Below are 72089 nucleotides of genomic sequence, written 5' to 3' on the forward strand. Positions count from 1 at the left end.
ACATAGACGGGGCCTTATTCTTCACTCCTCAACATGGTGCTTGGTCTGAGGGGGGTGATTACCAGAACTGCCTACAAACAGGGTTGGGTTATGAGGGAGTCAGACCACTGCTGGCTGGCACTTTTATAGTGTTATTAGCACATGTCCCAGCGTCTCGGTGTTAACACGCCTTTTGTAGCCTAATCCCATTACTTTCAACACTCAAATGGAATTCAGATGGAATGGTGTCCTCCATTTTAAGAAACGACTCTAAACACAGCAGGCATCTACATTCTTATGCCCGCTTTGCTGGGAAATTAGAACAGCGCAGGCAGGAGCCAGAAGCGTATCAAATCATCATTACAAAATAGGAGCTTTTACCTCACACATAGTGCAAACGTTTTTACCGCAGCACATCCACTTCTCTGGCTTCCAGAGAAGCCTGAAAGTGCTGCACAGCTCTTCAGAGATTTGGTAAGAAGTGTTGGGGTGTAGTGGAGCAGGAAAAGTGGAAGTAGCAGTGAGACAATGAGAAACAACCACTGCTGCTCTAGGCTCTGTGAACAGGCTTGCCATTGATTAAAACAGCAAGGTGTGCAATAAAGCGCAAGGCAAAGTGTTGCCTTCCATATGGACCCCCGGACCCTTAGGCTCTGGCCACCAATTGGGCCTTTCTGTCTGCCGCTGTTCCCCCTTTCTCCTTTCTGCTTCCCCTTCTCTCTCCCCCGGTCCCCAGATGGTAAAAACAATTTTCCAGCCCTCTGTCTCTCTCTGCTGCTGCCCGCCACTCTGCAACCACAAAGGGCCCTGGCCGTGATTCAACCGTTTACTCCAGTAATTAACAGCACCCATACCACAACAATTACAGTCACTAGGCTACTACACTCCAAATATACACTCAGACACACACAATCACAAACACACACACACACACACACACACACACACACACACACACACACACACACACACAAACACACAGTGTTAACGGTGTCACAGTGTGAATTAGAAGGGAGGGTAACAGCCAGAAGCTGTAAAATAAAATAAAAATAGTATTAACAAAAAGTAAAAAGGTGAGAACAACATGCTGGCACTACAGCAATGATTACCTCATAATTAGACGAGACAAAGCTCTCTCCCTATCTAGTGGCAAAACACTGTAATTACTGCCGTGACAGAAAATCAAAGGCTACTTTGTAAGCAGCAGGAAAAATTAACATTTTAAGCCCTGAAGCTGTATGTCCTGATTAGAAACGTATTAAATCAATGCATTGCTAACTGCTGGGCATAAAAACGTCCCCTCCTGAAGGGGCCTATAATTGCGAGAGAGAAAAAAGTGGGTTTCAATTTCACAAGGAAGTGGCATTAATTGTAATGGCAGTATTATGAGGCAAACGTACACTCCTTTTGTTATAAGATGATGCACTTAAAGCAGCGCTTTTTTTTCAAATGTGTTCTTGGTTAGAAAGAAGATCAAAGCGTGTAAAAATAAATTGTTATAAATGTGCCTCAGAATGTTGCAAATCAACAGCATTTGGCGTAAACTCTATACAGGGCCATCAGCATATTGTTTTTTTTGGGGACTGTCTGCTGGAAAATACATTGATGAGGTGTTTGATATCAAATTGAAGACAAACGCTGTAGATATCCGGTACGCTATGCACAAGTACATTTGTTTCTGTGTCTGCTTTTGCTGTGCTTTGCTGCCTTTTATTTATCCTTTCTGTCAGTTCCACTAATTAAGACTCCTTTTGCCATGCAGGATGGCATTGTAACTAAGAGTTTGCTCTCAGGTTGGTTGAATCAAGGTTAAATCAAAAGGAAATTAATTATGTGATCGCCATCATCGACAAAACAAAATTAGCAAGGCAAAAAGCTGTTATTGAACTGTCCGCCACTCACAATACAAAGACAATATGGTACATGAACTTTACCGATACATTTATCTTGGAATTTGAATAAATACAATTTCAAGCATTGTAGACATTTAACCTTGTCTAATTTCTAGGCCTGCATATTGGACATGTGACTCATCAAAAGCCACATGGGTTATGACCCACCTAGTTTCTGTTCCTGTTTAAATTGATAAAAGCTGCTAGTGGGAAAGCCAGCTGATCCCTAGCATCTTTAACATGCCCACAATAGGCTCCTTGGGAATACAACTAATTACTTCACATCTGTATTTATTTGATCCGCGTGGAATTCTCCCTTCTGTCACCAGTGCCGAGCTATGCCAGCTTGGACTAACAGTGATTTATCTAAGTGACACTTCTGGCGCAGATTCACATCAAAGCAGCGCCAAAATCAATGGGGGAAACATGGGGAAGACGGGGAGGAGGAACTTTTTTTCCCCTCAGCAAAACTGTCATGCATAAAATGCACCAGCATAAATAAAGTACGCCTGTGCTTGCAGGTTTGCTGAATCAGACAGGGTAGAAATAAGATACAAGCTGTTTGTTAATGGTAGCTTAAAGAAAGACTTTCACAACTACAGCATTTTTTTGGGAACTTTAGTCCACAGCACTCGCCAGCTCTCATACAGAGGATGTGTCAACTTCATGCAAGAGCAGCTTCTAGTGACCTCTGTTGTACACTGAGTAAACTGCAAACAACTCATCCCATTATGGACTGATGGGGCCCAGAGCAGTGAACCAGCAAAGAGGCAAAGCTGCAAACAGTAACCAATTCTTTTGGAATATTTAGAAGACAAATATTTTCACAAAACCACGTTCACATCAGCTTCTGATTACTACTTCACATACACACACATATCCAAACGAAAGTTTAAAAAACTACCATGGCAACCTGTGTTAAGTCAAAGAAAATGGTTTGATCTTTTTGCTAATTAATAGGTTGAACACAAAAGTCTAAAGCTTACTAGCAGCCCCTCAAGGTTGCAATATTCATCACACAAAGTGTTAGACAGAATGTTTATTGTTGGACCCTTGGAGCTAGTTGTAGGCCTGAGGGTGGCGAAGGAAGGAAAGGTCATTTCTTGTCCAATAAACTGCATAAACGTGTTCAGTAAATTTCACAGTAATCTGTTCAGATGATTTTGGAAAAAAATTTGTAAAACATACAGTTTGGAAGTAAAGATTTGATCCAGGACAAATCTGGGTGGGGAAAGTTGAAGGTGATGAGCAAGGCACATACAGTAACATTCAAAAGCCTCAGTGTAGTTGCTCAGTGGCCAACCTGTTCTTGTTTAAAAGTGGATGGACCGTATGGTTTTTTTTTTTAGGTTATTGCGGTACACATTTGACAATATGATCTTTGGGGAGCGTGCATGAATCAATATTTAATGTTAATTTCCACTAATGTAATCAATATATGGCATCCATTAGTGCAAATGATTCACTAGAAATGAAACACACACATTTTATAAAACATGAAAACATGAACAAGAAAAAATAAATAAAGTAAACATAATGTAGTGTATAAGAAATATGTATTTTGTATTTATCCCTTTTATAATCTGGTGACCCCCTCATATTTATCTTGGGGAGTCCCGATCCCCAGGCTGGGAATGACTGTACTATGGTAGCTTGTTTGTGCTCTCCTTTTAAAGTACAAATGAAATGGTATCCACGGCAGAGTGTCCATTAAAAAAACAGTGTCGCTTTCCTTAACACATTTAAAGAGAAATGCTGTACTAAAAATGAAAGTACTGTCCGACTCACTTGATGAGTTACTGTCTCCACAATGAGCCCTCGGGTATTATGAAGCATCTCAGCATGAGGCACCGCAGCCTTTGCACGCTGCTTCCCTCCAGAAAAGAAACAAACTGAGATCTCAATAAATAAATAAAAATCTCTGTATCTCCATAACCTCAAGGTGAAACCTGAAAGTGATAGCTGCTCCTGGCAAAGCATTCATATAACTATATAGCTAATTTAAAACAAATTTACATCATAGTGTTAAACACAACTTGGAAAAAACAGGACTTTAACTTCTTAATTATTCTTGTTCACACTGCATTTCCCATGCACACAGTCGCCTTAAGTGCAAATAAAGCCTCCCATCTGTTTGTAATTACAACTACATAATTTCAGTCATTGTGGCTAATCATTTTGACTGCACATTCGATTAAAACTAGAACAGCAATGGTAGCAAGTTTGAATTTTTTGAATTTCCTTTTGTGCTTTATACAGATGTGAGCAGAAAATGTAGCGGATAAAAGTCTGGCTGCAAACAAGCGACTGAAAATGTATAAAAGCTTGTGTACGCCAACTGGCTCAATACCAAAATCCTTTATAGCCCATTTTCCATGAGCACGTAAAATTACATGACTGCTAGAAAGCTTCTCCTGCTAGTTCGTGTGATGCTTTTATTTGCCTAATTCCCAAATTAAATGATGTTTGACGCAAGAAATTTTAAACCTCTTGTCATCAAGCCTCTGCTCTCATCATGTCTTATTTCCCTGTGGTGCCCATGGAATAGGACAAGCAGGCTGCATGGCAGGCTACTTCAATAAAAGGAGTTGAGAAACGTCATGTAACATCACTTTACTGCGACTCTATGTAAGCTAACGACATTATGAACCCCGGGGCAATGGTGAAAGCTAATGATGGGAGGATGATGGCAACGCAATGTTGCCATAGAAGCCAATTTCCAGTGGCTTGCCAGATGTTAAACATCTAAATGTGCATTGATCAGTGACAGGATAGCCCATAGAGATTTCTTCATTTGCCCAAAAAGAAAATAAGGTTTGACTACGTCCCTCTTCAGTTTAACAGGAACTGAGCGAAGCATAAATGATATGATTTGAATTAATTACATATGTAAAAACATCTACTCTCAATTAATTCAGTTAGCCTGCAACATGATTCCACTGGCAAGGGGTAGATTAGATGGTGTAATTAACAGAAAATGCACGACGACATAACACACACACACACACACACACAGACACAGTGAGACACGTGCACACACACCCACACACAGAGTAAAGCCTAATTAAAAAGTGATCAGCATTCCCAAACAGTTGACAGTTTTGACTTAAAAACTGTTGGCCTTGCATTATTAAAGACAAAGTTCACCCTAGTGCTGAAATGTTTTGGTCGATTAATCAATTAGTCGATCAACTTATATTTTTTACAAGTGATTAATCACTTACAGAAGATTATTTGGGGAAATGGGGAAATATTCAACTTTTTAAAATGTGGGAATTTGATATTTTTTCCACTTTAATATCAGTGTAAATTAAATCAATTACATTGAAGGAATTTTGTAGACTCGATCAATCAATCAAAATATATATCTGGCAAATTAACTAAAATAATGGTCGGTTACTTACTAGGGTTGTTTTAGGAACATCATACTGTATAGCTGACCAAATCAATTATAACTAAAATATATTAGTTAGTATCAGTATTTTATTACTGATATTTTACCCAAATAAAGAAAAAAATACCAATAAATAAATCTACTGAGTTAAAGTAGCACATCACATCAGCACATACACGGTAGGGCTCTTTTCTTAGAAAAGGAAATATTATAAAGGCAATAATATAAGTGTGTGTCCTGATAACATGTTACAGAGTTAACTATTGCTTTCCTAACTATTTCTGTCTTTCAAGACACCTCAAAGTGAACACATATATGGCTACTAACCACACGTAGAAAAAGGAGCCATGCAAATCGTCAAACATTATAAAAGGTTTATTGTTGTAGGTTTAACTCGTAATGTAACAGAAAAAAGATTATGTTAACGTTAAGTCATTATAATGAGAAACTTTCTCAAAATATTGACAAACTTTCCCAATATTTTAACGAAAGTTTCTCATTATTTTTGAGATACTAAGTCATCAATCACTAAGTTAAGTCGCAGTTAACAACAACCAAACAGTGACAGCTGAACAGTTCCCCAGTTGCACCTGTATGCAAGTTCTGTTGCTATGGATACTTGCCTAGTTAAATGCTAACTTGGAAGAGATGGAGGCGATTTATGCGTTTATTTCCTTTCTGTAGAAGTGAACATATGAACATAACATAAAGTGTTAATATGTGTGTCTTATATTTAAACCATGGTGTATCAACTAGCCAATTTCCACTGCCGGTCCCTGGATTAACTACTACTCTCCGCCTTCATTTGACATGGAGCAGAGTTTAACCAACGCCTGCTGTGCTCTGTTTATCTGTAGCTCCGATTCAGCAGCACTGATTTATAGCAACAGTTGCTGCGCTGAAGAGAGATTGCTGAATCTTCCAGCTCTGTGAAAGTTGGCTGGTTCAGCAGCTTGTGATCAGTCACACACATAATGCTGCTCTGGTAGCCTGCATCGCCCAACATCTTGCATTAATTCGATTTGGTGGATTACCTGTGCTACCTGACATCCTGCCTTTTGAGGACACAGGATGACACATTTCCGTGTCATCCTTTATCACCAATCAAAACAGCATTGTTGTTCACAATGACAGCCACCCTGATCTTTGAAAATAAATCAATAACATCATGTTTACCTACCCCCTGCTGACTCCAGACGAGGGAGACTGATAACAGCAGCTCTAGTTACTGTCAAACCTATTTCCTCAGCTACAGAAAAGATGACAACCAAGTGACAGGGCCTCGCCCAATAAACACGAAACAAGCAATTAACCCAACTATCACCCTATAATCATGAATCAACTGTGGAGCTAGCTGGTTCCTGCTTTGCTAGCGATCGTCCCCATTTTGGCAGCAGAGCCTTTTTGGAGGGAAAACATGGAACATCTGGTGGAAGCAGACAGGGGCTGGCGCTACACGATGGGAGAACAAGTGCCTGAAAGCTTCATTATGTCCCAGCTGTTGGGCTTGCTGTTGCCCTCAGCAAAAACAACCTCGGCAGGATGATGTTCCTGGCAAATACGCTGCAGATTATGTGAAGCAAGACCTTTTTTTTTTTTTTTGTGTCGAGTTTTGCAGGGAAACGTGAGCAGGAGCTATCGTGTGGGTGTATTTTTAATTTCTTTTCTCCAATGTGAGTTAACCTGTGTGCATGAAAAAGCCGGGTTTTTTAAAAGGAAGCAATACCAACATGTAGCTCAGCGTGAACACGAGGGGTCTTACTAAATGCTTTCTTTTTACATTGCACCATAGCTATGTGATATTGTTATTTAAAACAAAATAGTCCTAACTTGAGTAAAAGAGATCAAACTACTTTTTGGACTCTGAATCTTGATTCTTACTTAATTTCTTAATACAAATTAAGCTTGGCTCTAGGGATAGTTATATCTGTCAGTACACCTTCACCTCCTGTCCTTGGTGAAATATCTCAACAACTATTGGATGCAGTTTCCGGAAGTTAATTGCAGTCGTTCATGCCCTCCTCCGGTTGAACTGTCAAACATTTGTCAAATTATATTCCCATCAGCCTCAGATGTGCTTTGTGTTTAGTGCTACTTTGCTAATCTAAGCATGCTAACACACTCAACATTTTACCTGATTGTTAGACTTGCCACAAATGAGCGTGTTCGCATGTTCACCTCACTGAGCTGCGAGCGTGGCTGTAGCCTCTTTAGTCTTGTTTTTTTTTTTGTGGATAAAACAGAAGATTGTTAAGTTCTGGGTTCAACAATCAAAGATGTGGAGTGATTGTTTAAGCTTAAATTGTCTTGTTGAAAACTAAAAAACGTGTAATTCATGTGTAAATTCCTGTACCCTACTTTTTAAAATGTCACCACGGCTGTAGCCAGAATTTTAGAAATATGAGGTCATGAGTCCAATTTCCTGCATTTTTTCTTTGTTTCGGATGACAACCCAACACAAAAACTAAATTTGTTAATTTTTATACACAATTGTGTGAAAAATGAGGAATCTGAACTCCTCTTCAGGTTATTAAACTCCCCTAAATTCCTCATTGTCCTCATTGTCCCTGACTCCGACAATGACTCACTTTTAAATGATTTGTCAGCTATAGTTATGTGACACCACACCTGTAAATGTAGCACAACATGACAGATTCATACATATCTGCTCACTGCTCACAACTCGAGTAAACTATGTAGAGAATAGTTAGTGAGTGAACAAAGACACAACATGGAGTCAGAGTTCAAAGGTTGAAATGTGAACCATCTTACCTTGTTTCCCCATTTGTAACTTTTCTTATTTCCTCTTCTTTCCAGCCCGGTGCTGGTACCGGCAGCAGCAGAGCCCACTCTCTCAGGTTGGACAGCTTGTTCAAGTCGAATGCTATTAGTTCTAGGTCAGCGCCTGGGCTTTCTCTACACCCCAACAACACCTTTTCACCAGGCAGGGATTCCAACCACCATTAATCAGAGTGGTGACAGCCCATGGATGTCAGTAAATATGTTTCCCTCACTGCCTCTTTTCTCCACCACCTTCCTTTCTCACTCTGTCTATTGCTCCTATGATTGTTCTCTTTCCTCTGTTCTATGTGGTTTAATGTTGACCTGTTCTTACTTTGGTGTTTATTATTAACATCGGGATTCAACAGTGGAAGTATTCCACTACTAAGTTTGGTAGTTTTAGGTGCAATGCTTTCTGGTAGGGAGAGAAACTGAGAGCATATTGACAGAAAAAAAAACTGCACCAAGGAGCGGAAAATTGCTTCGAGGGGCAAAATTAAACTCTTTTGCTTGTTTCCCTGCAACACCAAACATTCTCTTACATCCAGCTTGCATTTGAATATTTTATATGCATGTTTTTTTTTTGCACTGAACATAAGTGTTGGCCAGGTGCTTATGAATGTTGTCAGAGAAAAACGTCTACTCAGTGGAGACAGTGTGACAGTTTCCTCTCCTGCACGGGTGGTAAAGCTGACAAGGGGGGATGAGTGTTGGCTAGCGTGGTGGCTGGTGTGTGTGTGTGCGTGTGTGTGGGTGTGAGTGGGTGACATGCAGGCAGAGGGCCAACGGCAGCCAGTTGGAGAAGTGGATACCCATCTCGGTTGGCATGCAGGGCCGTGTACCTGCTGCTGTCCAGAGACAGCTGTAATGTAGCCACCCATGGCCGTGCAATCAGGTTGGTGGCTACTGAATGCTGATAATGCTGCAGTCTGCGCTTTTCTCTGCCTGGCAGACGGAGCTACGACCAACCAATGACAGGCATTCCTCGTGAAAATAAGTCAGGCTGGAGCCAGAGAAGTAAACAGAGAGCAGGAAAGAGCAGGAAGAGAGTGGAGATGTGACAAAGAGTGAGAGATATGAAGAGATAAAGAGAGAGAGAGAGCACAAGAGAGAATGCCATGGAACAAATGGTGACCTTTGCAAAGATGGATTTGTTTACGAACAAATGCTCTCGCTGTCAACAACCGCTCTAGAGTGACCTTCACGCAGAGTCAGAGCTGACGGCACTCATCTGTTTATCTTTGTGCCCACTCGTCGTATCAATTGAACAGACAACATGAGCCATGTTTCCTCTGTATCTGTCGATGCATGGAGCCCTTTCATTCCACTGCATACACTCATGCTCATTTAATCACTATTAGCTGTAATCATGTGGACCCAAACAAACCCACACTAACAGGCTCGTGGCAATAATTCCTCACTTGATTTATGGGTTGGAGTGATAAATGCAGGAGACACTCTGTTAGAAATACATGAAGCTATTCTGTTTAACACTCTCTGTATTGCCAAATGAGTTTAATATGTGTGTGAATCTGCACCCTAATATTGTTGTTCACATTGTACCATAATGTGGTACATGTCTGAATGGTGCGTTTCAATTAAACTTGTCTCGCTTTGCCTTAGCTTACAGGCCAAGTGGATTTAGTTAACTTTAAAAGGTCTTGATCAGTTTACATATAAAATGCAAGAAAAACAGTCACACAACACACAAGAAGACTGTATCTAAATTGTGCATGGTGTTTATGTGCAGTCTGGACAACTCCTAAATACCTTCAGCTGTGATATTTTTGTCACCTTAAAGGTCCTGTGTGCAACATTTAGGAAGATCTACTGTCAGAAATGGAATATAATATTCATAGGTATGTTTTCATTAGTGTATAATCAGCTTAAACTAATAATTGTGTTTTCGTTACCGTAGAATGAGCCATTTTATCTACAGATGTTGTGGATCGGCATGTTGAACCACCGTGTTACTACAGTAGCCTAGAACGGACAAACCAAACACTGGCTGTAGATAGATATAGATAGAGCCTTTTGCATTTTGCAGCAACCTTAGTTTCTCCTACACACTTTACAGCCTGTTCTTACTCCTAGCTTGAGTCCTGCTAGATGCCACTAAATCCTACCCGAGTCCTTTGAGACGTCTGTGTTGTACAGACTCTCTGTAACACTCTCCTGTTAAAGTGATACAAGTAAGTCTTACATTAAAACTAATTAAACTAGAGGCCTAGACGTGTGAAGCGCTGACCATATAGTTACACCATATAGAGACCTTTGCTGCATGTCATTCCTCCTCTCTCCCGTTCAGTTCCTATCACCTCTCTAGTGGTTAATTAAGGCAGATATACCAAATAAATACATAAATAATGAGTTTGGAGCCGTTACAAGATTAAACCTGTTTTCCTCATGTTAATAAGAGTTCACTTTGTATCAGGCGCTTCAGTTATCCCTGCTGCCACCAGATGGCAGTGTTGAACTAAAACTGGTGCCTTCTACTATTAACACAGTGACTGTAATGCAAACGACACACAAACCAGCAATGGAGACAATAAAACTGTTTCAATTATACCAACAATCAGTTGAATCAATTACGGTAGTATCAGTATGTGGGCATTTATGTTCAACTAAAAGCTATAAAGACTAAAGACACATTTAATTTTGGTGTCCAATTAACTATGTGTTCACATATTAATGCTAATATGGTTCTATTCATAGGATAAAGTGGGAGGTTATGCAGGTTTTAACACACAATATTGTGAGTGAAAAGTTAAAATAATCATAGCACATAATACACTTGAATCTGAACATATGCCCCGCCCTCTGCTATCTGATATCATCTGCTGTATGATTGTGATATGACTTTCTAATTTGAGTACTTTAAACTGTATTTCTGGTTCCAAAAAGCTTCAAAGTTAATTAAATTAAAGTTGTCTTGTATATCTTGTTAATGTAGTACAACCCATACCCTGCCTTAAGGGTGCCCAAATATTTTAAATAGTAAGTCAGACTAAAATGAAAAAAGTAGATTTAAACTAATTCAAACAAATGCTTGAAAACTGAATTAATTTGTTTTTATTTTGCTGACTGTATACACCATTTACCTTGTGTCCTAATGCTTTAGGAAATGAATCAGCATCCTATCCATTTTTTTGGAGCAGCTCCAGATTTGATGTATGCACACGCACACATACACATGTACAGTCTCAATCAATGATTCATGTTTGGCCTGTATTTGACTCTCCTGCAGACACTGAAATTGAATTATTAAATGCTTGTGCTGTCTGGAAAGAGGCAGAACTCTAACAACAGGAGACTGTGGTGCAGACATAATGTAAAGCGTACTGCGCTTTTGATGTCATCACACAATGGAGGCACTCAGGCCAACAACTAACTCAGTTTGTAGAAAAAAGAAAAAAAAAAGATTCATGATGAAGATGCTACTGCATTGACTGCTTTTTAATGAATATTTTTTTTAAAGAGTGAACCGAATAGAATGAAACATCATTTAGCTTTGGTCCTGCCACCGTCTCACACAACAATTGATGTTCTCATGCGCCCAAACTATTTGTCACCACAGTGAAGTGGTTTCTGAAGTGGTTAGCAGGTTGTTCAGCCCTCTTTACCTTAAGGGCATCAGAACAAAGCCTGCATTCACATTCAAAGCCCTGTCGTGTATCTGTGACAGCACAAACAGTAATGGTTTGCATTAGCTTGTAACGTAGCAATAAGTGAAAAAACAAGAGTGTCTGCTTTGGGCCTGTAATTACTGTTTCTGTCTGCTTCTGAGGACAACGCCAAATTATCCACCACAGATGAGGAAATCCCCAAACTCCAGTAGAAAAGATTTTAAAACCTGAAACGTTTCCAGGGAGACCTCTAATAACAGACTTTAAGTACATTTTGTGCTACCAAAAACGCATGAAGCTATTAAAAAACTTACCCCGGTAATTCTGATTTCTAATGTTGAATTATTCCATATTTGCATTATGCTCAACAAAGCAAATCTGACTAAATATAAGAATAACCTTTACAGTTACTGAAACACAGATGTGGTTTCAACATTTAAGGTGCTTCAGTTTCCTTCTTACATGGCATCTCAGCCCCAGTATCACCACAAGATATATATTTTATTCATAGACCAACAATAATAAACAAAAATATAAAGCATCACATCAACTTTTTATAGGCAGAGAAAAATAAAAGGTATAATTTTATACAAGACATCTAAAAAGACCAATTGAGAACAATATAACATGAATCACAACTAATAACGATTACAGTTAACAATTTAAACTAGGGGGAAAAGCACAAGCATTATAACTTGAAGAGTGTATAAAATGACAAATTTGCTTGCAAAATACTCCATACCGGGTAATTACATTGACATGGGGTTAAAGAGCCCATTAGGATCAGGGCTTCTGCGTTCAAGGACACTAGAAGCTCTGCAAAGAGCTGCCTTGTCTCAGATTTGTAGATGCTACTGTTTCTGAAACAATCCCACTCTGTAGTTTAAAGATTTAAAAGTCACCATTATTTAACAGAGATTAAAATCTACCAGCTTTAAGAGTAAAATTTTATGGCTATGTGGTTCTCTTGAGTCCCTAAAATGTTAAATAGTAGCACCACTGGGCTGACATTAACATCAAAAGCTGGATTATTGTAAATAAGTACTGTAAAAAGAATCCAAACGGCGTCCATGTTTACCCACTGTGTCTTTGTCTAGTGTTATAAAACCAGAAGGAAATCGATCCACTTCCACCACAGTGGGTGGTTAAAGGAAACAGGACCGAACCTAAGACTCTGCTTTCCTATTTCAGCAATAGCTTTCTCAACATATTTTTAGCTTCTTTTTTTTTGTTCTCCCGTTTACAAAACCATCAACATTATAAAGGTTAATGGTCAGATTATAACACATGTATGTACTACATGTACATAGACCTAAAACAAATAGGGACATTAGATTTTGAGAAGCTACTGTTATTTACATGCCTCTATCTATCTAAACATTTCCCTTTGTAAAAAGCTGTGCTTTGTACTGAAACTGCCTCCTCGTAACAGATAGAAAAATACAAGGTTAGTATCCCCAGACCTGCTAGCAGTATTTTCTGTCATGTCATGCAAAAACACCTAGAGAAGACAAAGTCGTCACCATATTGTCCTACAAAAATAATTGGTAGCAAAATAGACGTTAAAGTCTCGAGAGTCATGCATCTGTCCTGTTCACTGGTTTCTGTACATAATTCATCTGTTGTTTTACGGTCCTGAGTGTGCAAAAAGTCAATATTACTGATGGCTAAAAATAAGACCAATGTTATGGACTGCTGAGAGAGAAAATTAAAAAAGCAAAGGCATCTTCCTGCTCTCTTTACACAGCCTTCAGCAGAGTACTCATATCACACAAGTATTCCAACTACATTTTGTGTGTTCAGTTTGTAATTTAACTAAAATTTTGCATAATAATACAGTATGTAAGATGTTTTCAAGTTCTGTGTAAATTCCTATTATATACTACCTACTACACAATACAATGATGCAAAAGTGTTTTGCAAATTGGCAAAGCTTCCTGAAATGAATGCAGGATATATTTGATATAACCCTCTGACAACAACTACTACAGCTGTGAACTACAACTGCCATTTAATGTACTTTGCCAACATCGCTTTACTGGAATATTTTACAAAAGTGCATCATCCTCCTCATGACATCTGATGAATGCCACTATCTTTAAGTACTCGTATATGGGTTTAAAGAGTTGTAACTCCTGTCTGTTCGACTGTATCCTGAAGAATCAGACTGCTTTGTAATCTGGGCCTCGGTTCAAATCAATGTATGGTTTACAGTTATCAGAGAGGGAAAAGGTTTTATCTAAAGTTTCACTTATTTCTTGCTTTATCATTTGTTTCTGTCTGAAACTCAAATGTGTAGTTAAACATGTTATTTGTCTTGTCAGAGTGACATAGGCTGCATAAAATTACAGTATGAAAACCTACACAAATATTCCTGCTAGGCTTACAGTATATTCCTTCAGACAGTGTTTACAAATGGTAGTTGAACATTTCCTTTATATCATCACTGGGTCACATTTGTAAATGTCTTCATAAGCTATCAAATGCCCAAATACAGAAACAAAGTCAAGTGAAATGCATTAAACATGATCTTACACGTGCTTTACAAAATTGTTATTAATTCTTAAAAATATGTAATTCATTTTTTTTTTAAAACCACTTTAAAATCTGTACAAAAAATGTAAAAATCATCAAAAACAAGAAACGAAGAAACCTCCTCATATTGCTAAAGCCTTTCTGGCACTTAGATGCCAAAGATTAAAAAATTGCCATCAAAATAATTCTGGACAAAATGTGGAGATCATACTAACATGGTACTGCTTTACTGCACTTGTCCCCTTTCGCCACAAACAACATGTATATAAAAAGTGCTACTGACAGCTGGTGGGGAAGAAGGACTAAGTTACAGATCGAGGATTGGCTGAATGATGGAGGTGGGGGGTGGGGGCTCATCATCTTTCCGTACTTGTGTAGCCGTTCTTGTCTGCATGCAGTCTGTCTGTTTTTAGTCACTGACAGGAGACGTGTACAGGAAGTGGGTGGATGAAGGGTTTCCCTAAGAGACGCTGGAGCAGCGGATGCTGGGGGAGCCCATTTGTGTGAGCACCTTGTCGAGCCACTGCAGGGGGCCGTTCAGGTGCAGCTCGATCCAGCAGGGGGTGCTGGTCACCGTCTGTCGCCTGGGAGGGACACAAGGAGAGCAGAAAACAGATGTCAAGCACACAGAGAAATCTGTTTCAGAGAAGGACTTGTGTGAGTAAACTTACAAAGTCAAGTTTCAACAAATTCAAACTACTCTATTTTCATTTCAGCCCCCATGTAAGGCAGATGCAAGAAAGTGGCCCCAGAAACCCAATTTATCGCTTCTAACACATTTCATTGCCACTTAATACGGAATTTAAGAGCGAGCTGAAGAAAACAACTCTCTCTTTTGGGAGTGAAACCCCTAACATCTGATCTATATCTCATGTCTACAATAATTTTGTTTCATATGAGTCAATCTTATCAATGATTCAGCCACATAGTTATGCATTTAGCTGAATCACAATAAATGTGATGACATGAGTCAAGACAAAATGTTAATTGTGGGTCTCATACTGCAACTAAAAATAGTAAGTTTAATTTCATAAACATGTGTAACCTTTGCTCTATAAACCTTTGAAAAATCCCAGGATTAAAAAGGGATGTTAATGTTTGTCTATTCACACATTTTAAAAAAAGAATAATTGATTTCTTTTGTTCTTGATTCTTAAAAACAAAGAAGTTTAGAAGAGGCAGTACAAAAAACATTCCCAGACATTCAACCTCTTCAGATCCTTTGGCTCTTCCCTGATTACAGCTGTCATAAAAAAACCTTTACTCCCTTCAAAGTAATATAATCTATAAGTCTAAAAAGGAGTTTAGTTACAGCTCTCATGCCTAAGGTTCCTGGTGAAAGACCAACATCAGCTTCAGAAAACACTGCACACCCTGTATTACAAAACGCAGATTGTATGTGCTATAAAAAAGAGCTGTTAGATTTCCAAAAAGACTTTGGTTTCAATCTGCCTCACCCAGTGATAACCCTGTCATTTTTGCCTCTGGGCTTTTTTTCCTGACAAACCACGTTTAACACCAGAGTTGTGGGTTGTTGTTTTTTTTCTTTTTTGCAAGAACTGAAGATTTCATTTGGTTAAAAGTTTTGAGGCAGCTTGCATGAGCTAAGTAAGTAAAATAACTAATACCATCAACTCACAGTCACTGCCAACATCAACAGCAGGCAAAATGTACCCTGTATGTTATCATCCATCTAATTTATGCACTGGCAAGCCAAATGAACAGAGACACTTGCCAGCTGCATGATTTCCCTCTGGTTTATACGGTTTGTTTCATGAGTACTGGAAATAAGCTTCTGTCTGAATAAATTATGTGCGACAATTAGATTGTTTTGCAAGATGTTTTATCAGTTTTACATGTACCTGTATTTTTTTAGTGAATTAAAAAAGGACTGGTAAAAGGGACAAAATAGGAGAAGAAAACAACGACCAACAGTCAGTGTGGGAAAATATGGAGAGAGTGAGGTGTGGGGTGGAGGTAGAGAAGAAGGAGGGCCTGGCTGGTCCAGTAACCTGAATCCTGTTTTTAAGTGTCTCCACATGTCAGCATTCGGTCTGGACAGAACTGGTGAGCAGTCACACAGACCACAAAGGTTTCCCCCTTGAGGAAACCCTCCTGTGCACAGCCAACTTTCAGCCAATCATCTGCTCCCTTTTTATTCCGTCTCCTTCTTTCTTACTATCAGTGAGTCAGACTGTATGGAAAACAGGGAGGGGATGGAAGAGGGAAAGTCTGACATCTTTTTTTTTGACAAAGCACATGTGTTTGTTTTAAAATAATCTGGCGTGCCAACTGTGGCCTGTTTCTATTGATGAGGGCTCGGCGACGTCATATACCGGATTCACCAGAGTGTGAGCAGATGCCTGGGAGCGGGGGTGGATTGTGGGATGTGATTCACATTCTGTTTGTTACTTTTGTCTGTGTTTACATAAGGGTTTGCTAAGGACGTGATATTTGCACAACGGCACTAATAATGCTGCCAACGTGTTGGTTGTGGGTTTTATCATCAGCAGTTTCACACTGTGGCAGTTGGGGTTTACCGTTTAGGAAGCAGGTGAGTGATTATCATTAACTCAAAGCTAATCTGTGACTGCAGCATACCTGTACTCGGCTCCCCAGCCCTTGACGAAGCTCATGCGGATGGTACACATCCTGGTAAGCTGGTACACAGCCTCAAAACCCTGGTTGACTGACTGGGCCAGCAGGGCAGCAAACTCCTGGTTGTTGAAGATCTTCAGGTTACATCCTGGAGGAAACAACCAAGATACAACCAACGTCAGGTAACAATAAATGGACACAATGAACTTAATTTAACCGTATTTAGAGATGTACATATACCGCTTTGGGGAGGTTTAGCTTAAAAGGGAACTCCACTGACTTTAAAAACTTTAAAGTCTTTTTAAAGGTCTTGAGGAGTATGACTGCATATGTTAAAAAAGTTGTATAAAGCCTTTTGTGGTTCCAGAGGGAGTTGACATCTGATAAATTGCCTCAGTTGGGCCTGAAGATTGGGGGGGGTGTTAGAAAGATGTGATTTTACCAGACCTCTGTAGCCCGCTCCTCATCTCTGCTTGAGGCTAGTAGCTCGAGGTGCTTCTAGCATACCACACCCAAATTTCAGACCAGACTGATTTTATTTTCTTTGAGCATACAAACATCTTGCTTCGGCCAGGAAAGGAGAGGAAAAACCTTTATTTTTAACCAGACTAGCCAAAGAGGACATCCCTGGAGTGGTGGTGAAGGTAAAACAGTCACAAAACAGTCATCTGTTCTGAATCATCCATTTTGAAGAATTAAGTCAAGTTAGACTAATCAGAACTTGGCTAACAAGGCTCCTCAATGCCGTCAGTTTTGCCACTGACATTTAAAGTGGTTAAACTGCGGAATTTTGGCAGTATAAAGTCACTGATGTGTGTTTGTCAGCGACATCTACTACTGCAATTATATATTCTTACCCCAAAAACTACACTCAGTTCACAACTTCATACTGGACTTTTTTTTGGTAAACAAGGGAAACGGTGTCTCTGTCGGCTTGACACACACCTGGAGGGATCTTGCAGACTGTGGCAGGATGCCAGCCATAGCGTTGGTTACAGTTGGGACTCTGGACAAAGATGGCACTGTCGCTGAGACACTCAGCAAACACTTCTCCTCCGATGTAATACAGCCGCACACCACGGCCTTGAAGAAAACAGAGACAACAAACTCCTTAGATAAAACTCACACTACAATGAAGACAAGAGAGATAATTACAAATAGATTAAAGTAATGTCTTATTTGGAATTTATATAAAAAAAGGAGTCAAGTGATTATAAGTTAATTAATTATGTGCAGAGCAGATCTAAATGGAGTCCTACCAATATGTCTGCGTGTTAACTCCACAGCTGCGTTCCGGTTGACGTTGGACAACAGCCCCAGGCAGAAACGCTCTGAGTTGGAGGGGTCTGTGAAGCCGTCCACCGTAAGCGAGGGCTGCGAGGCGTGGAAGGTCTCGCCTACTCGCTGGTTCAACTCGTAGTAGGAAATAGAGCACCAGAAGGCTGGCTCGCAGTATGTCACTGGCTGAAGGTCTGACAGAGAGAAATGGAGAAAGATATAGTTTGCTTTCATCAAGACTGGAGAATGGGGTGCAACACTATGGCTGGCTGAGTGGAATAGACTGAAATGTTTAGATCAATAAGAAGAAGAATGGTTGATATAATACAGGAGGAAAGAAACAAATGGGTAACAGGAGACGGGAGTCAAGGTTAAAAGGAAAAAAGGATGTAAATCATATCAATAATGGCCAGAAAATGGAAATGATGAGCAACGGAAGCAAAGAAGGGGCGAAATGTGGGGAGAAAAGGGGCTGAAGAGGGGGAAGAAAAACACTACCAAAAGAAAACATTAGGCTGAGCTTGCGTCACAAAATGTCAATCCCATACACTGTTTCCCAGAAGCTTTTACCAGACAAAATGTGGAAACTCAACCCTCACTGGTGGGACGCTGGAGCCAAAACGGTCAAATTACAGGCTTATCCATGATAATTTTCAGTAACTTCAACTGGTTCTGGTAATTTGCTCTTTTTCCCCTCAACATGGCCACACTGTCCTTGGCTTTGAAGTCCAGAACAGAGCTGGACGGCATTGCCAAATGAAACTGGTGTGATTTTGTTATTTCACCAGTAGCCTCCTGGCCAAGCCCCCTGGCGTTTTTCCATCCTGATAGAATAAACATAGGATGCTGTCATTGATGTTAGCGTGGGCTGAATGGTGACTTGGCCCGATTCAACAGCTCACATGGTGCAGGGAAGACAAAGGCTTCTTTCATCACCTGGTTTCCTCTTACAAAAATGGAGTTACATCAAAGAAAGAATTCCCACTGGGGAGATGCACTATTGAAACATTTGTCTGTAAGTGAAGGCAGGCAGACAGAAAAGTACACAAACACACATACATAGTGCTTACCTAAGTTGCTGTGTGTGGGTGAAACAGGGTTAGGTGACAGGTTTGGGGAACTTGTGTCCATGCTGTGAGTCATCTGGTGATCACTGGTCTCTCCATCCTCACTGAGGTAGCCTGGTGGCGGCGTTTCTGAGACACAAAGAAACACATGCGGCATAAAGACACGCACACATTCAACAAATCATCACATTTGTGGTCTAACATGGATCTGGTGGAAATCACTGCTTTAAACATATAGTAGCTGATTTAGACGCAACACAGGATGACAAGAGGGAGAAGAACAAACGCTGGCAATCTACAGTTCATAAAATGAAATCAAATACGGCAAATTTTCACTTCAGTTTTCTTACCGATGCACCAGCTTCTTCACTGTGTCTGTTTCTTTTATTGACTTGCTATTTTTACTACTCTGATATTGAATCAAATTCTCCTATAAGCCTAAGGTTCAGAACCCAAGCCGAATAAATGAAAAATAACTGTGGGGAGAATCAAAACCAACTGAATAACTTTAAGCTTTTGGGTGTTTTTTGATTATTTATAAGTTTTCCAACTTTGTACACAGACATGGTAATAAAGATTGTATTGAAAACTGTAAAATATACTTGAGGGAGAACCCTCAAACTCCCCCATCTCATATGTGCAACTAAGTTTTCGACAAACCTAGGTACAATGCTGAAATTTGAAACTACTTGATGTGTGAGAATACAGCTGATGTTGCAGGCTCAACGGTGCGCACAACAGCACCGCTGCTGAAAACAATTCTAGGGTAAACACTGTCCTCGGCAAACATATATCACTGTGTCAGTTTGAAAGGGGAACGACCACCAATTCATATAGGCCAATCATTTTTTAACACTGCACAGCAACAATGCAGTTATCTTCAGTGTAATTTAACAATCACAGTGTGTAAGATGTAGGAGCAGAGGTTGTCAGTGCTCAACAGAAGAGCAGGTTTGACTAACTAAGCAACGCAAAATCAAGGATCCCAACCGTCTGATCAACTACTGCTCCAGAAGAACAAATTTTCTCTTAGCAAAGAACGTTGAGTTTTTAAATTGACAGAACAGAATGAATGCCTGTGTATAATGTTAACATCTTCACACTGGGATACTGTGAATAATCTGACTTGGTACAAAAGATTCTCATAAAACTCTTATTGTGAGTCACATTAGGAAGCATGCTGGTACCTGGTATGTAGTTGCTCTGGGGCTCAATGCCGGCAGGAAAGTTGGTGTTTTCAGGGATTGAATGGCTGTAGTCATCCAGAGGTGGGAACTCACTGGGTATTTCTGTGTGTCTGGGCACCAGCACTGGTGGAAGTACTGTATGATGGACGTAGAGACAGACACACACACAACAAGTAGTTCCTTAGTACGTAGTGCTACTGGCTGGTTTCATGTCTTGATAAAATAAACAAATAAATGTGTAATGCCGCACAATTTAATAACAAAACAATAAAATTTTGCAATATAACAATAAAACAGGACACAGTTATGCGCAATAAATCACAGAAAGAATATTGAATAAGCCCTCTAGATAAAAACAAGTCTATAAAAATGTGCTTTGGAAAAAAGGGCAGATCGTTCCACAGAAACGGGCCCTGACAGTAAAGGAAGTTCTAGGAAAAAGTTGTTGTTTTCAAGACTCTTAGAACTGAAGACGAGATAAACAAAATCCGAGCGGTCATACCTGGCGTCTCTACTCTCTGGTAGTGGTACGGATTGACGCACACTTCATCCTTCTTTGTGTGGAAGGCGTACTCGCACAGCTCCACCGCCCGCAGCTCATGGTGGGACTGCAGGTCGGGCCAGCGCCATAGACGGCAGTAGATGACGTGCGGCAGACCTTTTCTGTGGGAAACCTGCAGGCGGCCATCCAGAGACCTGAAGACAGGAAGAGAGGAAGAAGCAGAGCGGTTTGTTAATATGCTGCAGCCTTTTGATTGAAATATTGATTTGAGTTTTCAGGCATTTTCAGTCCAGAACAAACTAAATGTTTTCTTGTTTGCTATTCTGATAATTTCTATCAGACTATTTACTTCATATTTCCTTTATAGTATTTAATTTTATGACAACATTACTGGTTTGGATATGAGACTTGCACTGGTTACTGTCTGACCTGCCTCTCTACCCCCTTCGTGAACATTGTATCTAATCTTTTATATATAAAAAAAATACTGTATATATTGGATATATTGGATATACTTGATATGGCAATCGTCTAAATTTAGCACCTCTTTTTGAATGGTTGTTACAGCTGTGGCTTTAGTAGCAACATGTGTTGTTTAACACTGCAAACTGATACTTGACAAAGGTCTGTGAATGCACCATACACAATACAACACTACGTGTGGTGTTTAGTATTGTTGTTAAGTCTGGAGTTGACTACCTCCTACTGATGAGGGTCCCAGCTGTGTGTGCACTGGTTATGAGGTGATGTCTAATAATAAACAACCTGTGATGAGATTACAATATGCATAACAGGAATTTCATTGTGTTGTATAACATCTGCACTCATCCGTCATACAATACTGTTGGCAGGATGATGATTTAGGCTGCCAGTTAGTAATGAGCGGTAGTTTGACGCTGCAGATTGTCATAATGAAGATGTAGCCTTTAATCTCTAAGCACAATGACCCATGAAAGAGAAAAAAAACACACTTATCATCTTATGCAAGAGGCTATGACCACATATGTCCCTTCTATCTCTGCCTCACCCACTCACTCTCACACACAAATACAGAGCAAGGGTCAAAGGCATAAGCTAAAGCCCTTTAGAAGGACAAATGTCTGTCCCCAAATAAAAACAAGGCCATGAACTACTGAGAGCTCAGCAGTGCCTCATCTGGGTCAACCATTGTACATTCAGCGTTTTAATTTTTCATGGCAAAGGCTTTCATTCACTGCCTCTGTACTTCAAAAAGGGGCTAGGGAGTGTGTGCATGTTGGAGGGAGGGGGAGGATGTCTTGAATTTGTAAATGGTGTCTGAGTGCTTCATGTGCACACGAGCAGACAGTTGAAGAAGCTTCCTGTGACTGAGAGCTACTTTACTCACGTCCACCTTATTCACACCTAAAATCTGCACTCAAAACTGTCCTGCACAGCACAAACATTATATGATAAGGTTTTCCATATGGTCAAAGTGAGGTGAAACAGTGACAGGTTGAAGTAGGGGTCCCATTATGGGCATCTAATGATTGAAAAGCAGAAATTAAGTTGTTAACGCTTTTTTTTCACAGTTTGTAAAAAAGAAAAACTGCCATTTCTTGGGACTTTACACCTCAGTGCCGCAGTACCATTAGAGAACTGAAAGTTGTTAGCAGAGCTTTCCTCAACCATAAAATGCTATTATGGTCAATCAATAACACATAAAACAGCAGGTTTTTACTTCATACATGTCACAATAACAACATAATGTTAGTATTTTTTTAGAGTGAGCCGTAGCAACATCATGCATATTATCGCTGCTGACATGTCAAAAAGGAAGTGAGCAACATAGGCCTAATGATATTGTAATAGGCCTAATAATAAATCTATTATATGATGGCTAAGACAAGAATGTAATGTGGGTTAGGGATGCCTCATGATAACACAGACATCTGATCAAAGAACACCCAGACGTCAGTCTTTTGATCTCAGTGTTGACAGATTGTGTTGAGATTTGGCTGCTCCCTCAAGCACAAATAAACTGGGTGTCCCTGTTTCGTAGGTTGCCATGCCGCGAAGAAGAAATACCTTACAATAAATACAAAACCTTTGTAAAGTTGATAATGTTCATGTTGTCAGCTTGTAGTGATGTTAAGCGTTATGTTAAATTACTTTTTGTCTGCATTTGTGAGGGTCTAATTGTGACCCCTGTTCCTCTTTTCTATTGCGGTTTTCCTGTGTTTGGAGTTACTGTCATGATTTATTGAAGCTGCTTCCGTTCACCACATTGCATACTTTTTCAATGTGACTAATGCTGCAGCAACACAGGTCAAAAGTCACTTAAAACATGTTGGACCTCTGCTAAAACTAACCAGTATTGTTTTACAAGAGCTGGATAAACTAAAAGAAACAAAGACAGTTAACAGCTCTGAAGCAACTTTGTAACAGTTACAAGGGCAGCTACAAAGGGGAATCATGGGAAATTGTCCAAAATCCATGATGACACGTGGGAAACACATGCAAAGTGCTGTTCAAGAGGAACAGTGATCACATGTAGATCACTAAGTGAAGGAAACAGGATATTTACTTAATAGCAGTGCAAATTGAGCAATCAGAAATAACCATAAAGTTTGAATAATAACTTTCTGACAGTATTCACTAAACAGTGCATTATAATCCTTAAAGAGGTAGTATTTAATGCAGGGTTGTTGTGAGCTTTAGGAGCAGAAACAAAATAACTTCACTGTAAAACGGTCAGACAGGGCTGATCTGATGTCAGTGGTATGTGTGTTAGGTCCCTGGTGCTGAGTGGGTGTTTGGTGGAGCTAGACTCTGCGTGGGCTGGCACAGACATGCACAAACTACAGTGGCATTACTGGCCATTTGGTGTCCTTTAGTACTTAGAGTCCTTCTCTTTGTAAAGCCCCTTCCAGTCAGTGTTTTTGAAGAAAACGGTTACAGTAAAAGGTACAGTATGAGTCACACTAATTGGATGAACTACACGTTTAACACCACAAAATATCTACACTCCAGAGACAAAGAATATGACTTTATATAACAGTACTAACGACCAACATCACCAATCCTCAGGCAGACTGTAATGCTGGGAACACAAAATGTGAGGTAATACCTAGTTATATCCCCCATTTGGCCATTAATGGAAATAACAATCAAGTAAATTTCATTTAGCTCACAGATGCAGTAAAGTAACAGTTTCATACACCAGCCCAAAAAAGGAAAAACTACCCTAAAACTTTGGGAATACGGGAAATGGAAGAAACGTGAGGAGAGATTGATGTCAGTTTTAACTCTGCACTGCTCAGTGAAACACAATACGGACAATCAGTTATATTATCTAGTGTGGAAGTTTAGGATTAAAATCCAACCTCCTGAGACTGAAGTGAGACCAAGTGTCAATCAGTGGAATAGTGTGAAACTGACAGCAGTAATGTGTATTCACACGTGTGGATGTTAGCAATGCAATGCAAACAGAACAGGGAACCACTTGTAAAAACATTGCTCCATAGCGCTACTTGTGGTTAGAAACTTCAATGGTACCTTTAAATTAAATGCTATACTTAGGCCATACCAGTTTACGCTGTTATATGGTAGTTTTATTCAGTTCTGTTTACATACAGAAAAACACTAAACAGCAACAGTCAAAATATGAAATAGACAGGTTCCGACACACACTATATCCTGAATTACTCACTTTATTGAAGAGATTTATAACGGCATGTTGAATAAGACTTTAATGAGAAACACCTCCCTGACCGAACCACTCCTGCACATCATCAAGCCTCAGCTTGTTGTTTAGAGGAAGAGTCAGTAGCACTGTCTAAACAGTCAACCTCAGATCCTGCAAAACACTTTAAAATGATTTGGAGCTCAGAGTGCTTCAGCTATGTAGCCGGGGAGCCAGAAAGGGGGGAGAACTATGACCCCAAATTCCCTGCTGGGCTCCTCTGCGTGTGTGTGTGTGTGTGTGTGTGTGTGTGTGTGTGTGTGTGTGTGTGTGTGTGTGTGGCTCCAGACTGAAGATTTGAAGGACATGGGTGGGACCTCAAGGCTTCCAAGAATTCAGGCCAACCTTCAGCTCCTCCCTGCAGCACCAGAAACTGGTCAACACAGATCACCACAGAAGGATTTTGTTTACAAACAAAGTCAAAAATTAGATGGATAACGATGACAAAGAAATGATTTGTTTTGCCAAACCTTTTTGAAGTACTAATTGTAAAACAGTTTTTTTCTGTTTGCCCCAAATTTGGCTTTCAACAATGCAGACAGTACTACCTAAAAATCTGTGGCTGAAGAAGGCCGAAAACTGTGAACACACAGTTGTTAAGCGACACATTCTTTTCTTGAATAATTGATTTTATTAATTTTGTCTGTGACATATCAGAAAACTACGGAGCCCCTAAAGGGACATGGGGGAAAAAAAAAATGAAACGTTTCTAGTGCGCACTAGATACTATCTTGTGCACACTAGATCCCTATCTAGTCCGCACTAGATACGGATCCCGTGTTGTGGCGAATCAACAGAAACGTTTAATTTTTTTAAATTTCCCCATGTCCCTTTAGGGGCTCCGTAGAAAACTGTCCATTCTATGTGATACAGTGATATAAACCAAAGAAAAGGAACAAAATGTCAAATTGAAGAAGCTGGAGCTTGAAAACAAACTCAACTGATTTATCAATAGTCAAAATTGTTGTTTAATTTTCTGTTGGTATATCTGCTGAATTACATCTCACAAACTTTTAAATAAATGTGATATGATTTTAATTTGCACAGTTCGACTGTGTAATACATCACAATGATTGGAAAATTCAATAAAATTCCCAATGAAATTACTTAATGTCTATTACTAGGGGCCGTTTGCCATTTTTGCTTAAAAAATAACTTTAAATAATTGACAATTATCTTTCTGTCGACAGGCTAATGGTTTAATTGACTAATATTTTAAGCGCTAGTTACTACAGACATTGTTTTCATTTTAAAGCAGAGGTGATAAAGATGACAAGAAAACTACAGCAAAATTGATTCCCTTGATACCCTTTCTGATTGAGAACAAGATCCACAGCGTTGATGTTTCTCTGTCAAGAGACAGAGTGAAATTGATGTCCAAAAATAAAAGGAACAAATTGGTATAGATTTTTTGCCACAGGGGAAATTGTGTCAACATCATTGTGTTCCACGACCCGAAGCTGAGGCTGAACCTGACCTTTACGCCCAACCAGCTCTGTTTGTGTGTGAATGATAGAGAGTGCGATAGTAGTAGATTTGTGCGCGCACACACACACACACACACACACACACAGGTATGAGTGAGGGTGAGATTAAAATAACTATGCTTCCGAGGAATTCTCACATTTAGTAATCGTAAGTGTTAAGAGGGTGTTTGAATGGAAAAAAGGGAGGATACAGATGTGAGTTATTGTAAAGAGGAGTAGAAACACAAGTTTTAGGTGTGTGTGTGTGTGTGTGTGTGTGTGTGTGTGTGTGTGTGTGTGTGTGTGTGTGTGTGTTTGTGTTTGGCTGACTCATAAAACAGACTCAGACAGAGCAGATTGAGCTTCACTGAGCTGGGGGAGGAGGGGGGCAAAACAAACACTCTGAGGCATGCCCAGTTACGCTCAGAGACACAAACATATACACTGTGTGTGAGTTCAGGCTGGCGATGGTCCTAGCAGTGCTGAACAAACACACACGCACACACTCTCTCACTGTGGGCTCAGACCTTTGACATGGACTTTTTACAACTCTCTGCCAAGCCCCAAACTCAAATGAAAGCTTAAGCTCACTACAAAGATGCCAGCAAACACTGAGAGAAGCTAAACGTCTTTTAGAGTTGTCTTTCAGTGTTGGTCATCAGGCTGTAATATATATATTTCATTTAAGTAGCTAAACTCTCAAGATTAATTCAACATTTTTAATGATTTTAGACATTTTAAGTGCCTGCAAGTGCATGTAAACATTAGGGCCTCCAGTCACAATCTGTCCAATGAGAGCACCGAGGGGGGGAGGACAAAGTGGGTGAATGATGAAGAAAGGAGGGTGCTGCTGGACAATAGGGCTGGCAGACTGTCTCAACAGATCAGGGCAGCTCAGAGTGTCTGTGACTGGGCCCCTAAAGACCCCCCTTCCCTCTCCTCCGTCTGTCCCACTATCCCGATCGCCCCGCCTCCATCCCAATACTGAGTAAGGGGGTGAGGGTGGGAGTGTGGGGGTGTAGGGCTGAAATGGCCCTTTATGCCTTTCATTAAAGTCTGTGGCCAGTCTGTCGAGCCATGACCAACAGGGCTGCAGTCCAATGACATTCAGCAGTGGACTGCTGTCTTCCAATAACAACATGTGAAGAGACAAATCGTTCACTAATTCTGGGACTGAAATACAGTTTTGATTTTGAAACCTGACACATGGTCACTTCACTGATCTATGAAGTTCAATGTGTTTCAGGAGTTACTATGCAATTAAGTGCTATTGTTTAACACGGTTGTGAATTTGAATTGCTTCATCTGCTTCCACTGCTGTTATCCCCTTTTCAAACAAGACACCTGCGTCACACATTCATTAAATGCATTTTCAACCCATGTTGGGCCTGTTCTTGTATCAGTGTTGTCACAGGTTAATCCCTTGTTGTGCCACCATTCAAAGAATCTGCAACTGTGGAATTACACAGAATTACTTACATCACATTGTTTAAAAAATAAAAATAGTTACAGTTTCAGTTCTCTCTGGAGCCAAATGGTCTCTTTCTCCTGCTCTCCCACTTCAGACCATGAAGCCAGACGTGCACCGACCCCTCACTTCTGTCACTGATGTGGGTTTAACGCATGTTACTTTGTTGATCTCAATCACCATGCGTTCAACCCAAAGATAGCCATGCATTAAAACAATGCGAGGAGCTGCATCGGTGCAGGCGTGTTGTTGTCAGATACCAGATATTGTGGACCAGCAGCAATCAACAGAAGAAAAACAAAAATGCTCAAAGTGCACATATCTCGCCTTGTGAATACATTCCAGCAGCAGTGCAACTCACACAGGGGAACATACTCCACACACACACCTCCCACACTCTCTGGAAAAGCCATTAGACTTCTCTTTTTCTTACAAAGGGGGGGCTGCAGTGAAGGAAGAGAACCAAGAATAGAGTGTGAGAGAAAAGCAAATCTGAATGTGGCCCACAGGTGATATCATAGGGCTGGAGTGTGCTGGGACCAGTGAAGGAGGGCCTAATGTGAAATAAGAAACCAGCACACAGGCGACCGGCAAGGCTAGACGACAAATAACATAGTCTGGGATACGACAGAGGACTGGGATCCATTAGTTTTACTGCTAATAGTCAATGAGCTGAGCAGCCTGTCTCTCTTTTTCTGAATCAAAATGATGAATAACAAAACATATTCCAGATGCAAGTCATCAATAAATTTTTCTCCAGTCCATCGTCAAGTATTTTTTCCTACAGTAGGGCAGAGTGTAGAGAGGTCGTCCAGTCCAGGGAAATTAATGTTCACTTTTTTTAAACACATAGCCCACATGTACCATCCTCCACCTGGATCTGATTTAATCGTGAGTTAATTATCGTGAGAAAATTAGATAAACAGCTGATATTAATTTGGCTTATTCAAATCTAGTAAGTTTTTCCCACCCTTACTGCTCTCTATGGACAAGCATAAAAGTTTCTCTTTATGAGTTATTGAGTTAAGCTTGTTTTAATTTAATAAAAGAAGCAAAAGTTCTCAAATGTTAAATGCTGTCTAAGCAGCCATACGAGAACTAAAATTTCCATGCAATGGAAAGATTTAGATTTAAGGAAGGAAGCAAGATTGCTAACCTATTGACAAACTGATACCCAGCTCTACATTAGACAGGTCAGCAGTCTATTACTTGGTTAAGCCATATAGACAAACACATTCACCCTCACATTCACACCTTATGGAAAATCTATCATGTTTCTGGACTGTGGGAGGAAACCTGAGCAGTCCAGGCGAAAGAACACTTAGTTAAATATCACTAGTAATTCACAACCTAGAATGTGGCATGTTGGGAAAAACATTACGACGGTGAAATACTACATCAATCATGACAAAACTCAGATGAGGTTGCTGAGGTCAAAATGTTGATTGAGGTCTACAGTCTGCTGTGTTGCTATGCTGGGAGTCCTTGACAGTCAAGTGTCTGGGGAGCTCTTAGCTAGACTTGAGTTTCTGGTTCTTTAACATTGGCTTAAGTGGTGCTCTCATCTTATGTTGAATAACTGACGATGAATGTTTCTAATAAAATAAATGATCAACAGGTGATTTTTGTCAACCAGATTCTTGTCTATGCCCTTTTTAGCCTTGAATCACTGAGTTATGTACCCTCTCAGCCATCTATTGAGCTGTTTCTGTATTTTAAGACTTCCAATTGTCTCCCCCTCTCCCTTTAAACCTCTGCTCCTTTATGTCAAGTTGCTTTCCCACCCATATCCAGCTGTAGTCCAGCAGCGGTAGCAGCAGCGGTGGTGGTAGTGGCCAGTAGAGCACAAAGGCAGGCTTGTTGTCTGGTGAACATGTCTGTGTGCATATGACTGTGTATGTGTGTGTGTTTCTGTGTCGTGCACGTGCACTCCCCCGCAGATAGTGAGAAGGCCAGGGCCAAGTTGAGGCAGAGCTGTCTCTCTAACCCCCTCCAACCCTAATGCAAGCCGAAAACCAAACAGCAGCCCACGCCCTCCTCAAGGCCCCGGCAGGCAGAGAGAGCATTCCTCTGAGCTGACTAACCACACACACACACACACACACAGAGAGAGAGAGAAATGCATGATGTATGATGACATAAAATCCATTTGATATTAGTTTACTAATCCCTTTAGTGAACCAGCCTGAATGAGGCAGTCACATTTTTTAAAGTATATAATGACAATATGGCTCACATATAGAAGATCAAATGATTTCAATTAAAACCTTTTAAATAATTGTCCATTATTGTTTATTATTTCATTTTGACAGGTTTTTAAATAAATCATAGCTGTTATTCGTTTAAACATTAGAAATATCAGCAATAAAAATGTCATAACATCATAATATTATTATATCGTCACTATCTGATCCCTCTTAAAAACAGTAAACAGTTAAAATCAATTATGATCCAGCAGTAGCAGCAAGGTGAAGCCACTAAACTAAGACTCATTCATTATCTTAAGGTCAAACCTCTTTGGTTACAAGGTAAACATCATATCGCAGGTAGTCTTCAAACACAGACAGACACGCACAGTCTATGTAACTGTCTTGACTTACAGCAGTATCCCTTTTCTATGAAGCAAATCAAACATTGACAAGAATCCTGAACCCAACTCTTTACCATCATTATAGCAGCCAACCACACACAGACAGACAACACACATAAACTCTCTCTGACCTGTCTTGCACCGCTTCCTTGTCGAACAATGCTGTCTCGGATGACTCAGGTGAGATACTTGACATGAAAGCAACCTAAGTGAGTGAGAAACTGTGTGTATGTGTGCTTGTGTAAAAAGGGGACGGTAAACCTTAGGCCGCACTGAAGCATTAATTAAGATGAAGGTGAGAGCAAACAGCAAGGAAAGAATGAGTAACAATCAGAACAAAAAACTATATTGATCTTAAGGTGTCAGTCAGTTCAAGTATTTTTATTATCTATGTTCCCGACTTTATAAACCTGTCTTCACTGTGCACTTTAATTGATATTGCCAAAGGTATTCAATCATTTCTAGTAAGATGTTAAAAAAGAGAGGCAGTATATCTTGTTTCTAAATAATATAGAGCTGCAATATTGACCTATTGACAATAAATAATAAGCAACCTTCTGATAAAATTATTTTTTATTAAGTTTTCAAGAACAAATGCCAAATGCTTGCTGCATTCAGCTACTCAAATGTGAGAATTTGCTTGTTCTTGTCTTAACTCTATAGAAAATTGAAAATTTTTACTTTTCTTGACAAACTAAGACATTTGACGAGATCACCATGGACTGGACACAAATGTCTGATGATTTATAGACCACACAACTAATCAATTGAGAAAATATTTGATAGATGAAAATAATAGTTTGAGTTTGAGAATTGACTGCAGTCAACAGTTATGTTACAGGCTATGAGTCGATGAAAACGACATGTTTGGTACATCATGAACATAAGTGATTTGTGTTTACCATCAGATTTTAATACCAAGCTTTGCTTCAACTAAAAATCCACTGTAATCCAAAATTACCCAAACCTGGATTTTACCTTGGCAGGTGTTGCTTCAAGTTAAATCTGTGTGTGTACAATCATCACCCTCCATCTTAGGTTTTGCTTTCCACCCTGCATGTCTATGTCTTACACTTGTGGTGTCATTCTACCGTCTTTGACCACACTGAGAAAATGTAAGCCAGCATCAAATGGGCTGACTAACAACTGATTCAAGAGACGATATAATAACTAGGAAGCACAAACAAGCATTAACACACATACATACACAATTCAGACAAACTACACACTGATAAAAAACCGGATGTACAGACTTCTGCTGCAGCACTACTAACCTAAATTACAGGATGTGTAGAACAGATATGCATACTCCTACAGTATATTTACAGTACGTACAGTGCGGCATTCAAATTTTGCATAAAGCAGCTATACAGAATATCTTCTTGACACAGTAGCTGCAGTGTGTGTGTCTTTAATGTAGTACGTCATCCAGACACATGCAGACACACTGCCTTTGATGCTTGACTGCTGTCTAGCTGGAAAACAAACCAGTTCTATCTCAGCTATTAGGAGGTTTTTTTTTGCATGCAAACCACACTAACCACAGTCTCCCTCTGATAAGCTTGAGAATCCAACACACTGCCTCTTGCCAAATATTCTGTCTCTTTCTCTTCCTTCATCTAAACCCTTGGCTTTCTGGTTTGCCTTTCTCTTTCACATTATGATCCCCTCAAATTGCAATCCCTTTTCTTACCTCTGTTGCTATCACTCTTTTTATTCAGTCTTCTTCAGTCAATCACTTATGCGTCATCCTCCCTCATTAAAACACGCTCTCCCACTATGATGACAAGCTCTCCCCTCCAGCACTAGACATAACACTGGGAATCCCCAACTCCTCTTCATTCTTCAGTAGTCCCCCGTTATCTATTGCACACTTTCTCTCATTCTAGTGCTGTATCTCTCTCAAAGCCCTTAATACAACAGCATTAATCTGGCTGATAAAAACGTGTTAATGTATCAACCCTGTAGGGACGGGAAGAGCTGATACTCGAGTTTCCGTGGACCGTAGAATTGTCTATAACTTGCACAAAATCGACGCAGCTTTCCTTTGGTGTGAAGTGAATCACCTAATGACCACAGGTTCCTATAAGGCTTCCACAAGGCAAAAGCCACTCAGGTGTTTCAGTCATAAATGAGGATGTTCTGGATTACTTAAAACCTCCTTTGCACCAAACCAAAACTACTGCACAGTGCTCAACTTAAAAATCTTCTAAGAACTGGTTTGCTTTTCCGTAGACTAGAGAGTCACCATAGAGCAACGTCTTTACGTCACTGTATACGTCTCCTACATTAGCTATTGTTACCAAGCTAGCTGTTGGTCAACTAACATTACCCAAGCAAGCACAGCTACTAATTTTTCATATAATTGTTACTAACCTCGAACGTAACATTAAAGTTATGAACAGTGTTACGAAGGGAAACACTGACATAACTGACGAACATCTATGTGCTGATAAACAGCTGATAAAAACATTGGTGGCTGGCCACAAGGTGCAGTCCCTGTCTCCGAACCAGCCCTAAAACTGCTTTGTCGAAAAGGGGTAAAAGACACCTCTACATGTTAATTTGCTAACTACATGATTTAAAGAAATCCTCTAAACATTGCCAGATTTTCTGCAACGTCCGCCATGAATCTCAACAAACAGTGTGCAGCGATATGTATGGAAACACAGTTGTGTGTGGACTGTGAATGGCAGCATTTGTACGTGAAAAGGCTACTAGTCTCTCTGTTCAACAGCTTCCTACCTTCCTTTTTATCTCCTTCATTCGCATTCTCATTTTATCACATCTTTTATTTCTGTGCCTGGGACTCCTTCACTCCCTCCTTCCTGCCCTGACATGCAGCAGTGTGAATCAGACTGTAGTCTTGCTGCCAGGAGGGATGTGTGTGGACAAGACTAAAGCACTCCCCTGAACTGGCCCAAACTCAGAGAAAGTAATGGTAGGTAGGAGTAAGGAATCTACTCCCCCAGGCTCTGTTAAAAGACACAACATACTTAAACACGCAACGCAAACCATGGATAATTTTTTTTAATATACCACTGGTGTTCCCCAACTAAATTCTACATTATTATACTGCTCTTTAAGCACATCTGTACCCCCTATCAACTCTTGGACCACTGTTATACATAGAACCTGTAACATTAACGGGTTAATTTTCTGTTAAGGACTGTTTGGCTCCCATGCACAGTCCTCTGGTAAAATCCTCGTGTTAAAAGGGTTTTATACAGCAGTCTGCTTTAGTCTGTGCTAACTACAATAAGCACAATGCTTGGTGAAGGTCAGTGTTAATACTGCTATTTCTTATTACATCAGAAAGTGAAAAATCTACAGTTTTTCAGTAAAGACACATTTTTGCATATCTGCAATAAGAGTGTCAGAGATCCCCCACATATTAACTAAAATTTGATGGCCTGCATTGTTAAATTAAAGTAGCAGCCAAGTTGTGCTGTGATAACTGTGCCCAACTTATGTTGAACTTATGAACATATGCTCAGTCTCCCCCTTAGATAAACAGTTAAGTTTGCTAGTCAATGTAAAGAGATAAGAGATTCAAAAATTAAAAAAAAAAACAGTATGTATTGTATGTTGAGGAAGTGACCAATTTAGAAACTTGCAGTATGCCATAGTTGCTCCATCAGTAACGGCAAATGTAACGTACATAACAGCAGTGAGCCACATAAATATATCTTGCAGTAGGAAGTTGGTCAATGCTTGACTCAACAGTCAACAGCTCCTCTAAATTAAACAGCAAAGTATGCTTGTTGTCCTCCAGGATGTCACATTAGAGTTTTCTGATCTGATACCTTTATCAGCGGGATGACATTTAATGTTAGTGCCCTTCAGATCAGTTCTGATCAGACACCCCTATGGTCATGGTTTGGGCATGTTTAGCAATGAAAATGACTTTGTTAGGGTTGAGGAAAGGTCATGGTTTAGGTTAAAACAACTCATTGGTTAATGTTAGGGAAACATTGTGGTTTGGGTTAAAATAACTACTTCCTTAAGGTTGGGTGACTTTTCACGTCTTTGGTTAAGGTTAGGGAACAATCATGGCTAAAGCTAAAAGAAACTGTGTCTGTTCTGTCAGTGGAAAACAGAAACTGAATAGCAGCCTCCTGTCAAAAGTCTGATATTCTGTTGACCCATCCAACCAACCTGGCCTCCTCCCTTTACCCCTGACTTTGTGGCTATTTCCTACTTTGCTCCAGAGACAGACAAGAGTCACAAGAGGGCTTTGTCACTTCAACATAAGAGTATTTAGTTAAAGTATAACCAACTGAGATATTTACAGATCCACAGGTATAACACAATCAGACTTGGCTCTGTTTATAAATGCACTTAGAGTTGTCTTAAAGAAGGACAGTCATTTCTTAGTCATCCTTTCACATTTGAGCAGCGCACGCAACCACACTTCACATCCACCCCTCAACCAACGGAAACTGGTAGAGTTTCATGGCTTGACGCACGTTACACACCAATGTTTGTGACTGAACCAAGTTTACAGCTCACAATAAGAGAGGATTTTAAAAGGAGAAACAGGGAGAAAAAGAGGGAGGGAGGGGCGGTCAATACCACAATGCCACAATTGCTCGTTGTTGAGTGACTAAGGCTTGAACTTGGACTGGGGCCTGAGCATTCACTTATTTCTCCTCAATAAAGTAAAAACAAAACCACAGTGACCAAAAAGGCAAGTAGATCCAACTGATATAAATCTGATATACTGTAAGAGCCCTCTGTTCCTGACTTCAAATGGGAAAGCATGTCTAAGTGTGACTGATTTTTTTTCTCAGTAAGGGAGCTTTATCTCCAGTGTAAACATATGGGGACATACACACACACACCGCCCACGTTAACCACCCGCACACTGCCAACACCCAAAAATAACTCTGTCTCGACCAAACTCACCCAGTTGTGATACCGTGGCTTCTAACCAGAGACTATCATGGTATTTTAAATATCGTCTAGCAGGTCACAGCCCTTTAAAATAAGACAGCTAGCTTTCTTGAAGGTCCTAAGCATCTCATTTTTACCCCCTGATAAACTGAATAGTTAGAAGTTAGAGTTGAGAGACAAATCCAGGAAGGATTGGCTTTGGATACGATCTATAAATATTAAATGTTTGCAGCATCTGGTATTCCACCCTAAAAGATATATGTGAATCAGCTGTGATGAATAGTGTTTTCGCCCTTTTTGAATACCAATAATCCAACCTTAAATTACCCCAACAGATACATGATCTGCTGTTTCACCAGCGGATGCAACTACTGACTCGATCAATGCACGGTGGCTGCTTCCTTCAGCACTCAGCATCACAGAGACCCGTCATCAAGAGGGGTGGCAATGAGCCTCATCAGGGAGTTCATGTGTCAGAGAGATAGGAGCTGACCTCCCTGTGGACAGGCCTGAACATGCAGGCAGCTGCTGTCAGCGAGCCAGAACGTAGGGGAATTAATAGAAACAGCAGCTCTCCAGGGACACTGTTAGCCCACACTGACAGCCAGCTCTGATCTGGGGTCATCTTAATGCACTCTGCCTCTTCCCCTCTGCATTAGTGGTGGGAAATATGAAACCTGGATCATGGCAAACATTATTCAACTTTCCGGGTAGGCTTAACTCTGAATGCTGGCCCAGGCCTGTGCAAGCCGTGATATGCACACTTGTGGTGATCAAGAATGTGGGAGTGCCCTTACGCTGGGTTCAATTTTCATCTGACACACAGTATGCTATTAAATCTAAATTGCCCACACATGCAAGTGAGATTTTGAGGACACAAGCAAATGTTTGGGGGCCTTTATTTCTTACGTATGACTTGCAAAAATAGAAGAATACACTTTGCTCCCAGTTTATCGCACCTGACTGAAACTAATACAGTCTAATATGACAACCCCGCAATAAATCCTACTACCATAAATGTTATAGATGTTCAGTTTTTGTAGTAACTGTGATAAAGAGGTACTAATTCAACTTTTATTGTCAGTTTGGCGACTGTATTGCATTGTGGGGCTGTTGAATTCTTGTACACAAGAGGTCTTTCTACTATTTACACTTCCGTCATAAAGGCTCTGCAATTAATGATTGTTTTGATTAATGATTAATCTGCTATTTTGTCAGACAATGGTTAAAAATCCCTTTTATAATTTTATGTCGAAAACCACATGTTTATTTTATTATAATATATGACAAAGAAAAGCATCAAAACCTCACAAAGCTGGAAGTGTTTGGTATTTTTTGCTTGAAAACAATTAACAAAATAATTTATAGTCATTTATATGTCGATCAACTAATACATTAATTGAATAATCGTTGCAGTTGTACTCTCACTGGCTGTGGTTACACGCACACTTCTGATTTAAATCCTTCTGATCAAAGATTTTAAGTCAGCTGTGTGGGTTTTCTTTTGGGTTGTAATCTAATGCGGCCTGGTGTATCCGAACATCTGTGTGACATGTGTAAAAAAATTATGATTTTGTCCGTGCTTTTATTAAACATAAAGTTGGCCGGGTCCGATCACGCTTGTTGTTTGGGATTTAGCCTTCCAGAGTTTTACAGCGGTATTTAATTAGTTCCATCCATCTTTGCTCATTTTTTCTTGGACTTTTCCAGCAATGTGTCTGTTGTTTGTCTCAAAAATCTCTCTGCAGGGAAGGAAGTGAAGAAATGTTACGTCCACACATATTCACTGCACGACGGAGGACATGTGCAGAAAGAACGCAGCGATAAAGTATTTTTACAATTTTTCTTTTGATTGGCTTATAAAAATTTTTTTAAACTATGCCTCTGCAACTAATTGATATTTCATTCATAGGTACTGACACTGTACATGGACACAGTTTAGATAGGTGTACTAAAAGCAACTGAATGTATGTAACAAATGCTGCCCTGTTATATCAAGAAATTCAATTTTCAAAATAGATAATAACAAATAGACAAAACCTTAAAAGGACCTGTGTGTAGGATTTAGGGCCATCTGGCAGTGTCGTTGCTGATTGCAACTCCCTTGCGTCACCGTTCTCTTCCAAGTGGGAAGAAGAAACTACGGTGGCTGCTGTCTAGTGCCAGTGTTTGGTGTGTCCCTTCTGGACTACTGTAGAAACAGTTCAACATGGCGGATTCCCTGGAAGGCGACCCGCGGCGTCTGTAAATAAAGATGTCTATATGCCAGTGATTATACACTAGTGGCTGACCGATATGGGTTTTACAGCAGGATGCATTAAGAGTTATAACCCAGGGCTCGAAACCAACTTTTACGCCATCTTCCCAAAACTCAAAGTGGGAGCATTAACATCGTTCCACAGCGACCACACTGATACCTGCAGATGTGTCTGAAGGCATTTTTTGTTTATCGACCTTGTGAGCACAGACAATGGCCCAATTACTCGGTCTATCACTATTATAATGACAACATAGTTATCCATATTATATTCCATTTCTGCCTTTAAATTCCACATTACCCCCCTACTAATATGACATTTCTAGGACACAGACTTTTGAAGGGCATGGTCTGTGTTTACAAACAGCACCTCACAAGCTCTCACCTGTCAGCCTTTAATCAATGGAGCAAAGTGACTGATTATAATGCAACTGAACCAAAACCCTTAAAACTAGAGCAGTAACTTGACGCCGCATGCCCAGTGTTGATTATTTGTTGTAAATAACGTGTGGATAGACAAACGGCTGTGCAGAGGCACTGAAAGGAGAGACACAGCTTCCACAGACTCGCCTACGCACTCACACTAACCCACAGGGCTAGAAAGCGTCCCAGATTAAGGCCAAGTTATATAACTTGGAATCCATTTGTGCTTTTGCATTGCATGTGCGCTGCTGGGCTCGCCAATGCACACACCACCCCCACCTCCCTTCCACTATTCAACAATATAACACCACTCGAGTGAAATAACATTTGACTACAAGAAACTGCTAAATAAAAGTCACTTGAAGGTAAAGTGTCCATATGATGGCACTGCAGCCAGCTTGTGTGTGCGATGATTACGCTTGCTTCTTCCCTTTATGTAAGCTGCGTAAGCATCACCTCAGTCACCGTGTTACTGTATAATAAACGCAAAGGAAAAGAGTGTGAAACATTGACGCGAGACAGGAAGTGGAAATGTCAACTTCACAGTCAAGTAAGGATGCGATACGTGTGTGTGTGTGTGTGTGTGTGTGTGTGTGTGTGTAGGTGAGCATGCCACAGTTAGAGCAACACTTGGATACATTTGTGTTGTTTTGTAACAAGTATGTAACTAATTAAACGTCCTGTAACGCTGCTGGTATTGAACGTGAACCCCTTCCGTACCTCGGTATAGTGATGCATTTTGTGTTGATATTCTGGGTGGTGATGGCTTTCTCCAGTTCGTCCAGTTGTCCCGTCTTCTTCAGCTTCTTCACCAGACTTTTCACCGCCTTTTCACACCATTTCTCCTCCTGGCCGTTCTGCTCGCCCTTCTTCCAGCCCAGAAGTCTTTTGACAATGGGGGGAGTGAAAGGCAAAATTGACATCTTGAGTTCAGTCTAAGTCCTTCCAGTGTCGAGAAAAGTCCCGTTCGGGGTTTTGGACAAAACACGGGAACCAAAAGTGCTCCTCGAAACGGGGTCCGAAACAGCTCAGACGAGCGCGTTATTTGGCTAAAATACGAAACTGTTGTTGTTTATTAAACGCCGCACAGATGCATCCCGGAGTTAAACCCTCCAGTTTTAGCGCACTCAATCGGTCTGGCTAGAGCTCAGCGGTGAACTGTGCACCGGTAGTCTGTTGCGCGTCAGATTTAGTGCTCCTCCGCCAGGAAATCTAGTTCCGTCTGCACTCCTTCAAGCCGCAGCAGTTTCTAAACACAGCCAACGCGCGTCGCACCCAAACTACGTCTTTAAACTAGACAAAGCTTCAAACGCCGAAGTGAAACTCATTCGTTAGCGTTTTTCTCCGGTTGCTTTAACCTTCGATCAGTAAAGTTTTGTTAAGTTCAGAGTCATCCGCGGTGCTGGGTCTGCCGGGCTGAAGTCTGCTAGAAGTCTGCATCAAATGCAAATGCAGGAGCTGCTGCTGAGAGTCTATTCAAGCCTCAGACTTGCACAGCAGACCTGTGAAAGGCCAGTCTGAGCAGCTGGCCAAGTGTGCTGCACTGATATTGCACAATCCCTACCCCTTTTCCCTGCTGCTGCTTTGCTTTTAAAACTGCATGTGGCTGTCACAGTCACACACATACACAGATCACCTTGATTTGCTTATGTAACACTGACTGTAACTGTTGTATTGCACGTGAGTGCACATAGAAAAGTTCAATGAAACTGAGTCCCTGCCCTCTTGATGTTAATCTTTTGTTGTGCACCATTTAGGATAAAGGGTTGCTATCAGAGGAATATATGCGGGCTCTGCTCAAACTTTTGGAATACCTACATTTCCACTGATGAAAAAAAAATGCTTTATTTATTCTCTGTGAATAGTCTTGAAAACTCCCCAAATGAAATCATCCATCTGTTTCAGTTTATCTACGTAACATAATTATAGTCCAAAGAGGCCCATGATATTCTTCCCTCCTTATTTCCCTCCACAGGGTAATAAAGTTTAGGTTTTTAACATTAAGAGGAAAAGTACCATCACTTTTCCTTTTCCATTCTATTTTTGGAAATACACAAATTCTTAATTATCCAACAGGCAGTCGTGTAATTGCTACTGCACTAGAATACATTCCTGTGTTTTGTTTATTGCACCAAAAAGTCTTACAGGGTTTGACATTCAGCATCTCCAACGCAAGACTGTACAGTAATTGCTACTGGGTTGTTTGTCTCCACATGAGTAAATAAATGCTGTGAGATGGAAGGTGATATAAGTCATGCACACACGTACAAGCTGAGCCACCGACTTGCCTCAGCTTGTTGGAGGTACGAACATAGACTGCCTACTCAACAAAGTGGCAGTTTGTTTTGCTGCGTGGCCCGAAAACCGCAACTTATGCATACATTCACACAAATGTGCATCCCCCTCCCTGACACACTCACTGGTCCAGAGACACACAGACACACACACACACACACACACACACACACACACACACACACACACACACACACAGTGTCAAGTGCCAGATGTACAAGTGTAAGCACAGCTGAGCTCACCACAGAGAGAGTGATAGTAGGAGAGTTTAGGGTGTGAGGCTGCCTTTGTTCTTCAAGCTTCAAAAGAAAAGACTTTATTGCGTTCAAAAGCGGTTTGCAAACTTGAGTGCCTTATTTGCAAGAGCCTGAAAGAGTTATAAAAGTTGTGAATGCTCTGCACAAAGCACTCGCTGGGTTTCCATTTACAAACTCCATTTCTTAAGGTAGTGTAATACACAGAAAGTATCAGAGCAGGCCAAGTTGTAAAATAGAGTAAAATAACAAATTTAGGGCCCTAAAATTGAGTTAATCTCTGCAAATCTTCAATCAGTGCCCCCATTTACAGGTTCACACTCATACGTGAATAGTAGCATCGACCTGTGGTTACCATTTTGGTATGTGTGTACAGGCACATTGACCTGTGTCCAGAAGTCCCCCCGCTCTGAGCACAGTGTGTAGCTTGTGCTAAAAATACAGCTGGCTTTAGGACAGACCCCCTTTCCTTTTATCTATTTTGGTTACACAGCAGTGTATATTTTTATATCTGCTAAAGGCTTGTCAAGGTTCTTCCTTTATCCACCCAAAAGATGTCTAACGGATAGATTCACAATAATGTTTTCAAATTAAAAAGTCATACACAACGTAGTAAATATTCATTTAAAATGATAAAATATACCCTTTTTTTAATCACCTGACCATGTGTGAAAGTTATAGGCAGTGATTTTGTGCTTGTCTGTGGTAACAATTAAGTCCACAGCTGTAAAACACACCACTCTGTCTGTCTCTCTGGTGTGTTGGCAGGTTGGAGAAGAAGGCTGGAGGAGCGTGCTGCCATGTGTCACATGCTGAGGCCCTGCAGCTCTCTCGGCACCTGTTTACGCCCCCGGGGACACGACCGGCCAAGACAGCTGGTTTGTTTTGGAGAAGTGCAGGGCGAGACAGGGCGGATATGGGGGTGCAGGATTGGGGGATGGGATTACAGATGGGCCGCAGTAGACGGGGGGTATAGGACAGGGTCGACGAGGGGACTGTGGAGGGGAATGGGGGGTCTTCTGTGAGAAGAATTACTGAGCACAAAAGGCACGTCAGCAAGACTGAATGGGCAGTGACCACGTACAATCCGATGGATGATAATGACATTGTGCTGGCTTCGACCTCAGGGGACTTGGTTGAGAGTGTGTGTGTGTGTGTGTGTGTGTGTGTGTGTGTGTGTGTGTGTGTGTGTGTGTGTGATGTCAGCTGGTGTCCCAAAGGAGTAAAAGGGTCAAGAAGAATAGAAACTGCTGGTCTCTGGATGGATGTGATAAGGACCAGATGACCAATGTTTGGCCAACTTGAAGAGGAAATTATAATTTTGCTGATGAACGCAACATTTAAAATATATATATATATATATATATATATATATATATATATATAGAATGAAGTTTATTAATTACTTAACTTTCATCTAATATCCACCTTAAAGTTTCCTTTGATTGGCTTCAAAATTTTATTTAGAAACATTCTCTGTTTGCCAACATCACATCACATTTAACTTTTGTATCTGTACTTATATTTTGTATCTATAAACTGTAAAATTATATCACATTTGTATTGCAAAATTTACTCCATTATAAATATATAACAGATTAAGTTTATATTATTTTATACATATAATTAACCATGCTGGACACTATTTAGTGTCTATGATTTTGGAATATAAGAGTTCAGTATTTGACAATGATTGCAGAAGTACTCAAGTAGCAGTAAAAGCACTACATTCAAACTCTTACTATATCATCTTAAACGCAGTAATGTTCTCAATGAATCAAAAGCAGGCTGCCCACAGTGGGGCTTTCAGGCCATAAGGTTCAATATGGCCCACCAGATGTTTCTAACAAAAAATGCTTACTGTTTTATTTTTTGTGAGATAAAATAAATGCTCTTTGAATATATAGGATCCATATATATTAATTATTTTTCATAATCTGAGCATGACGGGCAGATTCACGAAGTCAGGGAACTTGGGACCTTAGTACCATTTTGCATCTTTACAATATAATAGGTGAGCCACTATTAAGTTAAAATGTTTCTCCTCCAAGATAAAAGGTTTGGGCACTCCTGATTGAAAGTAAAAGTTCTCAGTATGCAGAAGAATGACTCCTGTCAGCATTATATTACACTATATATTATATATTTTTTAATATTATTGTACTATTATTACTAGTATATGAATGTGTATGAAGTATTTTAGGGTTATAGCTGCTCAAGCTGGAGCTAATTTCAATTACTTTATGTATTGTTTGGTAGTTTAAGAAATATGATGATATGTTTTATGTGTAAACAAAAATGTATTTTGCAAAATGACCAGGGACAACAGCTAATAAACCAAGTTAGTGGAATAAAAAGTAGAATATTTCACTAAACATACATAAAAAAGGGAAAAGAACAGTACAAGTATCACAAAACTGAACTTTAGTACAGTTCTTAAGTAAATGGACTTGGCTACATTTCACCACAGGTATTTGAAAAATGCGACATATATGTTTTTTTAAATAAATGTGTAAAGTTTGTAATTATAGAGCCTCAAACGCGTCTGTGTGGTTGTCACAAGTTCCTCTTTTGTGCCTTAGTAACACATCTAAAGATCTCTGTAGCTTAATAAAGCCAAGCACAATATTCGTCAACATCTTGTTTTATGTGCACAGTGTGGCTGTGATTCCCTGCATGTGTCTGAACTGTACCTGTGAAATACAAGTGGATGTTATTCCAGGTATGTTTATGAGTGAAGGACTCAGGGCAAACTGTTGAGAACCACATAAAAGTGTTCTCAGTGATCTCCTTCGCAATAACGTGATGCCGTGTTTTTTTTCCCTGAGAAAGCCATCAATCGCTCAACAGCTCCTGACAGCTCCTCCAGCGCCTGGAGAGCACATGGTGTACCGGAGGCATCATAACCCTCCTACACACACACACACACACACACACACACACACACACACACACACACACACACACATACACACACACACACACACACACACACACACACACACACACACACACACACACACACACACACACACACCCTTCCTCTCCTTCCTAACTTCAGTACTCTATAGAAGACACTTTTCTTCTCTCTCTTTCACTTTTGTTTGCACACACTTTTACAAACACCCCTTTTTCACTTCTGTATACAGATTTATTTCTGTGAATGTGTATTTATATGGGACCGTTGTTTACCTCAGATAATCCACTTAAGCAGAGGAAACAATTCTTGGTTCATAAGTCCTCAGTGACAAATCTTTTGATACTTCGCTCTGTTGCGCAACTCATTGTGTTATGAAAAACAGGAAGACAGCTATTTTTCCTCTCAGTGTAATTGTCTGTCACTCAGTAAAGTCCTCAGTGGCTGCCTGCATAAATGCAAACCGCATATAAAGGTAGGCTTTGTTAAAATTACATGCAGTGCACATTGCACTTTGGATATTTGAGATTAGTTTAGTTTTTTTTGTGTTTTCTTTGTTATGGAGGCAGTTTTATTCTGACAGACTGGGGACCAAAATGTTAATAATGCTAACTAACCAACAGACAGACACAGGCCTTGTGTTACTTTACTCACTTGTGAATGAAAACTCACCATTTTGTTTGTTTGTCAACTGGTCATAACTGAGAAATGTAGGGCTGTTTCCCTTTTGTGCACCAATTATGACAACTTTATTTATTTAACAAGCCTTTAACAGCACAACATCTATCAGTTCAGGAGGGATGGCCACTTCCAAGCTTGTGTTTTGATATTTAGTGGTGAGTAATTGTTTTGTTGATGATACAATAGCTACATTTTAGTTTCGGAGTTTGAACAAGTAGACACATTGCTTTTTGTGACACAACTACCGATCTTAGTGGGAAGCATAAAGCCTCAGATGTGCTTGGACAAATGCGTTAAACTGAGGACTCATTTTTGATGTGACTCAGCTCTGAGCGGCTCACTGAAACACGTTATGCCCCGTTCTGTTCGAAAGGTTGGCAGAAAAAGTGACACGTACAAGGAATTTAACTGTAAGTAGCTCTCGTTGTGCTGTCACACAGCGCTGATAACAAGATCCAAATGTAGGCATGCAAAACTGACAACAAAGTTAAACAAAGCTATCAGGCAAGCGATATGAAAATATTTAATATTCTGTAAGATACCAAGCATACTGTATCTATACACAGATCAAATTTGTTCTTACAGTATGCAGTACAAGGTTGCGGTCTGGTTGGTACTGTGCTGTACATGTAGTGCAAGAGTATGCAGAGCAAAGAATGAAAAAATAATGTGATAAGCTGCTATTTGTACAGAAGTGGTTGCTGGATATGTACACTATATACAGCCAGACTAGACTTACAATGGACACAAATGGCTCTACTCTATGTGTGTAGTTTATGTTTTGTATAATGTTCTAATATTTTGATTTTCTTTGTGTCTGTTGCTTTATTTGCTAAATTGTTCAATTATAGCTGCTCTAAGTTTTATTTTCCAACATGAAGGTCTAAATACGGTCTCCTTAGTCTTGTTTGTTGGCCTGAAAGTTGTCAAATTTAAATATTTTAAGTCAAAAACTAGTTGGATCTGCCAATGAAATACTATCATGTGTTACTTTATATACCGTATTGGTAGCTACAACCCTGACTCTGTCACAGTAGCAGGATTAAATTTGTTTGTCATGAAGCCTTAAAAGGGCGAGCGACCCCCTGAGGGTGCTACAACCCTCAGAGGGAAATGGGTCAGTGTGATTGTCCTGTAGTAACTGTAGACTGGTACAGCAGAGTCATATGTTTGTTGCTCATCAGCACTGTGTGACTCTGCTGATGCGACTTCTCCCTGATACTATGTGAACACACACGAGTGGATGAAATACAAACACATGACTCACAACATAGGTAGGTACTATTCTCGTCCCTTATATAGTCATAGTGCACATAATCGTGTCGGTGCGGGGAAAACTTTACCTCCACTCAAGCTGTGAGTCATCATATGAAATGACAGTCCCAGAGATAACCTACTGTTCCTGATTATAAAATAAAAGCTAGTCTTACAGTGCGGTCTGAGGCACCGCTGTCATGACTTACCTCTGAGTCATGACTCACTATAAATGGCTGTTGGTCAATCCCTGTGAGAGCAACTTTCCTGTTAGCATGCCTGCATAATCTCATTGATAGCAGACAGGATATTGAGTTGAGGTCATTCAGTTTGAGATGGTGAGCGAAAGCAAATAGCACACAGAGCGTTGTGCCACATATCAGCCTATCAGTTGGTATCATTTGACAACAATTATCTATCGGAGCACTACATTGCTTTGGGATGTTTGAGTTAGTGTTAGAGGCCAAACATTTGTTTTTAAGAATAAGCTGTGATTTAAGTGCTATGTACACCCAATGAAATCCTTCTTGACTCAACAGCATGTTTACTGATGAGTCTGGTTCAATGCACATAGATTTCATTATAGTGAGTCAGTCAATGGAAGCTTCCTTTCTGTAATTTGTTAAATGTTCATATCTTTGACAGTAACTGAAGTCCAACATATGGATTCCCTCCTATCCATCGTTTGTTCCTTGAGGCCTAAGCACAGCCATCACCATCCTCACTTGAATAGGTGTCACTGATATAGACGAGAGGAAGTCCAGCCTTTATTTTGAAGTGAGACTTTTTTAGGCTTTTCTTTATTTCACAGTGAACCCTCAATGATGGACGCAAAAGACAGAAATAAAGTAAGTTAACAGCGACACTTGTAGGTCAGTAATAAGTAAATACAATACAATAAAGAAGAAACTAACATTAGAAGTAAAGATAAGATAAAAGTATGTATGCCATAGTGTAAAAAAAACTCAGTTACAAGCAAAATTAAAATTTTACTAAAGCAAAAGTACAAAAGTATCATATGCAAGTGTCAAAGGTAGAAGTGCTCTTGCTGGCCAGTGTCAACATGTCATGTAATCATATATATTTCATATTATTGGATTATTGATGCACTATTATTATGGTTAGATGTATCTATTTTTATAAAATAGATATATATTTTTACACCATCTAAAACAATGCATCATATTCTATATGTCGTTCATATGCTTTGTATGTAATAATCTGAAAGTAAGTACTGTCAACTAAATGTAGTGGAGTATAAAGTATTAAAAATGTTTAATACTCAAGCAATTACTTCAAAATTGTACAATACCTGAGTAAATGTACTTAGTTACTTTCCACCACCAGACATGTCTTTGCTTTAATGGGGTCACGAAACATAAATTATTACATGCTATACAGTGCAGAACAGTTACTGACAGATGTGATTACATGTCATACAGTAAATAAAGTGGTAGTCACCTTAACAGATATGAGGACCTTTGAAGTTAGTATCAGTCAAAACATAAAGACATAAAACCCCAAAAATGTGTGAAAAAAAAACAAAAGTGCAATAAACATGTTTGTTTAAATAGAAAATTATTATAAAAATATGATGATTTATTCACATTAAGGTGTTTCAGTGACCACAAAAACAATATTCTGCTGACTGTGATCTTCTGATTTCGGATAACTAATTTCATTTGAGAAAAGGAAATTAAAGTTAAATTGCGCCACCCAGTGGTAACATTGCTCCATTACAAGGACTTGCATTCCATGTAGCTGAGAGAGGATGTAGTTTCTTACTAAACAAAATTAAATCTATCATCAAAACTATTATATTATCCATCCAGATAATTAGAATTTATCAATGCCATCAAAATCTTTATCATGTTATTTCTGAAGAAGATGAACCACCATGATGAGCGCTGACTATTACTGATTACATGCTATGTTAAATGAATTATGTCTAAAATCATACTTCTGTGTGGGATTTGTATGATTCTGTCCACTGCACACCATACTTAACAAAACACTAAAGTGGATTAGATGGAGTAAAAATCCTATTTGAACCATAATTGCACATTATATTCCTGCATACCAGTCTTCCATTTGCATTTATATGACAACAAAACCCCTCAATCTCAGATAACATATGCATAGAAGATCGAGCATTTGGTCACAGACCATTGCTTTTCTTTGTGGCTGATATAATTTCTCATTCTCCTAAGCCCTATTCACACACCCCTTGACAATATGCAAATAATGTCCCTGGGCTACCATTGTATTGCTGCACTTGAACAATATGAGTGAGAGGAACACCATTGTTGCTGGAGTTGTTATCAAATTCCATGAGCCTTTAAAAATGTCTGCAGCTGATCATGATGTAGGGGCATAAACAAAGAGATCTATGTGATCTGCCTAATGTTGTGTTGGAAATGAGAGTCCTGTATTATGAACAACATGGAAATGAGATATTTCACATTTGTGCAGCTCATCTCAATTTATTCCACCTTTTATTCCCTCTCTATTCAATATCAATGATATTTGGTATTTTGGAGATAAAGAGACAGAGCACAATTACTAGTGATAACTGAAACAAATCATCGTATAATGAAGAAAATAAATAATATTTCACACTAACTAAGATTATATAATATAATTTCACCAAACTCACTGTCGTCTTCTCACATTGTAATATCTGAGCCGTTTGGCTTCTGGATGCTCTAATGCAGTTGTTTCCAACCTTTTAGACCTGTGACAACCTTAAATGAAACAATGTCTACTTCTGAACATGAACTGTGAGTGCTTCAACCAAAGAATAAAAAGAATGATTTTTACTTCTCAGATTGTCCATTTGAAGAGATCAAATATCCAGTTTTTACCCCAAAATCGGAGAAACGTCAGAAAAAACTCACAATGCTGTCTTTACCTTGTGACCTCTTGTGGGATTAGGAACTTAGATCCTCCTTAGTTTCTGCACTACTTTCAAGTGTGAGTTTGTTTGTGCACAATGTGACATGTGGGGCCTTTGCTGCCATCTGAGGACACAAATCAAAATCTCTTCACAGGATTTTAAGACTTTGTTTTAGGATTAACATTTGAATTATGGATCACTTTTTATTAATTATACATGTAATTATACATAGACACACACAAACTTAAATAGGTAGTCAGGACAAGACATTTCTCAGTATTTCCTGAAGTACATTTATTGAAGGATTGTGCTTTTAAGGTACTTGAACTTTACTTGAGTATTTCTGTTTTCAGCTTCATTAAAACTTCTACTCCACTACATTTATTTTATAACTTATGTTACTTCACCAGAATCAGATCAAAAGTACAAAAATAATCAACAAATAATTGATATTATGTAAAAAAAATAAAAATAATTATAATTCACATGCTACCCATCAGTGTATAAAATAATATGTATAAAACACATATAAATACATTAAAATCAGCCACACATATACCAGCTGTAATACAATGACAAGTAACACTTGTGCCAAAAGATGGCAGCAAAAACCCACCGAACAAAGTCCATTTAATGTAACCACCAACCCAAAACACTCAAGAGATGGACACAATAATTGAATCCACAGCACTCTAAGAGAAAGTAAAGTCTGTGTGTGTCCAGTCATCTTTGGTGCCAGACAGTCTAACTGCCTGTCTGCCTCCCAGCCTGTCTATCTATCTGTCCATCTGAGTCACTATCTGTCTTTCTCTCTGTGTGGTCAACAATGCGTCACAGCTGGAAGAATCAAAAGCTTTATCTCTGCCACAATGTCACTTCCCATGTCAGGAGTGTTGTTGTTTTGTTTAAGTTTTAGCAGCTTTATATTTTCCAGTGAGTTCTGTTTGTATGATGTTAAAACTTAATCAGATCCATTTTAAGGTTATGTAAGAAGATGGAGACCAGAAGAGAGGAGAGTTTATGTGTTTGTTTGTGAATCAAAAGTGCATTTTTATATTATATATTTAATTTTAATCCTACAGAAGAATATTTACCATGGTTTTATTTTCTATAATACAGTCCTGATGTATGAAGTGCTCAGATCCTTTACTTGAGTTAAAGTATTAATACAACAATGTAACTCAACATTCAACATTCAATATTCAACTTAAGTAAAAATACAGAAGTACAATCAGCAAAATGTGCTTAAAATATCAAAAGTAAGTGGTATTATATATTGTATAACATTATTAGATTGTTGTTAATGATGCCACAATGTGTAAAGTTGGTTGAGGTGGATAGTATTTTGGTTCCCAACATAGGGGTCAGCCCCCTCCAAAGGGTCACAAGATAAATCTGAGGGGTTGTGAGATAATCAATGGGACACAAAAGAAGAAAAAATATTTCAATACTGGGACATATCAGATAATTTGTCCTCTGTGGGCCTCAACCAGTTATTAAATGAAACTATCTGAGACTTTTAGTAAAAAAAAAAAAAAGGTTTGGACACACTGGTTTCATCTTTAACAATGTGTGTATTATGATCATACACATTTGTTATAGCCTAAAAGTTATAGAAAAGCTTATGTGAGTCATTTTTTGCCCTCCGGTGTGTCTCTGGCTCAGATACAAGTAGGTGTGGTGGCAACTGACTGGTAATTGATTTGCTGCAGTTCAGAATAGTTTTAGGCAATGTATCCATGCCAGATAGGTACAAAAGATCTTTTGATAAAAGAACACAGGGACCATTCACATACAGCTATAAATTATTTAATCTGAGAAAATGCCAGATTCACTTGCAAACATAATTGAGAATTAAAGCAAGACCTGTGGATTTCACATATTGTATATTTAAATCTATTCTTCTTATTATTGTTAATGTAATATATTGTATATAAAAAAGAGCTGTATTTTCATAGAATAAACTAAAACATTCAGTAGTAATGTATATCTCCCAATTAGTTATCTTAATAAATGAACATCACTGAGATATTTAGAATTTGAATTGAGAAATCAATTTTCTTGAAACATCATATTGGTTGGTCATGTGTTAATCGCAATCTAAAAGATTCAGGTTCAGAGTCAGACTATGATCATAAAACATTATTACTATATAATAATACAACAATATTGTTACATAATAGGATAAGTGAACATACTTTCATTCATGGACATTTTATTTGCTTAGAGTTTTGTTTGCATGTATTACATTACATTCCCTTGTTTTATTTCATTTCATTGGCTCTGTGCTTGTTACAGTCACTGTCACAGAAATTAAAGAGTGACAATTTAAAGCAGCTTCTCAATCTTCCTTGAGGAGAGTCCCAAGAAAAATGGGGAATAATTAAATTTCTCTATTATTTGATTGGCTTGGCACTGGGATAAAAGTTATCCCAATGAGATAATATATAAGAAGGACTATTGTGTTCATAAATTTCACACTCTTCACTGTTAATCTGCAAATCTACATTAAAGACAGTTATGGAATTACTACAGTAAATATTATCAGACGGGGACGAGACTACATAAATACGGGTCCACAGCCTGATGTGTAACAATTTGGTGGTCCTTGACACCAAAAAGGCTGAGAACCACTGATTTAAAGGGCCTGTTTCACTGTTTCAGTCACTATGTTTTCTGCAAATCATGTATACTTTGAATGACTGGCAAACGTTTTCCAATGTATGTCGTGGTGTTTTAGATTTTTTTCCCCAACAAATGGATTTGCTTACTGGTATGAAAAACCCAATGCTCAACACATGCAAAGACACTGACTTGTATATAAAAAATAATTTTAGAAAATGTGTTATTATTCTTTGAATGGTTGAATGACAATATTGGAAAATAAACAGAAATTCCTCCGATTCTTTCAGTAGAGTGTGAATGCGTCTTCTGTGTGTTGAGAAAGTGTTAATCTTACAACGCAGCACGTACAATCTGTCATATCTACAGTATTTCATTTGAAGATTTTATCTTGAAGTGCAAGGCAAACCCTAGTGCATTTAACATTTCTGTGGTTCCCTCCTTATTACTGTAAGAACACTGGTACTTTTTTAGGTTTTTGATGAAGTCTTGATTTTCAGGACTTTCCAGCATCCCAGAATGAAAATATTAGAACAAAACATTGAGGAAAGACAACCAAAAAAAAACATCTGATTTTAAACCAGCAGCCAACTAGTACTGCAGGGCATGTGTTGACAACTTCTCCAACAATCTCAAGAACATCAGTAGTCGCGGTAATGTTGCCTTCGGGGCTCAGGCGAGTACCTGCAACACTAGCACACTGACAGGCTGACATAGTTTTCTCACCTCCACCTGAGTTTGATTGACAGCTTCATTCAAAAGCTGAGAGAATCCCCATTAACAGACTTCCACAGTGCAGACACAAGCGCAGGAACTTTGATTTGAACTGATGCTTCACTCGCTGCATCTCTTGTTCAACGCCCAAACTCTCCTTTTGAAAGACTATCTGGTTACTGCTGCAGGAAAACAGGGCAGTTTTATCCTCTCTTGTCAATATGACGAGCTGAAAGTGAGTTCTCTGAAAGTGAGACCTCTCAGTTCCACCCTTTTATTTCTGTTTTTAACACCTTGCTTGAGACAAAGGGACGAGAGATGAAAAATGGCTGTATACCTCTGACTAGTTCAAGAGGAGGTCAGACAATAAGGCTTTGTGGCTTTAGCTAGCCGCCATGGTTCAATAAAACGCTTTGATATGAGGAATAATGTCTGTGTGTGACAAAGAGAGAAAGAAGAGAAGAAAGGAGAAGGGATGAAAGAGTCACGTTTAATGTCTCCAACAGTTTGTCTGATGTAGACCTGCACTACTTTTTTTTATGTTGAAGTACAGTTTAGTCTCGGTCAGAAATAATGCTGATACCACAGTTTGCAGATGACATGCTTAAAGCTGTTTAGAGGAGGAATAATTATACTTACAAAAGATGAAAGGCTTCAGAGATGCTCCATTACTTTTCCAATGTATAATTAATGATTTTCAATGATTTTATGAATAGGAGGGCGTACTATAGGGGAGACATTTTAAAGGGACAGTTCAAAAAATCTGATTAAACAGAAATTACTTCAATTTTGAACAGGGGAAATAATTGATCTAAAGAGCTTGTTGAGCAAGAGGAAAAACTTAAACTAATTTATCTACTGAGTATTTTTTGCAAGTGGAAGAACAGACAACATGTTTTTATTGTGCAAGCGCCTTTTTCTTTTCTAGCCACGCTAAGCATGGTGGCTCTAGGGATAACACAACACACTAAACTAAGATGTGAGCATGGTAAACATTACAGGCTACCACATCATCCTCTTACCATTATCACTGTGAGCATGGCGTTAGCATTTATCTCAAATGAAGCCTTACAGAGCTACTAGCATTGCTGTAAACTCTTAGTAAAGAATACTCTCCTGTTGTCACAGTATATTAGATATGTGAAGGCATACACCCACTTATTTATCACTGTGGGTCACCTTCCATAGAGGCTGCCATGTTTAACTGCCATGTTTCTACAGCAGCCCAGAATGGACAAACCAAATAATGGATCTTGATAGGGCTGTTCACGGTTTTTGAGCATTTCTCAGCCACCCTTCATGCTTGGAAGAGGAGGTTGAAGCAAGGGCGCTGCAATCTGCAACTAGAGGTGCCACTAAATCCTTCACACTGGTCCTTTTGTATTTAAATATTATTATTGCTTCTTTCAGTTTTGTTAACATTTAGAGTTTCCTCTTAATTAATGCACAATCTTTTTTAGCAGTCTCAAAATCAGCAGGGATTAGTATAACATCATATAATGTTGTCAGGTTCATTAGGGTGCAGCCAAAGGCTCATTCTTCACACTGATTCTTGTCGGTTTTAAATGCTGTATATATGATTTCCAACACTGGGACTTCTGACAGGCCCAACCCAGAGCTACACAGCCTGCCAGAATGCAGAATAATGCTGCCAGGCTGGCTGAAACATACTGTATATGCATGATTTCTTTGACTTTCTTCATCTCATTATGTTCACATCTCTCTGCTGTTTTCTGTTTCACTTGCTTTTGCCATGTGTTTTTGAGTTGTGCTTTCCTTGCAGCTTCACTTCAGTTCATCTACTTTCAGCTAAAACATTGTCAGCTGTTCAGATTATGTGCATGTTGGTCCAGAGTTGACAAAAGAGCCGGTTTGCGTTTGGAAAATAGGCTTGGTCAAAAACAGTTAAAGGATGCTTTTGGGTCAGTTTAGTAGCAAGGCGTGCCCGGAAGGAAATAACAAGAGTATCCTCAAGTGAAGCAAACACGTTTTCACAAGATCTGAAATGAGCTGAATGGACAGCGAGGGGGAAAATACTGTGTTTATCTGAGGCTGGAGAATCAAGAGAAGGCGGAGACTCTTGTAGTCTCTCTCCCAGCAAGAGGAAACCTGAGCAGGGTCGGTACTGCGCTGGAATCTACCGCACTGGCATCTGCCAGAGCCAAAACCTCATTCTGGAAGTTTGGAAAGCAGAGAGGAGTGACAGCATTTCCTGCATCCATTTAGAGTCCCACAATATGGAAAACATTTAGACCTCTTAAAGAAGAAAAGTCAAGTCATACATTTTTTTTTTTTTTCTGGTGGTATTTTGGGTAAATGCTAAAGTTTTTGTAAAGGAAACCTTTTATCTGCAAACAATAACAAATTGAAAACAGAAGGGGAGTTGGTTTGATACTTGATTGTGTGGTCTCTGGGCAGAATTGTTCTTTGTTATGTATTTGTAAAATGAATTATATCAAAATCTTTATAAAAAAAAGTCAAACATCCTTCATGTCTCAGGAAATGAGCTGCAGCTATTGTCTGGGTGGTGTGGCTCTGTGCCAGGATAACCAGGCATGATATTTACACTAACCACTATTGGACCACTATTTAACCACCATATGTTGTATACATTTTCACTGTTTTTAAAACAGTAACTGCATCCATTTCAGAAGTATGTAGGGAGAAACCAATATGGCATGTCAGTCCAGAACCAACAGATAAAAGATTTCTGTTTAACTTCTGAATCATTCCTGAATCATGTCAATGTAATATGTACGAGGGTGGGCTGGGCATAAGACATCTCATTCAGCACAAATGAATATAAAACACTTTTAAAATGAGGTTCTACACAGCTCATCAGAGGCCAGGACCACACTAATTGCTGCACATCATTTTTAGATGTTAGAAGTCTCATCAAGGAGCATTTTCTACAAGTTCACCTTCCAAACTGAAAAATCCAAACAATCCAAAATTAGCATCAGTTTCTACTTCCTCCTGTTCTCATTTACTAGATTGGTACCATAGATTGGATGGATGACAGAATGAGAAGAGAAGAAGGAAAAAGTCTACTAATGTAATGTGTGAATGACTGTTGAAACATGGGATACTCAACAGCAATGTTTTGTTGGCATGTATCAGCCATTTTTGTGAAAGGTTTATCACATGACAATAATCATAAGCTCATTTCAGTGATCCGTGAAATGTCTTCTTTCAGAGAGAAAACAGTTGTGTTTTCAGATTTATCTTCATTAATGCAGACATGGTATTTGAATGGATGTACACACCCCCTCTACAGCATGAGTTTGTCTTTTCAAATATTTTTTCTTTTTTCAAATTATGAGAATCATGAGATTAAGTTCTAGAAACTCTTAATTTAAGTGCCATATGTTATGTTTTATTACATTTACTGTAATTACGTTGGGTGATTTATATCACATTTTTCCTGTTAAGCCATCTGAGTCTTCTATATTTTTGGTTGTATTGTCTTTGTTTACATCCATTTTTCATGCTTAAATATTTGCAGAAGAGCCAAAAACATAGTTGCAACCATATGAGCTTATGTAATACCACTGTTATCAGTTCTGACAACCCAGTAAAATTATGAAATATTATTTTGCAATAGCAAACAAGAAACAAATGACATTATGGAAAAACATATGGTATACATGCACAAACACAGAGTACTACCCAGGGTGGTGATATGTTTGTACAAACATATCAAGGGTTAATACTCTTAGATAATATTGTACTTTTTGAGAGATACTGTCCATATGCAGAAGATTACATACTGGATCTTTGATGCATTTTATTCTTATACAATATGATATAATATGATATGATATACATTCTTCGCCCTTCAGTATCCAAACAGGATTAAATATCATTTTTATTATTGTCATGTTTTGCCAACTCAAAGCATTGAACTTGTACCCATATTTTCTGGAAATCACCATCTGTAGAGTCGCAGCCGACTGTTTCTATCGACTTTACTGTGCTGCAGTAGTGGAAAAGGTGTTCAGATTACTTAAGTAAAGGTACTAATCACTCAGTGAAGTAAAAGTCCTGCCTTCAAAATCAGTATTATAGTATAGTATCAGTATTGCCAATAAAAGTAAAGTAGTCATTATGTAGTAAAATGTTCCCTGTCAGTGTTTTACTTTTATAAATTATGTTTAATGTTGAGATAAAATCAACTACTTCATATACCGTTGGGTAGTTTTGTCTACAGCAATGTATCATATTCTATAAGATCACTGGGTATTGATTAGTTGTCCCTCTCCTGTGAGAACCACGTATCTCAAAAAAGCTCAACTTTTCATGAGCTCAGGAAAACAGCCCTGTTTTCAGCTTTGTGCAATTTCCAGTTAATCCTAGAGGGTTTTAAATTGTTTATTTAGCTAAAGAAGTAGGGGAATTCTCTCATAAAGAAACACTTCATCCTTCAGTTTATTTGAAAAAATCAGATATAAAATCACCAAATTTGAAGCTACGTGGTTTTCACTGGACAAGAAAGGCATGAAAAGTAATAGTCTGAAAGGTTAATAAAAGATAAATGTAGTGGAATAAAAGGAACAATGTTTGCCTCTGAGATATATTGGAGTACAAGTGCAATGTTGAATAATATTCAAGTAAAGCCCAAGAATCATTACATTTTAAGTACAGTACTTGAGTAAAGTTGAGTATAGTTACATTCCACTACTGCTGTGCTGGTGTTACGTCACAGCCTGAGAGACAAAACCTTCTTGTTCCACTATATGTTCACCAATCGGATACAGGCCATTGTTGGGATTATGTTATGAAATATGATTTCAAAAAGTTATATTTATCTCATATTTTGGCATAAACCTCCGCTTTAAGATGGGTGTAGTAGATAAAGCAGAGAGTATTATCTTTAGGGTATAATTGGATTAAAGTTAAATATTGTCTATTAAAATGAAGCTAATGGAATTCAATAAGCTTGGTAAAATGATCGGTTCATATAGTGTACCTGTATTTAAGAGGTTGCGGGAGTGACTGCAAAACATTGAATACAATCTTGTGACAGAGAAATAACAAAATTTAACTGTCAAATTAACTACAAGGAGCAAAAAGATTAATTAATGTTGTATGTTAATTGCGCATGAATGCTTCAGAGATTGACATCTTGAGACATGACAGATAATTACTGAGGAAATATTCAGTATATTTATGATTGCTTAAACATTCCATAAATTGTATGTCAGTCACTTTCCATGACCTTTCCCAGTTTGTCTCTGCCACTCGGGTCAGAACTCCTTTAAGGAAACCGTCAGGTGATTTGGAAGAAAGAGCTCTTTGGGTGATCTAAGGGGTTAAACGGGAGTCGAAGAGTCTCTTGGCTGCTTTTCAAGAGGCGAGCAGCTTCAGGCGGTACTGGTCGCGGCTCACAGCAGCTGAAAGAGAAGGCTGTCTCCAACGCCTCCCCCCCTCCTGTGTCTCTGTCTCCATATAATTACACTATGGCTGACAGACATGGTGCTTAAAGTAACAAAACAAAGACGGACTGGAAAATAAACAGCACCTCAGTCGTTCATTGAAAGGGCAAGCCTGAGATGTGTACATTGCTGAGTTTTGTACTAATAGTTTAGTGGAGAGGGGAAATAGTTTACAGTGAAAGCAAAGTTATGTCCTTGGAAACCATAAAGGTGACAGCCAGTCATCCTATTACTCATTTCCATGTATTAATGAGGTAACAAGAAGCTCAACCACAACTGTTATTATTGTTTTATTTCCAGTGACATATGTTTTTTCAGTTTGTAGTTAGTTTACAGTGATTTCATGCCTTAGATTTTAGAAATCAAACTGTGGATGGATGTTTATGTTTGCTGGAGAGAAAGAGACAGAACAGTTGCTACTCACTGTCACACTGTCATGGCCCACTGGGGCACTTGAATGTTATTTGTAAAACCTTTTCTGTGCTTTTCCGACTATAAGTCAAAATGTCTGCAGTGAAAAAGTCTACTTTGACCTAAATTTAAATCCCAAATCCCAAATTATGATTTAAAGATTAACCATTTTCTCATTAAAAAAAAATTCAAATTACTTTTGGTGTTTCCAAAATGTCAACCTAATACCTTAACTTTATAAAAAAATACTACAAAATCTGCTTCATTATTATTATTGCTGTTTTTATCTGAACCAAACTTGCTAACATTTCAAGCCGACAAGCCTGACACAAACCATTTACTCTGTCCATCATACAGGAGGGGGCCAGAGGTTAAAGGGCACCAACAACACTTTTTCCTTCGTAAGGGCACCCTAGAGCAACGGTTCCCAACCTTTTTTCATAAGGGACCCCTTTTCTATCATTGAGCAAACGACTCAATGAAAAAATAAATGACTATTCTATGGATATTGTATATGTTATTGTTAATGCATAACAATAACAGTAGAGAACAACTGATAAACTGTATAATGAACCCAAATAGTGAACACAATAACTGCAGGAAGTTTGTGTAAAACAACCGATTTTGGATGAATTTATCGCAGATTATTTCTTGTGAATGTTGATCAGAGATGAGTTTTACTGGTATTTTTTAGGAACTTTTAATACAATTTTCTGTCTGTCTGTCTGTGTTATTATTATTTTTTTTTCATTTTAACAATCATACATACATAATAGGCTTCTTTTTGACAGATCCAGTGTTTTCTTCTCATTGTTCTATTAACTCTTTGGTTGTTTGAACTTTTCTAATGCAGGTTGAGGTTGTTTATCAGAGTGAAGGCTCAGTGAATATATAATGTTCAGGTTTTTATCTTAAGAAAAACAAAAAACAATTTCATTTAGTTTTAAATTCTGAGCTATAGGCCTAATGTGTATATTTTTCCAAAAACCCTTAAAATCAAGAAGCCCCGTGACCCCCAGTAAAGCTTTGGTGTCCCCAACCTGGGGGTTTATTGCATTTTCTCCATTTTGAGGGCACCCATCAGTGCATTGCATCACGTTTTGAAGCAAGTGAAAAGTGACTGAACTGAGCTTCAGTTTAGTTTGTACTCACATCACTCTAACATTAATTTATTTTGACATGTTTTCTGGTATTAAAATGAATATGAGATAGAACTGACAGCAGAGTCACAGAGGCGTCTTTAAACAGCTCTGACTTCTGTGACACTGGATGTTTACGCTCCACTTACTGATGACTCCCCCTGGATAATAACTTTAAACTTTGAGTTGTCTGTTAGCGAATTTGTTTGTTGTTGAGATCTGTTTGAATTTGAGCCTTTTCCAAGAGCCACACCTATAATCCCGGATTACATGTGGCTAACAAACATCAGACCATCTTCTTCTTCTTCTTCTAGTTTTTCAGCAAACTGCCGATTGTTTATTTCCTGGTTTTCACAGTTAGTGAGAGACTATTTAGGACGTGTCTGTAATCCTCCTTTGGTTGAGAGGATGACATTAATAAACACTGATGTGCAATCAGCAACAAGACAGCAAGGAGACGTCTGAGCTGTCTGCGGTTTCACACAGGAGGGCCCGCTAACAGCGGAGATATCGATCCACATGCACTCTGAGCAGCAAAGTGACAAAACACTGTCAAGACGATGATGGTGCGATGAGAAAAGACGAGTGTGGATTTTGTGTTTTTTCTCTGGTGATCACTTGTACTGCTTCAGATTTCTGCACTCGTGGGATCATTCAGAGCTGGGATATCATCTGAAAAACTTTTTACATTTCTTTATGGATTGATTCATTTAGTTAAGTCAAATTAATATATAACTTTGTTGTGCTTACTTAATGTTTCTGAGGCAATCTGTAAAATCAGTAATGTACATTGGTAACACTTAGAAAAAACAAGTTACTTGACTTTATTGTGTTAAGAAATAAACAAAATTAAGTAAATATAATTACATTTTAAAGTAAACAAGAAGCATTTATTTACATAGTAAGCATCTAATTAATTTTTCTAGGCAATTGGTTGGATAGTTTTTAAGAAACTAATTAACACCACCTCACCCACCCACCCACCTCTAGTTGCTGCAGTGATGTACAGGTTTACTCCAGGACACCATTACATCACCGTTGGGTGTAGTTACAGGTGCAATAAAACACATTTTTGACCACGCCCAAGTGAGAGGCAGCCTTGAAACTTTCAATGCTTCTTTACAGTAAGTTCAATAAAATTAGTACAGTGTTTGTCTGCAGTTGATCAAGTTTAATTGGACCTGAAGCAATTAAAAATCATCATTGGTCTGACTCTGAATTTCCATGTTTGTTTCTGTTTGCTCTGATTTCCGTCCGTGGCATTTTGCTCAGTCAGCAACAAAGCTGGACTTAAAGGACCATACCAGTGTTTTTTCATGTTTTAGCCCTTTCTGCTTTACTTTACATCACAGTTAATTACAGTATCTACAAACCATTTTGCTGTGTTTTAGAAAAATAGGTAAACCTTCTTGACTAAACCATGCATTCATTGGATTCTACCCATTTCTAAACAATATCAAAACCTATTAACAAGACATCAAGAAAGCATCAAGGCTCATCAAGACGTTTCGTTGTGTAAACTTTCAAACTGCTTGCTACACAACAATAATGTAATGTTGAAAGAAACCGATGGTTGAGAACCACTGCTCTAGACCATTTAAAAAACGATCAATAAAAATATAAAATATAAGTGATTAGCAGTTATGGAACTAAAGCTTGTAAACACACTGTGGTAAGGTCCATCAGTCATCTTGTTTGTAGCAAAAACAGAACATGTCTTCCATTAATTACCCATCCTGGTGTATTCATTAACATAATTATAACATCATAATCTGGACAAAGATAATTATATGGTGAAGGGGTGGAGCTCGAGAGCCAGCGGCAGAATTAGCCCGTTTTCCTTCAGTTCACAGTGAGGTCAGCACACACCGCAGCCCTGAAGACGCGGGCCAAAAACCCTCCTCCACCACTCGCTGCCTGGGATCCATTTCATCGTCTCCATGACTCTGAATCCTGACAAAGGAAAACAATTAAGACAGGAGACTGGGCAGGGGTGTTTTCAGATGAGAAAACCAAAAAAAGAGATGGAAGAGAACCATGGTAAGTTTTTGGAGTTGTCCTGCCAGCAGCAACTCTCCCACCCCAATCCCTCCTCTGAATCCTTCCATTGTATCCTAACCACAAATCCCACACTTTGCCTGGAAAAGCAGAGAGGAGACTTGACTGAAATATACATTGGAATTTTTGGGGGGTGTATGGGAATGCCCAAGGCTTTTCTAAAACGTTTTATTCAGCGTTGTATGCTGTTACATGCAAACAAGAGTTTACAAACCAAGAGACTGTACTGTTTTTGTGTTCTAAATGCTATGACATTAAGCTCAGAGTGCAAGCTTACTGTAACACTGGAGAGACTTCTGAATGCTGCAGTGCTTCATTTTTCCTCAGGACTGCTGCGACTTTGTAATCAACCCCTCTTTACTTTTACAGCTAAAGTTAATTACAGGTTCCAGCAAGCAGCCTGCAGAAGTTCAGGGTCAAAACAAAAATGCTCGACTGCCTGAGCTGAGCGAGGTGCCGCCGCCACCGCTGCTGCTTCTTAAACACACGTCTCTACAAAGGTTATAGCTTTTTTAACTGCTTACATTGCTTTTTTATCTCACTGTTCATGCTCTTTAACCCCAAATATGAGTTTCCATAAATAATTGTGTTGTTGAAAGACTCAAACAGGATGCCATTACGCTATAAACACAGAACTTTCTCCTACCAGAGTCAGTTTGGGCCCGAGTGCCCTGCTGTGGTTTGTTGTGTAATCTCTCAGTTATGCACTTTATTTTCTTACCATTGGCACTGTGACGCCTTGCACTGTTTTCCATTGCCACTGGTCCCTTTTAATGCCAAGAAGATAGTTAAAACTTGATGATTCAAACAGTTTGAACACATTTAAAGAAAAAAGTCAGTTGTGCTTTCATAATGAAACTTTTTGCATAGAGACACAAACAACAGAACAGCATCGGAGTTCATTCTTGACTTTTGGGAACAATATAATCAAAAGTTCAAAGGTCCATTTACTAGCTTTTCAGAGCTTATTGTTGTATCTCGAGGTCTTCCTCAGCAAATGCAACTTTACCATCTCATGCAAAGTGATGTTTTACCATCTCATTGCTGCAACACTAGATGTATTGCACATGATGTGGCTGTGTTGTGCTTTGATCATATTCCACACACTAACTGTGTTCACATTCTTTCATTTATTTTGTGATAGGAGTGACAGTGGGCTGCAGATAACATCTGTTTTGCCTCGTCTCAATACTGCAAAGAAGACTAATGCCAGGCAATCTCCATGTTTAAGTTCTTTCACTATGACAGAGACTGGTGACTGCTCTGTTGCAGTGGAGGCTTTGTTAGAGGTGTGATACTGAAAAGCAGCCGATGATAAGCATTTGTTCAACTCCCTTAATGTCTTGTCTTAGGCGTTTAAATCACCAGTTTCATCATGATACAACATTACATCAATTCCTTGGAGAACATTACGATATTAGCCGATATCACAAACTCTGCTACTATACAATTTTGATTTGATTGGGTTCAATTAAAGGGCCTGTAAATGATATCAAATATGGCCATTAACACAGTCAGTTACATTTATATCAACTATAAAGCAATTTTATTGATGAAAACTGCTAGGCATTTATTTTATCTTGTATATATTGTGTATTATTTGCATATGGCATGTGCCTTGTCTGTATTTCTAATACCAATCTCAAATCAGTCCATTAAATACAAAGCTTAGCTTAGCTTAGCATAGGGACTGGGAGCAAGGGAAAACAGCTGGCCTGGATCTGTCCAAAGGTAAAAGAAAATCAGCCTTTAGCACCTTAAACAACTGAAAAGAGCATCTATGGTGCATAAACAGAAATATTGTGTGTGTCTGATGAAAATGTAATCAATGGATGCTAACGAGGTGCTAAGTCAAAGAGCAAAACTCAGGTAGAAGCACTTGAGGCCACCACAGAAATCTTCATTTAATACAAATACTTTATTGACAATGTGTGTATGGCATACTTTTTGATGGAATTACTAAAATCATGAGAACATAAACCAGGTTTGTCTTATTTTTATACAGTTTATATTTGCAAAATGACACTGAGAAACTGTAATGCATATATAGAATCAAAAGTGCATATTCTTGTTCCTGTTTATTTTGTCCATATACACATTACACTATACATAAATAATTGCATTGTAAAAATGACTCAAGTATTTACATGTATAATATATTTTATATAATATATAAATTTTATATTAAATCTAGGTAGATTACAATACGGATACTGAAACCTCATGTGAGTCTGTGAGTGTTTGTGTGCTATCTGTGGTTGTTGAGTAGCACCTCCAGCCAGCACGGACAGGAGGTGATGAACTGTCTGGAGTAGCAGGGGCCCCATCCTTTAGCAAAACTGATGCGAACACTGTGGGGGTCCCAGGGCCCCTCCTGGCTCTCAGGCTTCACGCCGTGCTCGGCCATCCAGCTGGAGCGCTCATAGTCAAACACCTTGAGGGAGAAGCCCGGCATAACCCTCTTCACACTCAGCCCTCGAGCACTGGGAGGGTCCAGAGTGGGTGAGTGGACAAACACCGGGTGCTGGCTGCGATTGTACACCCACACTCCGTCCGGCTCCCGACTCAGCACGATGCCGTAGCCGATTTTACTGCGAATCTGTTGCACACTGCTGCTGCTGCTGCTATTCCCTCCGTTTCCATGGCTGTGATGTCCATGCAGACCAGATGTGCTGTGGCTGCCTGGGTCGTCACGGCGGCTATGGTAGGCGTTGGCGTTGAGCTGGCCGAGGCAGAGGCCCGTGCCCTGAGGTAGGTCATAGAAGATGTTGAGCGAGGGCTCGTAGGCTGAATAAAGGCGACCCACGCGTGTGCGCTGCTCCCAGTAGGCAACACTGCACCAGTGAGAGCGATGTCCGCCGGAAGTCGAGGAGCCGAGGGAGGTACCAGTGTCTGAGGGGGAGAAAAAGAGGTGGGAAAATGAATGTTTGCACTGGTAAGTGTGCTAATTTTTCACGACAGTAATTCCTCTTGAAGGGAGGAGTACGATGTTATCTTAAGGGGGAGGAGGAAGGGAGGATGGGAGAGGAAGTCTTTATGAAAACATGAGCCACACATTTGGATGCTCATTCCTTACTCTGTTTACCAGGTAATACCAGGGCCAGAATCATTAATATCATTTAGATATGAAAGGCAGCAAATGAACTATCATGTAATTCATGTTTCTTGAGACTACATGTTAATTACTTAATTATAAGGAATGTTAAAACACATGATGACAAATATTTACTGTACAGCAGCACTGAAACAAAAAGTGTTTGTGTGTCCACAACGTGATGTTAAGTTCTTGGTATCACATTGAGGCTAGTTGACACTCAAAACATGTTGGAGCACCCCTAGTTTACACTCTCATTCTTCAAAACAATAACATGTTTTAGCTCACAACAGCAGCAAGTTTTAGAAGGATGCAAATTTCAGTTTACCCGATAAAATTAAAAAATTTCTCTCATGCAAAATACAGTACAACATTTAACCTGAAGACCTACAGATGAGTGACAAAATAAAATAAAAACCCTACATGAATAGCCTTAGTAAGATTGTGGGTCTATTTAAGCCCTCAGTACTGCTTCAGTACGCCTTGCCATAGATCCTCCAAGTGTCTTAACTCTACTGGAGGGATGAAACACCATTCTTCCAAAAGATATTCCTTCATTTTGTTGGTAGAGAGAGCTAACACATGGATCCAAAAACCTCCCAGAGGTAACCAATTCAGTTGCAATTTGAAGGCTCGAAAGGCTATAGAATATGATTAAAAGATACGAAAATACATGCTATTATTTCACTCCCAATTATTGTTTTATTCAGATGGGGGCTTCAAGTTAGCTTCTGCTAGGCACCCTATACACATTGGATCTCGCATTGCTCACCTGAGGAATGCAGAATCAGAGAATTGGAAATGAGATAGCAATAGGTCTTTTTGTGCAGATTACTGTTAACTTTAGCAGCTGCAAAGATTTTCTGGATCCCGATGTTTGCCCTACAGTATGATTCACAACATTTACATACTCAATAAACCATTCAGTGATCCCCTTTATGCTCTGAAGCATCTGCCTTCACTCATTTAATCATGTTTTTCCTTTAATTTGTCACTCATCTGAATATTTTGAAAAGGTGGCTTAACTGCCAACACTGAACAGACCAGTTCCTCCACTGACATCCCTCACCATCTCCCCCCATAACACTACTTCAGGTCTAGAGAGGAGGTAGAGAGCAGCAGAAAGGGGAGTCGGGGTGGAGGAAAGCATTCAGCTCTCTGTCAACCTAGCGCAAGCCCGTGGACCCTTGACCCCCCAGCCCTCATGCTATCAGCTCACATTAACTCCCACACAGAGTGATGCCATTATTTTGCTCCAGAGGCTCTATTGACACAGAGGATTTAAAGACCCATGTGCCTGTGGCCCCATTCCTTTCATATTCCAGCATGCACCCCCTCTTCATCCACCAGGGGCCAGGATGGCTGCGACCCTTCTCCCATTAACAAGCTGCTTTTGGGTGAAACTGGGACCGAGATTAGGCTAGGTGTGTTATGTTTGCACAGCGGCCATTTTCATTTCAGAGGGGTTGGTTTAGAAGAGGTGGTGGTAGTATGGGGAACTGGGAGGAGGAGGAGGAGGAGGAGGAGGAGGAGGAGGAGGAGGAGGAGATGTGTGTGAGTGTTTGTACGCAAATACAAACACACACACACACACACACACACACACACACACACACACACACTAGATGATGAGATAGGGCCTCACAAAAGCGCATGTGTACACACACAAATTGGGCCTTCTGATCCAAACACTGTGACTATAACACACACACACCCACACACACACACACACACACTAACGCACACAAAATTGCACTTCTCATCTGAGGCCCACGTGTGTCATTAGTGAATTCCAGGCTGGCAACTCCTGCGGTCTGGAGTTTTTACAGCTCTCCAATAAGAGAGCAAGCTGCTCAGCTACAGGATCTATCTCTTTCTCTCAATCTATCTCTCTCTCTCTCTCTCTCTCTCTCTCTCTCACACACACACACACACACACACACACACACACACACACACACACACACACACGCACACACACACTTTTACAAGCCATGCTCTTCCCTGTAATAAGGCAACACAAACATGTCTGGGGAAACACAGGGAAACTTTATGAGCACACGATCAAATTAATTCCCAAGACATAAAACAAACTGGGACTTTTTAGGGTTTTTTAGACCTAGTACGCTTTAATTTCTATCATATAATGAATGGTGCTTCACACAATATAGTATTAAATCCTGGCTTTTAAGTTTCTAATGCATTCAGTGTTTATAGCACAGATGTTGCAAACAGACGGACAAAGCATCTACACAAACTCAACAATACGATGAGTTTTATATATCGGAAAGAAACTCCCAGAACTCCTGTTTAAACTGTCTCGTTCTGTTTTAGTTTATTTATACGTAGTGAGGGACTAATTACTTAAAATGTAATTTATTACTCATTACTCGTTTCAAAAGTAATTAATTACACTACTAGTTATGTTACTTTTCTGCTACTCCCCACAAAACTTGTAATTGCGGCCTCCCCCCCCCAAAAAAAATTGGCGAAAAGCGACGATTAAAATGCCGCTTTGTTTGTTAAAATCAGTCATATGAATATTTCCAGCAACTAAATGTAAGAGTTTCTGTCTTCCAAGCTACAATTACAGAAATTAATCCAAGGATGTGATAGGATTGTTGGAGGGTGAACAAAAGTAGGGTCGTAACTAATTCTTTTTTTGGGGGAGTAACTGCAATATTATTACTGAAATTCATTAGTTACACGACTATTTACTGGGGAAAGTAATATTATTACTAGTATTGATTTAGTGGCCATCACTGTTTATATGTCTTTTTAACTGTTTTGTCTTTTAATACGTTTTATTTCTAATGTAAAGCACTTGCCTTGTTGTTGAAAAGTGCTAAACAACTTGCCTTACCAACAATTATTCAATACTTCATATGTTCTTATTTATGCATGTGTGCAGGTACCATACTGTCCGTATACCTCCTCAGGGGGCTTTGAGTTTAAAAAGACATCAAAAGGCTAAAAAAACTGACAAATATGAATGAGAGTGTTCTTTCCCACTGCAGTAGGCATTAGCACCAGTCCTCTGAAGACTGACTGATGTGCTGTGGAGTAAAAAACACTCAATCATGATTTCCACCAGTGTTTGACAGCAAATGGTACAGCGTGTCATGTTTAATGTTCCTGGCACAGTCCTTAGTGTCATCATGCTCAGTCTGGCTATCATCCAACAAAAGGTATAATGAGCTTGTGTGTGAATGACGAGGGAGAACAGGGAGGGAGAAGGAGGAGGGAGTGGGGGGCAACCGACTTCTTCAATGGAATTTTTAAAGACGGGTTCAAACTGGAGGTTATCAGTATGTTTATGTTCGAGCGGAGGAAGTCGAAAATGTGTGCGCTAGTGTGTGACTGTGTGAATGTGCATGCCTGCATCTGTATGTGAGGGCTGGCAGCAATTACAGTGTCCTGCAAGCGTTTAAGCCAACCACCATTTAACAGCTCTGTTTACCAATTAGATAAGTAGCCTTTGTTATTTCATTTCAAAAACACTGTCTTTTAGTGCCAATCTCATCGAAACGTCAGGTACACTTCACAGTTGCTTTTATCCAAGGCCTGAACAAAGGTGGGAATAACAGACTGTAATTGAATCACAATAATCCACAACTTATATGTGTGGACTAGCATGGTTTTGGGCTGATAAAAAGCAGTGGCAATCAAACTTCAGGGGTCAGACAGTCAGCTTCCTGCGGGCTCCCTACAAACTGTGTCGAACCTGGACTTCAAACAATGACAGCACCACTCATATTTCCTCTTTTTTCTCCTCCTCTTCTCCTCGACGATTAGCTTAGCATAAAACCTGGAAACAGAGGGAAAGAGTAAACCTTGCTCTGTCCAAAGATTACAAAATCTGTCTACCAGCACTTCTAAAGCACAATAATTAACACGTTATATCATTAGTTTTAGAAATTTAATTTGCAACCTCACTGTGACAAGCCTCAAGGAAGTCACAAACCTAAAACCTTACCCCCGTTCAATCTTAACCTGTTGTTTTTACACTTTGTTGTTTGTATGAATTAAACAAAGGAGGTACAACATGTTAATTAGTGATCTTTAGAGGTGCTGGTAGGTGGATTTTTACCTTTGGACAGAGCCAGCCCAGCTGTTTCCCCCTGTTTCCAGCATTGATGCTAAGCTAAGCTAACCAGCTGCTGGTTATAGCTTCATATGTAATGAATCTTTGCATCAAATTCTCAGCTGTAAAACAAATATTATTTCCCAAAACATCCAACTATAACTTTAAACTTTGCTTTTCCTCTCTCCCTCTAGTCTGAGCAGATGAGGCTTCTTCCTGCTAACCTTAACCTGCACGGAGAGGAAGAAAGTTGGGGGAGAAAAAAAGGGGGGGAAGTAGAGGAGTAAAAAAAAGAAAGACTGGGTGAAAGAGGGAGCGGGAAAATGAGTGGGAGAGAGGGAGAGAACCTGCCAAGCATAACCAGCATCCACGGAAAAAATGAAGAGAGAGAAAGAGACTGTGAGAAAGAGAGGGAGGGAGGGAGACCCTCGTCTTTCATCCAGTGCCAAGGATTAGATTCCCCTCCAGTTATTAGACTCTTCCACTGTGCTGAAAGAAGCGGGTGGGTTGGGGAGAGGGAGGAGGAGGGGCGGGGGGTGGGGACAGAGGGACGAGAGGGGAGGATAGAATTTAGCTACTGACCATTGTCGGCCACCTCTAAGATGCTTTGTTTTGATTCAACTTCCTCAAATTTCCTTCCAAAGCTCTAAAAAAACAAAACAAGAAATAAAATAAAATAATGTGTGTGTGTGTGGGGGGGGGGGGGGGGGGGTACACCCCTCCCTGGCTAAAAATGGTAGGTTCTGTTTTGTTTGAGACAACTATCATTACAGGGCAACTTCAATACAGCAAGCCACATTTAAGCTGGCGTCTCGACTATCTCTGCCATCAGAGGGCTGCGTTATCGCCAGACATGGGCTTTACAGTCGAACACAACGGGGCTCTCGCTCACAAACACATACAAACACACACATTCTTACACACACACATTCTTACACACACACACACACACACACACACACAATTCTTGCATACACACACATATTCCTTCCTTCTCTTTTTCCATTGTAAAGTGGATCTTGTGATATAGCCTGCTGCTGTGTGTAACTAGACATCTTTCTCTTTGCTTCTTCTATAATAACACAACAAATACAGGTCTCCAACATCCATCCATTATTTCATACTAATGAGAAGACCACATTCCTTGAACCTGCAGGGCAACTGAGCCACAGGAAAGTTACTGTGTGTCCCGGTAAAATTCCTGGGAAGACGTGTTTGGAGGCAGTTTAGAAAGTTCCTCCAAGAGGAAGAGAGAAAGTAACCAGTTTCCTGCATTTCTGCTGCTACTTCAAAGTGCCAAAAAACCTAAGCCAAGGAATGTCTCAGGTTTTGCATACATCATTGCATCCTGGACAGACTCTGCTGTCATGCCGTATATCATCCACCAAGATACAGAGTTCATGTTGTCACTGTGGACATAAAAACACTGGAAATTTAGGTAATTCTAATTCACTTCAGTTGCATGATTACAGTTGATGCTTACTGTGAAACTTATAATGATTGCTATTGTTCTTTAGTTCCTTGAAAGATGACACTGGAAATAAAATGTGGTTTCGGGTGATGTGACGTACAGATTGTATAGATGTACCATTGGTGACATTCGTTCATTTGTTGTTTAGTGCAAATTTACATTTGGAACTAGTAGAATTTTCACACTTAACAACAAATCTATGTACAAACAGTAAATAGAGTGTGTCCTCATGGTCAAGTGCACATATAACTGCAAATAACCTTTGTTGCATATCATCACCCCTTTTTTCTCCCTGTTTTCCCTGTCTCTATACTGCTGGCCTATCAAATTAAGGCAAAAACACCCTACAATAATTTAAAAGAATACTTAAAATATCTCAAACATTAGGAGTAAAGTGAGAAATGAATCCAGTCATTTAGTCAGCACTCCTCAGGGGAAACTGTACACTTTGGTTACTGGTTCAATTTCAATAAACCCAGAATGAGGAAAATGTGCTAAATACTGTACAAGTTTCTGCAAAGTGACATATCAGTTTACATCCAATCACTCAACCTCCTCTTGCATAATGTGCACAAAGACACATTTACAAGGCTGGTGTTTAGCTGTTCCAGTACATGATAAATGCTCTCATTGATACAGTTTATTTGCACAACAACCTTGTAATCAGAGATTGTAAAATTAACAAGTAAAACATTTTCTAAATTTCCTTTGCAGGTAAATGCTAGAATAACACAAGCTGCCCTGATGCATAAAATAATGCTGTAAAACTGAAGATGTACAATGAATTAGCAGAAAGAGCAGAACAATGACAATGCACTACAAGGATTGTCTGTGTTATTATTCCCATTTGACAGTGAGCTGCTTTGTTGGCTTGATGAGCAGCTAAAACGTATTGTATGTTCTCTTCTTTGATTTCTGAATGAATGATCTAATCTGAGTAAACACAACTGACTGGCTGGTTGTGTTATTGTGACAGGTCTTGAACTTTAAATCACCCCGGATCTGATTTTGACTTTCTTGAAGCAGGTTTTTAGAGCAACTAAGCAGGAGGAGGGTGGGACTGAAGCCTAAATTATACTTTTACAGTACATTAAGATGTCATAGCAGCTACAGCTTGAAGTGATTTATTGTTTATGCATAGAATTTAGCTCTTCAGTGTTGTAGCACCAGTATTAAAGTATAAACCAATTGCTTTACATTCCTGCTATTCCCGATGAAATCGTGTGCATTCAAACTTGAATTGAATTGTGAAAACAATCACATCAAAGTCAAAGATAAGATAAGATAAATTAAGATATTCCTTTATTGATCCCCCGTAGAAGAAAAGTCAAATTTGGCACAGTAGCAGATGAGCCTCCCAGTTTGCACTGAAAACATCTTTTGCTAGATGACAATGAGCTTATCTGTCGACCATTTTTGATAAGGAGAACATTAGTCCTCTCTTCATTCTGCTCCATGTTGTCTTCACTATCAACGAACACAGCAACTCAATACACGGCCTGTGTAGCTCCGATACACGTGGTTACATTTTTGAAGAAGTGCAGGAATGACATGTCTGTATGTACAGAGGCTCCAGAGACACATATGCAGGTACCATGACGATGCAACATAAATCAGCCTCGACTACGTCCCTTCACTGCCTCATGAAGGAAGATGGTACATTGGTCATTTTGTTTGTGTGAAAAGTGCAATATAAACAACGTCTTATTGATTGATTGATTGATTGATTGATTGATTGCAGAATAACTCGCCTTTAGTTTTTGCACAAATTACTTAAAGGAAGAAATCTGAACAGAGAGACAAAAGCAGACGCAGAGAAGCAGAGCTCTGCAGTTGACAAGCCTCCCCTCCCAACACATTCCTGGACAGGCCCTCTTCCTCGACACTTCCTCCCCCCGCTCAGCCAGTCACAGGGGTCAAGTTGACAAGTCTCTCATTGAGCCTCATGTGGTCCAACTATATGGCCTTCACTCCTCACAACATAATTACACAAATTTATTAGTGGAAGTGGAATGGATCCATTTGTTCCACTATGAAGAAGGAATTATAAAATTCCTTCTAAAACTTAATTTGGGAGAAGTATCTGAATGTGAAACTCCAGTGTATGGGCACGCTGCTATGTGGACTGAAAATACAATGCACAATCACTATACATAATTCACACAGTCAGGGGGTGACAAGGACTGTGAGACGTGTGGATCTTACTTAGAAAATGTTGTTGCACATGTACCATTTCCCAGCTATTAAACTTGCTTTAATTTGGCACCTAAGGTACTATCACCTTATTGAGTTGATAACATGTTAGCAAACAGCTGCTTATTCAATCACCCAGCATCCACCTGAGGAATTTCAGTCTAATGTTCATTCTCCTTTAAGCTCTGTTTATGATCTGCAGCAAACCCTGAGAGAAATATCTTAAGCAGCTAAATGCTCCACTATGTTCATCAGTCAGATGCCAACTTTGTCTGTCATTCAGTGCAAGTATTATCAGAACAACTACCTGGCCCAGGTGGAAACAACGCCATGTGGTCAGAGCAAACCAAAAGAAATGAAGTTGTGGGCAGTAAAACCTAAACAACAAGCTCACAGTGCTGTCGATCTGAGGGGCAACTGCGGAGTCAGGTGATCTGTGGGTTGGTTGCCACAGCAACCCCTTTCAAATGACACATTTGATCAGTTGTTGAGAAGAAATATTGATTAGTGCAGCTTCACAAATGAAACTGAATATTCTTATTTGAGAATATGTGTATGCACCACTTCAAATAAAAGAAAACTAACAGTAAACAGACCTTGAAGACCTCTCAGGATGATTGATGTTGTGTTTAATGTGGCATTTAAACAGTAATTTGAACTGAGATTGGTCCAAGAATCACATGATAAACAGGACTGTTAAAAAACATGTGATTCATTTGATTTAATTGATTTAAATGATGCATCAAATGCAGACAGCTTAGAACATCGTTACGGTATGAACCGGTATAATTTTTTCCCAAAGCATGAATCACTCCTCTCTCTATCTTCTAGTCATCTAGTGTTCAGCCTGAGCATTTAGTTAACAGCTAATCTTAACAGTAACTTTCTTACTAACGAGTAAGAAAAAACAAACAATGATCAACATATAG

General features: G+C 39.4%; 2 protein-coding genes across 2 annotated transcripts in view; both read right to left on the bottom strand.

The window, feature by feature from the left end:
- Window positions 1-11475: 11475 nt before the first annotated feature.
- smad3a (SMAD family member 3a) lies at window positions 11476-39089 on the bottom strand. The gene is made up of 8 exons (XM_051379651.1): window positions 38363-39089; window positions 20840-21033; window positions 20338-20472; window positions 19154-19279; window positions 18065-18277; window positions 17751-17888; window positions 16809-16953; window positions 11476-14791 (listed from the first exon to the last, which is right to left on the bottom strand). Exons 1-8 carry the CDS (start codon window positions 38563-38565, stop codon window positions 14668-14670), a joined length of 1278 nt encoding a protein of 425 aa, XP_051235611.1. The 5' UTR covers window positions 38566-39089; the 3' UTR covers window positions 11476-14667.
- Window positions 39090-62217: 23128 nt separating this feature from the next.
- The window catches only part of LOC127351754 (mothers against decapentaplegic homolog 6), a 21508-nt gene continuing 11636 nt past the window's right edge, over window positions 62218-72089 (bottom strand). The window contains exon 4 of the mRNA XM_051379649.1: window positions 62218-63210. Within this exon, the coding sequence (XP_051235609.1) occupies window positions 62567-63210 (644 nt within the window). The 3' untranslated portion in view covers window positions 62218-62566. The remainder of the gene's footprint in view (window positions 63211-72089) is intronic.

Source organism: Dicentrarchus labrax, unplaced genomic scaffold (genome assembly GCF_905237075.1).
Source record: "Dicentrarchus labrax unplaced genomic scaffold, dlabrax2021, whole genome shotgun sequence".
Taxonomy (NCBI): Eukaryota; Metazoa; Chordata; class Actinopteri; family Moronidae; genus Dicentrarchus; species Dicentrarchus labrax.

Coding starts and splice junctions, on each gene's coding strand:
- smad3a (XM_051379651.1), bottom strand. CDS start 38,565: ATGTCAATTTTGCCTTTCACTCCCCCCATTGTCAAAAGACTTCTGGGC. Junction 20,473..20,839: donor CCAGAGAGTAGAGACGCCAG/GTATGACCGCTC, acceptor TCCATCATACAG/TACTTCCACCAGTGCTGGTG. Junction 18,278..19,153: donor ACCCACACACAGCAACTTAG/GTAAGCACTATG, acceptor TCTCTCTGTCAG/ACCTTCAGCCAGTGACATAC.